This window comes from Salmo trutta, chromosome 9 (assembly GCF_901001165.1).
Source record: "Salmo trutta chromosome 9, fSalTru1.1, whole genome shotgun sequence".
In the NCBI taxonomy this organism is placed as follows: Eukaryota; Metazoa; Chordata; class Actinopteri; order Salmoniformes; family Salmonidae; genus Salmo; species Salmo trutta.
The window spans coordinates 48,429,387-48,501,475 of record NC_042965.1 but is presented as its reverse complement, the minus strand read 5'-3'; the positions used below and the strand labels follow the sequence as shown (position 1 = coordinate 48,501,475).

At 45.4% G+C, this 72,089-nt stretch overlaps 1 protein-coding gene across 1 annotated transcript; it reads right to left on the bottom strand.

Annotated features, from left to right (window-relative positions):
* Positions 1–16,105: 16,105 nt before the first annotated feature.
* Positions 16,106–51,588, bottom strand: dmrt3a (doublesex and mab-3 related transcription factor 3a). Its single transcript, XM_029763901.1, has 4 exons — positions 50,988–51,588; positions 32,585–32,606; positions 17,351–17,515; positions 16,106–17,311 (listed from the first exon to the last, which is right to left on the bottom strand). Exons 1-4 carry the CDS (start codon positions 51,357–51,359, stop codon positions 16,434–16,436), a joined length of 1,437 nt encoding a protein of 478 aa, XP_029619761.1. The 5' UTR covers positions 51,360–51,588; the 3' UTR covers positions 16,106–16,433.
* Between the last annotated feature and the right edge of the window lie 20,501 nt (positions 51,589–72,089).

Genomic DNA, 72,089 nt, shown 5'->3' with positions numbered 1-72,089 from the left:
CTCTCTCTCTCTCTCTCTCTCTCTCTCTCTCTGTCTCTGTCTCTGTCTCTGCCTCTCCCTCTCTCTCTCTGTCTCTCTCTCTCTCTCTCTCTCTCTCTCTCTAGCTCTCTCTCTCTCTCTCTCTCTGTCTCTCTCTCTGTCTCTCTCTCTCTCTCTGTAGTCCCATCTGGCTCTGGTTCATGTCAGAGTCCCATCTGGCTCTGGTCCATGTCAGAGTCCTACATGTCTCTGGTTCATGTCAGAGTCCTACATGGCTCTGGTCCATGTCAGAGTCCTACATGGCTCTGGTCCATGTCAGAGTCCCATCTGGCTCTGGTCCATGTCAGAGTCCCATCTGGCTCTGGTCCATGTCAGAGTCCCATCTGGCTCTGGTCCATGTCCCATCTGGCTCTGGTCCATGTCAGAGTCCCATCTGGCTCTGGTCCATGTCCCATCTGGCTCTGGTCCATGTCAGAGTCCCATCTGGCTCTCTCTCTGTCTCTCTCTCTCTCTCTGTAGTCCCATCTGGCTCTGGTTCATGTCAGAGTCCCATCTGGCTCTGGTCCATGTCAGAGTCCTACATGGCTCTGGTCCATGTCAGAGTCCCATCTGGCTCTGGTCCATGTCAGAGTCCCATCTGGCTCTGGTCCATGTCAGAGTCCCATCTGGCTCTGGTCCATGTCCCATCTGGCTCTGGTCCATGTCAGAGTCCCATCTGGCTCTGGTCCATGTCAGAGTCCCATCTGTCTCTGGTCCATGTCAGAGTCCTACATGGCTCTGGTCCATGTCACAGTCCCATCTGTCTCTGGTCCATGTCAGAGTCCTACATGGCTCTGGTCCATGTCAGAGTCCCATCTGGCTCTGGTCCATGTCAGAGTCCCATCTGGCTCTGGTCCATGTCAGAGGCCCATCTGGCTCTGGTCCATGTCAGAGTCCCATCTGGCTCTGGTCCATGTCAGAGTCCTACATGGCTCTGGTCCATGTCAGAGTCCTACATGGCTCTGGTCCATGTCAGAGTCCTACATGGCTCTGGTCCATGTCAGAGTCCCATCTGGCTCTGGTCCATGTCAGAGTCCCATCTGGCTCTGGTCCATGTCAGAGTCCCATCTGGCTCTGGTCCATGTCAGAGTCCTACATGGCTCTGGTCCATGTCAGAGTCCCATCTGGCTCTGGTCCATGTCAGAGTCCCATCTGGCTCTGGTCCATGTCAGAGTCCCATCTGGCTCTGTCTGTAGTGATGCCTCTAGCACTGAGATGCAGTGCCTTAGACCGCTGTGCCGCTCGGGAGCCCTATTGTGTGTGTAAATTGATAAGGGGGGAAAAAACTATTTAATCAATTTTAGAATAAGGCTGTAACATAACAAAATGTGGAAAATACTTTCCGAATGCACTGTATTTAACCAAAGGCCAACTACTCTACGCTGATATCTCTGTAGTGTTTCCTCTCTTGACCACCTACAGGCAGCATTGAGCTGTAATGTTTCCATAGCACACCTCGTGCTACAGTATCTCCTGCTGTAGTCGGTCTGTGGTCATTTTCAGTGAATCGTGTACTCATTGATTGTTGACGAATAGAACTGAGAAATGGCTCATGAGTTTAGTATCTGTCTAACACCAGCATAACCTAATATTTAAGGTTTTGTTTTACTCAACTGTTTGTTTTTTGTCATCAATGGAGTCTCTGTAAAAACAACTACGCAGGTTTTAGCTTCAACGTTCAAAACTATCATTATGAACTCATGGACTTTGTTCTTCCATCCAGTGCTTGGCATTTGAGAGGGGTTACATTTCTCCAGCCACATCCCTCAACCAAACCACGTGGAATTGGACTGAAATAGAAACTCAGGATTGTGGCTTCAAACAATGAAACTACTATTGGAAATGTTTGATATTCCATACCCACAATATAAACAACTTCAAACTACAGACCTCTTGTGGGGAGATTAGCGTAGATTAATGAATAGGCCATTAAATTGGTAGAAAACCCTTACAGTTTCCCATGAGTACTGTTCAGAACCCTCTCTCTGGCCCTGGGACGAAGAGACAAAACTTTATTAGGTAGGCTACCATCCCCTGATTCAGTCTATTGCCCTTGCAGAAAGCCACGTCACACCTATGTGTTTGGGACCAGGTTGCCTAGGGAACAGAGTCAGCTGACCTGGTCAGCTGATCAGTGGCCTAGTCTGTGGTTGGAGGACCCCAGTCTGTCCCTGAACAACCCCAGTATTGTTTTGATTTATTTCATTTTATTTGACATTTATTTAACTAGGCAAGTCAGTTAAGAACAAATTCTTATTTACAATGACGGCCTACACCGGCCAAACCCAGACGACGCTGGGCCAATTGTGCGACGTCCTATGGGACTCCCAATCACGGCCGGATGTGATTCAGCCTGGATTCAAACCAGGGACTGTAGTGACGCCTCTTGCACTGAGATGCAGTGCCTTAGACCGCTGCGCCACTCGGGAGCCCGAGGAGGGCATGTTGATACAAACTCTAGAAACTCCTGTCCTACACCTCAACTCACATCTGGACCCTTTCAACACGGACAACCCTTCTTCTGGACTCTCTGACTGGTGTTTAGTCATTGGTCTTTGACCATGAAAGAATAGTAACTGATGGTCAGGTAAGTTATAGGCTGCTATTGCTATGTTTGTACATTCTTATGCATGCTTCATTAGTTGTTATATGTCAGGATTACTTCTGTCTGCAATCCCATTTAAAGCATGCTAACTTCTAGCCACTAACCCTAATGTTAAATCACCACTACTGTACATACTGCTTCAATCGATTACCTATAGCTTGAGGTTTACTAGCCTAGAGTGCTAGCCTCCACTGTACATACTGCTGAAAATCTACATTGAGTATACAAAACATTAGGAACACCTGCTCTTTCAGTGACACTGACCAGGTGAATCCAGGTGAAAGCTATGATCCCTTATTGATGTCTCTTGTTAAATCCACTTCAATCAGCGTAGATGAAGGGGAGGAGACGGGTTAAAGAAGGATTTTTAGCCTTGAGACGACTGAGACATGGATTGATTATGTGTGCCATTCAAAGGGTGAATGGGAAAGAAACACTGGCTCAGAACGGGGTATGGTAGTAGTTGCCAGGAGCACCGGTTTGTGTCAAGAACTACAACGCTGCTGGGTTTTTCACACTCAACAGTTTCTGTTGCTAATACATGCCAGTAGCTCTGTACATAGTGTATTAAATCAAATCAAATCAAATCACATTTATTTATATAGCCCTTCGTATATCAGCTGAAATCTCAAAGTGCTGTACAGAAACCCAGCCTAAAACCCCAAACAGCAAGCAATGCATGTGAAAGAAGCACGGTGGCTAGGAAAAACTCCCTAGGAAAAACTCCCTAGAAAGGCCAAAAACCTAGGAAGAAACCTAGAGAGGAACCAGGCTATGAGGGGTGGCCAGTCCTCTTCTGGCTGTGCCGGGTGGATATTATAACAGAACATGGTCAAGATGTTAAAATGTTCATAAATGACCAGCATGGTCAAATAATAATAATCATTGTAGTTGTCGAGGGTACAACAAGCACGTCCGGTGAACAGGTCAGGGTTCCGTAGCCGCAGGCAGAACAGTTGAAACTGGAGCAGCAGCATGGCCAGGTGGACTGGGGACAGCAAGGAGTCATCATGCCAGGTAGTCCCGAGGCATGGTCCTAGGGCTCAGGTCCTCCGAGAGAAAGAAAGAAAGAGAGAAAGAGAGAATTAGAGAGAGCATATTTAAATTCACACAGGACACCGGATAAGACAAGAGAATACTCCAGATGTAACAGACTGACCCTAGCCCCCCGGCACATAAACTACTGCAGCATAAATACTGGAGGCTGAGACAGGAGGGATCAGAAGACACTGTGGCCCCATCCGATGATACCCCCGGACAGGGCCAAACAGGCAGGATATAACCCCACCCACTTTGCCAAAGCACAGCCCCCACACCACTAGAGGGATGTCTACAACCACCAACTTACCGTCCGAAGACAAGGCCGAGTATAGCCCACAAAAATCTCCGCCATGGCACAACCCAAGGGGGGGGCGCCAACCCAGACAGGAAGACCACGTCAGTGACTCAACCCACTCAAGTGACGCACCCCTCCCATGGACGGCATGGAAGAACACCAGTAAGTCAGTGACTCAGCCCCTGTAATAGGGTTAGAGGCAGAGAATCCCAGTGGAAAGAGGGGAACCGGCAAGGCAGAGACAGCAAGGGCGGTTCGTTGCTCCAGCCTTTCCGTTCACCTTCACACTCCTGGGCCAGACTACACTTAATCATAGGACCTACTGAAGAGATAAGTCTTCAGTAAAGACTTAAAGGTTGAGACTGAGTCTGCGTCTCTCACATGGGTAGGCAGACCATTCCATAAAAATGGAGCTCTATAGGAGAAAGCCCTACCTCCAGCCGTTTGCTTAGAAATTCTAGGGACAATTAGGAGGCCTGCGTCTTGTGACCGTAGCGTACGTGTAGGTATGTACGGCAGGACCAAATCGGAAAGATAGGTAGGAGCAAGCCCATGTAATGCTTTGTAGGTTAGCAGTAAAACCCTGAAATATTATTGTGTCCTATTGTGTAGCACATTATCCAATGATAATACCTGACCATAACACTAGACTTTTGTCATTCTCATTGCTATTACATAGTCATTACCTGGAATGTCATTATAAAATATATGCTATTCTCTTGTCTTCTCTTGTAGACAACTACTACAACACACTTACACTACAACTGGGAGAAAAAGTTCAATATAAAATTAACTTTTAGTTGTCACACGCGCCGAATACAAATGGTGTAGACCTTACCGTGAAATGCTGACTTACAAGCCCTTAACCAACAACGCAGTTCAAGAAATAGAGTTTAAAAAATATTTTCAAAATGTACTAAAATGTAAAAAATTAAGTAACACATTAAAATAACAATAACGAGGCTATATACAGAGGGTAACGGTACAGAGTCAATGTGCGGAGGTACATGTTTAGTCGGTAATTTGTACATGTAGTCTTCCCTGTTGCTCAGTTGGTAGAGCATGGTGTTTGCAACGCCAGGGTTGTGGGTTCGATTCCCACGGGGGGCCAGTACGGAAAGAAAAAAATAATAATAATTGAAAAAAAAAAGAAATGTATGCATTCACTACTGTAAGTTGCTCTGGATAAGAGTGTCTGCTAAATGACTGAAATGTAAAAATGTACATGTAGGTAAGCGTAAAGTGACAATACATAGATAATAAACATTGAGTAGCACCAGTGTAAAAATGTAAACAGTCCGGGTGGCCATATGATTATTTGTTCCGGTACCGCTTCCGTGCGGTAGCAGAGAAAACCATCTATGATTTGGGTGACTGGAGTCTTTGACACATTTTGGGGCCTTCCTCTGTTTTGTGTAGTTGGAGGTGTTTCTCCAAACTATGTATTTTGATGAGAAGATGGATTGATAATTTTTAGTAAACACGTTTTGTTTACCTTCATCCCTGTGTCCTGCGCCTGACTCGTCCACTTCTCTAAGAAAACCATTACAGAATCACCGACCACAAATGGAGTCAGCAGGAGCAGCCAGTTCTCCTAGTCATATAGAGGAGCGCGTTCAGCAGCAGGCTAAAATGATCCAGGATCTTATGACGGCCATGGATTGCGTGCTGCTGACCATGGAGAGAGTGGAGAGGAAAGGATGTCCCTTCGACCCAGCCACACCACCGCCCGGCACACCTCTGGATCCTATCCAACCGCCGTCTGGATCCGGTGGGATTCGGCTCTCGCTCCCGGGAGCGTATGACGGAGCAGCTGCCGGGTGTCAGGGGTTCCTACTCCAGCTAGAGCTCTACCTGGCGGCTGTCCAGCCGCCGCCCTCGGGACGCGAGAGAGTGAGCGCCCTCATCTCCTGTTTGACTGGTAAAGCCCTAGAGTGGGCCAACGCCATCTGGGAGGTGGAAGACCCGACTCGGGAGAACTACGAGGACTTCTCCCGCCACTTTCAGGCAGTGTTTGATCATCCACCAGAAGGAAGAGCGGCGGGAGAGCGCTTGTTCCATTTAAAGCAGGAGATGAGGAGCGCTCGGGAGTTTGCACTGGATTTTAGAACTCTGGCGGCTGGTGCAGGATGGAATGAGCGGGCCCTGATCGATCACTACAGGTGTGGTTTGCGAGAGGACGTTCGTAGGGAGCTAGCCTGCAGGGACACCACCCTCCACCTGGACCAGCTGATGGACTTATCTATCCAGCTGGATAACCTGCTGGCCTCCCGCGGACGTCCGGATCGGGGTCCGTTGGTTCCATCCTCCAGTCCCTTAGACCCAACACCAATGGAGTTGGGCGGGGCTGGTACTAGGGAGACCGGAGGGGAAACCGTTCCATGCACCAGAGGTGACCGCAGAGGACACACTACTGGTCGGTGCTGGGGAGGTTTTCCAGGTAGTCGAGGTGGTAGGCGGAACACTGGTGGTTCATCTCAGGTGAGTAGGCACACGACCCACCCAGACCCCCCTGTTGCTCACATGTGGTTATCTATAAGATTTCCGGGGTTTTCCCCGCATTCCCAGCATAAGGCGCTAGTAGATTCAGGCGCAGCTGGGAACTTTATAGATCGGTCTTTGGCCAATAGATTAGGGATTCCTATTGTTCCCGTTGATGTTCCCTTCCCTATACATGACCTAGATAGTCGTCCTTTGGGGTCTGGGCTGATTAGGGAGGTCACAGTTCCCATTGCTATGGTGACGCAGGAGAGTCATGAAGAGAGTATTAGTCTCTTTCTGATTGACGCTCCTGCGTTTCCCGTTGTATTGGGGCTTCCCTGGTTGGCTTCTCATGATCCTATTATTTCGTGGCAACAGAGGGTTCTCAAGGGATGGTCCTGTCAGTGTTCAGGGAGGTGTTTAGGTGTTTCCTTAGGTGCCACTACGGTGGAAAGTCCTAACAAAGGTTTCCACCATGCACATTCCTCCCGAATATGCCGATTTGGCAATCGCCTTCTGTAAAAGGAAGGCGACTCAATTACCACCCCATCGACCGGGGGATTGTGCGATAAATCTCCTGGAGTGTGCTGCACTTCCCAGGAGTCACGTGTATCCTCTGTCACAGGAGGAGACGGCGGCTATGGAAACATATGTCGCTGAATATCTGGGACAGGGATACATTCGGCCCTCCATTTCACCTGTCTCCTCAAGCTTCTTTTTTGTGAAGAAGAAGGATGGAGGTTTACGCCCGTGCATTGACTATCGAGGTTTGAACCAGATTACTGTGAAATACAGTTACCCGCTACCTCTGATCGCCAGTATGACAGAGTCATTGCTCGGGGCGCGCTTCTTCACAAAATTGGACCTCAGGAGCGCGTACAACCTGGTGCGTATCAGGGGAGGGGATGAGTGGAAGACGGCATTTAGCACTACATCTGGGCACTATGAGTACCTCGTCATGCCGTATGGGTTAATGAATGCTCCATCCGTCTTCCAATCATTTGTGGATGAGATCTTCAGGGACCTGCACGGGCGGGGTGTAGTGGTGTATATAGATGATATTCTCATATACTCCACCACCCGCGCTGAGCATGTGTCCTTGTGCGTACGGTGCTTGGTCGACTGTTGGAGCATGACCTTTACGTCAAGTTGGAGAAATGTCTGTTCTTTCAACAGTCCGTCTCCTTCCTTGGGTACTGTTTGTCCATGTCAGGGGTGGAGATGGAGACTGACCGCATTTCAGCCGTGCGTAATTGGCCGACTCCAACCACGGTAAAGGAGGTGCAGCGGTTTTTAGGGTTTGCCAACTACTACCGGAGGTTTATCCGGGGCTTTGGCCAGGTGGCGGCTCCCATTACCTCCTTACTGAAGGGGGGACCGGCGCGGTTGCGGTGGTCGGCTGAGGCGGACAGAGCTTTTGGTAACCTGAAGGCTCTGTTTATCACGGCTCCAGTGCTGGCGCATCCTGATCCCTCCTTAGCGTTCATAGTTGAGGTGGATGCATCCGAGGCTGGAATAGGGGCTGTGCTATCTCAGCGCTCGGGTAACCCATCAAAACTCCGCCCCTGTGCTTTCTTTTCGAAGAAGCTCAGCCCGGCGGAGCGAAACTATGACGTGGGGGATAGGGAGTTGTTAGCTGTTGTCGGGGCTCTGAAAGTGTGGAGACATTGGCTTAAGGGGGCTAGACACCCTTTCCTCATTTGGACTGACCACCAAAATCTGGAGTATATTCGGGCAGCGAGGAGACTTAACCCTCACCAGGCTAGGTGGGCTATGTTTTTCACACGCTTTTCTTTCACTCTTTCTTATAAACCAGGTTCCCAGAACGTCAAGGCAGACGCACTGTCCCGGCTGTATGATACAGAGGAGCGGTCCACAGTACCCACTCCCATAATTCCAGCCTCATGCCTGGTGGCACCGGTGGTATGGGAGGTGGACGCGGACATCGAACGGGCGTCACGTGCAGAACCCACTCCCTCCCAGTGTCCCGTTGGGCGCATGTACGTGCCGTTTGATGTTCGCGATCGTTTGATCTGTTGGGCCCACACATCACCCTCCTTTGGTCATCCTGGTATAGGTCGGACGGTGCGCTGCCTTACGGGGAAGTACTGGTGGCCCACGTTAGCCAAGGACGTGAGGGTTTATGTCTCCTCCTGTTCGGTATGCGCACAGTGCAAGGCACCTAGACATCTGCCCAGAGGGAAATTACAACCCCTTCCCATTCCGCAACGACCGTGGTCACACCTATCGGTGGATTTCGTGACGGATCTTCCCCGTCACGGGGGAACACCACGATCCTGGTCGTTGTGGATCGGTTTTCTAAGTCCTGCCGTCTCCTTCCTTTGCCCGGTCTCCCTACGGCCCTACAGACTGCGGAGGCCCTATTTACCCATGTATTCCGGCACTACGGGGTGCCTGAGGATATAGTCTCTGATCGGGGTCCCCAATTTACGTCTAGAGTCTGGAGGGCGTTTATGGAACGCCTGGGGGTCTCGGTCAGTCTTACCTCAGGGTTCCACCCCGAGAGTAATGGACAGGTGGAAAGAGTCAACCAAGAGGTGGGTAGGTTTTTGCGGTCCTATTGCCAGGACCGGCCGGGAGAGTGGGCATCATTTATCCCTTGGGCGGAGATGGCCCAAAATTCCTTACGCCACTCTTCCACTAACCTTACCCCTTTTCAGTGTGTGCTAGGGTATCATCCGGTCCTGGCACCATGGCATCAGAGCCAGATCGAGGATCCTGCGGTGGATGAATGGTTTCGGCACTCGGAGGAGACATGGTACGCTGCCCATGTACGTCTTCAACGAGCCATCAGGCGGCAAAAGGCGAGTGCCGACAGCCACCGCAGTGAGGCCCCGGTTTATGCACCGGGGGATCGGGTCTGGCTCTCGACCCGAAACCTGCCCCTTCACCTGCCCTGCCGGAAGCTGGGTCCGCGGTTTGTGGGGCCATTTAAAGTCCTGAGGAGATTGAACAAGGTTTGTTATAGGTTACAACTTCCCCCTGATTATCATATTAACCCCTCGTTCCATGTGTCTCTCCTCAGGCCGGTGGTAACTGGTCCGCTCCAGCAGTCGGAGGTACGGGAGGTTCCTCCGCCCCCTCTGGACATCGAGGGGGCCCCGGCATATACCGTACGAGCCATTATGGACTCCAGACGTCGGGCGAGGGGCCTTCAGTACCTCGTGGAGTGGGAGGGATATTGCCCGAAGGAGCGAAGCTGGGTACCGGCGGAAGACATCCTGAATCCATCGTTAATCCAGGATTTTCACCGCTTCCGTCCGGATCGCCCTGCTCCCCGTCCTCCGGGTCGTCCCTGAGGCCGGTGTCGGCGCGCTGCTGGAGCCGCGCGTCAGGGGGGGGTACTGTCATGACTCCCGCTGAAGTCGACCCCTCTCCTTGTTCGGGCGGCGTTCGGCGGTCGATGTCACCGGCTTACTAGTTGCCACCGATCGATGTTTCACTGTTCGTTTGGTTTTGTCTTTATTGTGTACACCTGTTTTGAGTTTCCCTAATTATGTTCATTATTTAAACCTCTGCATTTCCTGTTTGTCTTGTCGGTGATTGTTTGTCTGTTTTGTGTAGTTGGAGGTTTTCTCCAAACTATGTATTTTGATGAGAAGATGGATTGATAATTTTTAGTAAACACGTTTTGTTTACCTTCATCCCTGTGTCCTGCGCCTGACTCCTCCACTTCTCTAAGAAAACCATTACACTGTAGCTCCTAATGGTCAGATGTCAAGCAGTTGCCATACCAGGCAGTGATGCAACTGGTCAGGATGCTCTCGATGGTGCAGCTATAGAACTTTTTGAGGTTCTGGGGACCATTGCCAAATCTTTCAATCTCCTGAGGGGGAAAAAGTGTTGTCGTGCCCTCTTCATGACTGTCTTGGTGTGTTTGGACCATGTTAGTTAGTTGGTGATGTGGACACTAAGGAACTTGAAGCTCTTAACCTGCTCCACTACAGCCCTGTCGATGAGAATGGGGCATACTCGGTCCTCCTTTTCCTTTTTCTCCCACAAACCCAGGTGGGAAAGACACCTACTTAAGTATGATCTCCAATTAGAGACAACGATGACCAGCTGCCTCTAATTGGAGATCACGCCAAACAAAACCCAACATAGAAATACAAAAATAGAACATAACATAGAAAATCTAAACTAGAAAAAAACCCTGTCACGCCCTGACCTACTCTACCATAGAAAATAACTGCTTTCTATGGTCAGGACGTGACAGTACCCCCCCCAAAGGTGCAGACTCCGAACGCACCTAAAAAAGAAAGAAAAAAAGGTAGGGTTAGGGTGGGTGACTAATGTCTATGGCGGCTCTGGTGCAGTACGAAGAACCTTCTCATCCCGCGGATCCTCCAGCAGCGGAGACGGCTCTGGTTCGGGGTGTAACCCCCGCTCCGCCCGCTGATCCCTCCGCTTTTGTGTCACCGGACCCTGGATCGTCACCGAAGGACCCGGACCGTGGATCATCACCGGAGGTTCTTGACTGCAGACCGCCGCCGGAGGTTCTGGACTGCAGACCTTCGCCAGAGGTTCTGGACTGCGGACCGCCGCCGGAGACTCTGGACTGCGGACCGCCGACGGAGACTCCGGACTGCGGGCCGTCTCAGGAGGTTCTGGACTGCGGTCCGTCTCAGGAGGTTCCAGACTGCGGGCCATCTCAGGAGTTTCCGGACTGGGGACCGTCGCGGCAGGCTCCGCGCCATGGATCACCACTGGAGGCTTTGTGCCATGGATCATTACTGGAGGCTCTGGGCCATGGATTATCACTGGAGGCTTTGTGCCATGGATCATCCCTACAGGCTCCGGGCCATGGATCATCACTGGAGGCTTCGTGCCATGGATCATCACTGGATGCTTCTTACGTGGAGCCGGAACAGGTCTCACTGGACTGGGGAACGTCGCTGGAGGCCCGGGACTGGGGGACGTCGCCGGAAGCTCTGGACTGGGAAGGTGCACTGGAGGCCTGATGCGTGGGGCTGGCACAGGTGGCGCCAGACTGGTAACACGCACCTCAGGGCGAGTGCGAGGAGCAGGAACTGTGCGTACCAGGCTGGATAGACTCACTGGAGGCCGGGTACGTGGAACAGGCACAGGATATACTGGGCCGTGGAGGCACACTGGAGGTCTCGAGCGTAGAGCTAGCACAACCCGTCCTGGCTGGATGCTTACTTTCGCCCGGCAAATGCGGGGCGCTGGCACAGGATGCACGGGGCTGTGAATAAGCACTGGCGGCACAGTGTGCAGAGCCGGCGCAGGATATCCTGGACCGAGAAGGCGAACTGGAGACCAGGAGCGCTGAGCTGGCACCACCCTGCCTGGATGAATGCTCAACCTAGCTCAGCAAATGCGGGGTGCGGACAGAGATCGCACCGGGCTGTGAATGCGTACTGGCGACACAGTGCGCATCACCGCATAACACGGTGCTTGCTTAGTCACTCGCTCCCCACGGTAAGCACGGGGAGTTGGCTCAGGTCTGAACCCTGACTTAGCCAATTTCCCCATGTGCCCCCCCCCCAAAAAAACGTTTTGGGGCTGCCTCTCGTGCTTGCCACGTTGCCGTGCTAGTTCCTCATCTCGTCACCGCTCTGCTCTCGCTCCCTCCACCTGTTCCCGTGGGAGGCGATCCCATCCAGCCTGGATCTCCTCCCACGTCCAGGATCCCTTGCCGTCAGGATGTCCTCCCAGGTCCATGTCTCCTGACCACGCTGCTTGGTCCTTTTGTGGTGGGAGATTCTGTCACGTTTGTCGTAAGATGAAGCGGACCAAAGTGCAGCGTGATTATCGTTCCACATATTTTATTGAACTGTGCAAACTATGCAATACATACAAAATAAACTGAAATAACAAAAACAACAAACCGTGACGAAGAGTTACAACATACACTTACATCATGTACATGATCTTAGCCTCTCTGGGCCAGTGTAATCCCGTGGCGCGATATTCAAATACCTTAGAAATGCTATTACTTCAATTTCTCAAACATATGACTATTTTACACCATTTTAAAGACAAGACTCTCCTTCATCTAACCACACTGTCCGATTTCAAAAAGGCTTTACAGCGAAAGCAAAACATTAGATTATGTCAGCAGAGTACCCAGCCAGAAATAATCAGACACCCATTTTTCAAGCTAGCATATGTCACAAAAACCAAAACCACAGCTAAATGCAGCACTAACCTTTGATGATCTTCATCAGATGACACTCCTAGGACATTATGTTATACAATACATGCATGTTTTGTTCAATCAAGTTCATATTTATATCAAAAAACAGCTTTTACATTAGCATGTGACGTTCAGAACTAGCATACCCACCGAAACTTCCGGTGAATTTACTAAATTACTCACGATAAACGTTCACAAAAAACATAACAATTATTTTAAGAATTATAGATACAGAACTCCTTTATGCAATCGCTATGTCCGATTTTAAAATAGCTTTTCGGTGAAAGCACATTTTGCAATATTCTGAGTAGATAGCACGCCATCACGGGCTAGCTATTTTGACACCCACCAAGTTTAGCCCTCACCAAACTCAGATTTACTATAAGAAAAATTGGATTACCTTTGCTGTTCTTCGTCAGAATGCACTCCCAGGACTTCTACTTCAATAACAAATGTTGGTTTGGTTCCAAATAATCCATAGTTATATCCAAATAGCGGCGTTTTGTTCGTGCGTTCAAGACACTATCCAAAGGGTAAATAAGGGTGACGCGCCCGGCGCGTTTCGTGACAAAAAAATCAAAATATTCCATTACCGTACTTCGAAGCATGTCAAACGCTGTTTAAAATCAATTTTTATGCAATTTTTCTCGTAAAAAAAGCGATAATATTCCGACCGGAAAACCCTGTTTTCATTCAAAGACAAAAAAATAAAAACATGGTGTCGGCTCGTGCACGCGCCCCCAGTCTCATTGTTCTCAGATGGACCACTATCCAAATGCACTACTGTTTTTCAGCCATGGCCTGCAAAGTCATCATTCCCCGTTCTGCTGCCTTCTGAGAGCCTATGGGAGCCGTAGGAAGTGTCACGTTACAGCAGAGATCCTCAGTTTTCAATAAAGAGAGTGTAGAAGGCCAAGAAATGGTCAGAGAGGGCACTTCCTGTAAGGAATCTTCTCAGGTTTTTGCCTGCCAAATGAGTTCTGTTATACTCACAGACACCATTCAAACAGTTTTAGAAACTTAGGAGTGTTTTCTATCCAAAGCTATTAATTATATGCATATTCTAGTTTCTGGGCAGGAGTAATAATCAGATTAAATCGGGTACGTTTTTTATCCGGCCGTGAAAATACTGCCCCCTATCCATAACAAGTTAAATCCCCGTGGATTGACAAGGGTTGAAAAATTGTATGGTTGAGAGGGACGAGGCAAAAGGTATGGCAATTAAGTCTGGCAGCCCAACTGATTGGCAAACGTACTGCAAGTTATGAAATCATGTGACTAAACTAAAGAAAAATAAAAATAAACTACACTATGAAATAAAGATAAATTATATTAAGAATAATAGTAAAAAGCTTTGGAGCACCTTAAATGAAATTTTGGGGAAAAAGCCAACTCGGCTCCTTCATTCATTGAATCAGATGGCTCATTCATCACAAAGCCCACTGATATTGCAAACTACTTGAATGACTTTTTCATTGACAAGATTAGCAAACTTAGGGATGACACTACACATCCAAGTATATCGGACGCCTCTCAGCCCTGAGCCTCCAGCGACGCTCCTCAGCCCTGAGCCTCCAGCAACGCTCCTCAGCCAGGAGCCTCCAGCGACGCTCCCCAGCCTGGAGCCTCCAGCGATGCTCCTCAGCCCAGAGTCTCCAGCGACGCTCCTCAGCCCGGGGCCTCCAGCGATGCTCCTCAGCCTAGAGCCTCCAGCGACGCTCCCCAGCCCGGAGCCTCCAGCGACACTCCTCAACCCGGAGTCTCCCGTGATGCCGCGCAGCCCAGAGTTTTCTGAATGGGAGCTACGCCCAGAGCCAGAGCCACCTCCGTAGTGGGAGGATTGGGAGTGGGGGGTGTAGCACAGGGACCGTCGTTGACGATGGCCACCCTCCCTTCCCTCCCTTTTAGTTTGGGGTTGTTTTTGTGGGGTTTTTGTTTTTGAGGTGCATTCGGGGTCTGCACCTTTGGGGGGGGTGGGTACTGTCACGTCCTGACCAGTAAAAGGGGTTATTTGTCATTGTAGTTTGGTCAGGGCGTGGCAGGGGGTGTTTGTTTTGTGTGTTTTGGTGTTATTGGTTTAGGTTATATGTTGTCACAGGCCGGCTCATAGCCTGTGGCAAAAATGAGAGGACATCAACAACCGGTATAGGCCAATTCAAAAAGTTGACTGATTTCTTGAGATGTTTCTTCAATATATCCACATACTTTTCCTCCCTCATGATGCCATCTAATTTGTGAAGTGCACCAGTCCCTCCTGCAGCAAAGCACCCCCACAACATGAAGCTGCCACCCCTGTGCTTCACGGTTGGGATGGTGTTCTTCGGCTTGCAAGCCTCCCCCTTTTTCCTCCAAACATAACGATGGTCATTATGGCCAAACAGTTCTATATTTGTTTAATCAGACCAGAGGACATTTCTCCAAAAAGTACGATCTTTGTCCCCATGTGCAGTTGCAAACTGTAGTCTGGCTTTTTTATGGTGGTTTTGGAGCAGTGGCTTCTTCCTTGCTGAGCGGCCTTTCAGGTTATGTCGATATAGGACTTGTTTTACTGTGGATATAGATACTTTTATATCTGTTTCCGCCAGCATCTTCACAAGGTCCTTTGCTGTTGTTCTGGGATTGATTTGCACTTTTCGCACCAAAGTACGTTCATCTCTAGGAGACAGACCGCGTCTCCTTCCTGAGCGGTATGACGGCTGCATGGTCCCATGGTGTTTATACTTGAGTACTATTGTTTGTACAGATGAACGTGGTACCTTCAGGCATTTGGAAATTGCTCCCAAGGATGAACAAGACTTGTGGAGGTCTACAATTTTTTCTGGGGTCTTGGCTGATTTCTTTTGATATATCTCATGATGTCAAGATAAGAGGCACTGAGTTTGAAGGTAGGCCTTGAAATACATCCACAGGTACACCTCCAATTGACTCAAATGATGTCAATTAGCCTATCAGAAGCTTTTAAAGCCATGACATAATTTTCTGTAATTCTCTGTTTATTAAAGGCACAGTCAAATTAGTGTATGTAAACTTCTGACCCACTGGAATTGTGATACAGTGAAATAATAAGTGAAATAATCTGTCTGTAAACAATTGTTGGAAAAATTACTTCTGTCATGCACAAAGTAGATGTCCTAACTGCCAAAACTAAATGAAATTTAATGACTTCAACCTAAGTGTATATAATCTTCCGACTTCAACTGTACATTTCCATGCAGGGCCGACAGTTCCTTAAAAAAGTGGAATTTTCAATGTTGGACATAAAAGACTGTAAAAACACCAGCAAGTCATCCAAGTGATTATAGTATACCATTCATTGAGTATAGTAACCAATTTGCACCAATTGTATTTATAATTTTGTCAATAAAGAGGACACAGTGTTTTTGCTATTATCGTCTATGTTTATTAATAATCTTGACATGCATCTTAACATCAAGGACATATTATTCACAGAACATTACATGCATACTGTCTGGAAAGAGATGAATGTTCACAAACACGTGACCTATGTGATCCCATTATTTTTGGTCATATCCATGTGATAATGTTACGACCTAACATTCAGCTACATTACCTGTAGGGGGCCGATGGCTGCGCAACAAAGTTCAGTTCAAGACAACAACCTTTCTTGATACCCACTCTTGCATTATTCACATTAAAGATTCGTTCACAATACATTTTTTGGTGCTTAAGTAGCCAGTGCGGCATGATTCATTGTTTCATTGGTTCAGGTATAGAGATATAACCCACAGGTTAATTGTTTCATTGGTTCAGGTATAGAGATATAACCCACAGGTTCGGGTGGTTCAGGACGTTCAGGTGGAGGAGTTGAGAATTCGTGAGTCGGAGGAGTCGGAGCGGTCCTCGTACTCCTCCTCATGGGTGTAGAGGGTCTGTTTGGCCCCGGGGGTGGGGGGGATGGGGGCAGGGTGGCAGCCCTCCTCCAGCTGGGAGAGACGGTGCTCTTCCTGGGGGCGGGAGGAGGAGAGGAGCGGAGAGGAGGAGGAGGAGGAAGAGGAGAGGAGCGGAGAGCGTTGGAAGACACCAGTGGAGGAGAAAGGAGAGACGTACTGAGCTGACCTGAGTTGGTACTGCTGCTGTAGTGTCATGGTGTTCCACAGCGTCACGTCGTTGCAGAAGGGTCCGACCTGGCCACCGCGTGTCAGAGAGTTCCTCAGCATCAAGGGGTAGCGGGGGGGATGGGGGAAAGACCCGGGGTGTAGGGCCAGGGGGCCGGACGACGAGTCAGACGAGAAGCGCAGGGACTCAGGCACCCTGAAAGCAGAGCCCACAGACCACTTAGCGGCGGAGGCCAGAGGGTGGTAGGACCCCAGGGGGTGATCGAGGAGGTGGCCGTTAGAGGGAAGGACCAGGGTGTCGGGGTGGGGGTGACCCCCCCTGGCCTCCTGGGCCTGGCTGGACAGCAGCACCTCGATGGCCCCCACCAGGTCCCCTCCACACCCCTGCAGGATCAATTCCAGCACCGGGGGCTTGTGGGAAGGGAAGATCTTCTTCAGCACCTCCAGGGGTGGCCGGTTGGCTCGCAAGTTGAAGGGAAGGGAGACAGACCCAGACAGGCCCTCAATCACTAGGCTGTGGTCCCCTGGCAGCCCCCCTGCCCCAACCCCGGGGTAGCCCTTAGTGGGGCTGTCTGCCTTGGGCTCTGGAGAGGTGCTGCAGGTCTTGGGAAAGGCTAGAGGGAGAGGGAGGCTCGGAATGGGCTGGGGGAAGCTGTAGCGGCACTCCTCGGCCTGGTTTGGGGTGTCCGGGGGCTCGGGGGTGAAGCAAGAAGGCTTGGAGCCCTCGGGGGAGCTGCTAGGGTCCTGGTCCTTCTCACTGCCGCTACCACCACCGTTCTCCCCGCCGGAGTGGTCCCCCGACGTATCCTCACTCAGGTCTACAGAGAACACAAAAACACATCCTCAGTCAGGACTACAGAGACAGAAACACATCCTCAGTCAGGACTACAGAGACAGAAAGACATCCTCAGTCAGGACTACAGAGACAGAAACACATCCTCACTCAGGTCTACAGAGAACACAAAAACACATCCTCAGTCAGGACTACAGAGAACACAAAAACACATCCTCAGTCAGGACTACAGAGAACACAGAAAGACATCCTCAGTCAGGACTACAGAGACAGAAACACATCCTCAGTCAGAACTACAGAGACAGAAAGACATCCTCAGTCAGGACTACAGAGACAGAAACACATCCTCAGTCAGGACTACAGAGACAGCTCAGAAATAACTAAATCATTTTACTACAACAGAGTCATAATGTTAACTTTGGATCAGTGACATGTCCAATAGTATAACCTGGAAGATGGAGATGAATTCAATGAGCTGACATGAATCTCAATTTGCCAGGGCCTATCTCCACCTGACTGCAAGCAGAGGGCCCAAGGCCTCGACCCTCTAGGAGGAGGAATGCAACATGGAGGTCTAGAACAGGCTGAAGACATTATCAACTTGTCTACCACTCCACAATTTATGACCGTTTACTTTTTTTTCTCCTCGAAAAGCTGTTAGCAGGAAGTGCTGAGTGTGTCACTGTGTGTCAGTGAGGAATCTCCTATCAATGGTCTTTGACCACATGTTGTAAACAGATTGGCTGTTGCTTGGTAACATTTCACAGAGAGTTTACTTCGTGGAGAAATGATGGTGATTACATTCGATTAGAAGCTGTCCAGTCTGGAGTACTGTACTCTTTCTAACTATATCCCTTCATCCCTCACACTGAAATGGGCCTGATGTGAAGTCGATACCAATTTCACCTTCATGCCCTGCGTTCTATCCTTCACTCTTAGAAAAAAAGGTTCTGGATAGAACCAATAAGGATTCTATTGCGTGCTACCTATATGGCATCCCTAAAGCTTCTATTTAGAAACCTTTTTTATGGATCTTTAATCAGAACCCCAGGGGTTCTTCTTCAATGAACCAAAGTTGGTTCGATATAGCACCCTTGGGTTCCATATAGTGTTCCATCCCTGTGTTCTATCTTTGTGTTCTATCCCGTGTTATATAACTGTGTTCTATCCCTGTGTTCTATCTTTGTGTTCTATCCCGTGTTATATAACTGTGTTCTATCCCTGTGTTCTATCCCAGTGTTCTACCTCAGTGCTCTATACCTTTGTTCTATCCCTGTGTTCTATCCCTGTGTTCTATCTCTGTGTTATATCTCTGTGCTCTATCACTGTGTTCTATCCCTGTGTTCTATCCCTGTGTTCTATCACTGTGTTATATCTCTGTGTTCTATCCCTGTGTTCTATCCCTGTGTTCTATCCCCGTGCTCTATCCCCGTGTTCTATCCCCGTGTTATATCTCCGTGTTATATCTCCGTGTTCTATCCCAGTGTTCTATCCCCGTGATCTATCCCCGTGTTCTATCCCAGTGTTCTATCCCTGGGTTCTATCCCCGTGTTCTATCCCCGTGTTCTATCCCCGTGTTATATCCCCGTGTTCTATCCTTGTGTTCTATCCCTGTGTTTTATCCCTGTGTTCTATCACTGTGTTCTATCACTGTGTTCTATCCTTGTGTTCTATCCCTGGGTTCTATCTCTGTGTTCTATCCCTGGGTTCTATCTCTGTGTTCTATCCCCTTGTTCTATCCCAGTGTTCTATCCACGTTTTCTATCCCGGTGTTCTATCCCCGTGTTTTATCCCCGTGTTCTATCCCGGTGTTCTATACCTGTGATCTATCCCTGTGTCTATCCTTGTGTCCTAGCTTTGTGTTCTATCACTGTGTTCTATCCTTGTGTTCTATCTCTGTGCTCGATCACTGTGTTATATCTCTGTGTTTGATCCCTGTGTTATATCTCTGTGTTCTATCACTGTGTTCCTTCCCTGTGTCCTATCCATGTGTTAAATCCCTGTGTTATATGTATGTGTTATATCTCTGTGTTATATCCCTGTGTTAGATTTATGTGTTATATCTCTGTGTTATATCCCTGTGTTCTATCCCTGTGTTCTATCCCTGTGTTCTATCCCTGTGTTCTATCACTGTATTCTATCCCTGTGATATATATCTGTGCTCTATCACTGTGTTATATCTCTGTGTTCTATCCCTGTGTTCTATCCCTGTGTTATATCTCTGTGTTCTATCTCTGTGTTCTATCACTGTGTTATATCTATTTGTTATATCACTGTGTTCTTTTCCCATGTTCTATCACTGTGTTCTATCACTGTGTTATATCTCTGTGTTCTATCCCTGTGTTCTATCCCAGTGTTCTATCCCCGTGTTCTATCCCCGTGTTCTATCCCCGTGTTATATCTCCGTGTTATATCTCCGTGTTCTATCCCAGTGTTCTATCCCCGTGATCTATCCCCGTGTTCTATCCCCGTGTTCTATCCTTGTGTTCTATCCCTGTGTTTTATCCCTGTGTTCTATCACTGTGTTCTATCACTGTGTTCTATCCTTGTGTTCTATCCATGGGTTCTATCTCAGTGTTCTGTCCCTGGGTTCTATCTCTGTGTTCTATCCCCTTGTTCTATCCCAGTGTTCTATCCACGTTTTCTATCCCGGTGTTCTATCCCCGTGTTTTATCCCTTTGTTTTATCCCTGTGTTCTATCCCGGTGTTCTATACCTGTGATCTATCCCTGTGTCTATCCTTGTGTCCTAGCTTTGTGTTCTATCACTGTGTTCTATCCTTGTGTTCTATCTCTGTGCTCGATCACTGTGTTATATCTCTGTGTTTGATCCCTGTGTTATATCCCTGTGTTAGATTTATGTGTTATATCTCTGTGTTCTATCACTGTGTTCTTTCCCTGTGTTCTATCCATGTGTTATATCCCTGTGTTATATGTATGTGTTATATCTCTGTGTTATATCCCTGTGTTAGATTTATGTGTTATATCTTTGTGTTCTCTCCCGTGTTATATAACTGTGTTCTATCCCTGTGTTCTATCCCCGTGTTCTATTTCTGTGTTCCATCCCTGTGTTCTATCTTTGTGTTCTATCCCGTGTCATATAACTGTGTTCTACCCTTGTGTTCTATCCCTGGGTTCTATCTCTGTGCTCTATCCCTGTGTTCTATCCCTGTGTTCTTTCCCTGTGTTATATCTCTGTGCTCTATCACTGTGTTCTATCCCTGTGTTCTATCCCTCTATTCTATCCCTGTGTTCTATCACTGTGTTCTATCCCCGTGTTCTATCGCTCTGCTCTATCACTGTGTTCGATCCCTGTGTTCTATCCCTGTGTTCTATCTCTGTGCTCTATCACTGTGTTATATCTCTGTGTTCTGTCCCTGTGTTCTATCCCTGTGTTATATCTCTGTGTTCTATCCCTGTGTTATATCACTGTGTTATATCTATTTGTTATATCACTGTGTTCTTTTCCCATGTTCTATCCCTGTGTTCTATCACTGTGTTATATCTCTGTGTTCTATCCCTGTGTTCTATCCCTGTGTTCTATCCCTGTGTTCTATCCCCGTGTTATATCCCCGTGTTATATCGCCGTGTTAAATCTCCGTGTTCTATCCCAGTGTCCTATCCCCGTGATCTATCCCCGTGTTCTATCCCAGTGTTCTATCCCTGTGTTCTATCCCCGTGTTCTATCCCCGTGTTCTAGCCCCGTGTTCTATCCCCGCGTTCTATCCTTGTGTTCTATCCCTGTGTTTTATCCCTGTGTTCTATCACTGTGTTCTATCACTTTGTTCTATCCTTGTGTTCTATCCCTGGGTTCTATCTCTGTGTTCTATCCCTGGGTTCTATCTCTGTGTTCTATCCCCTTGTTCTATCCCAGTGTTCTATCCCGGTGTTCTATCCCCGTGTTTTATCCCTGTGTTTTATCCCCGTGTTCTATCCCGGTGTTCTATACCTGTGATCTATCCCTGTGTCTATCCTTGTGTCCTAGCTTTGTGTTCTATCACTGTGTTCTTTCCCTGTGTTCTATCCATGTGTTATATCCCTGTGTTATATGTATGTGTTATATCTCTGTGTTATATCCCTGTGTTAGATTTATGTGTTATATCTCTGTGTTCTATCCCTGTGTTCTATCCCTGTGTTCTATCCCTGTATTCTATCCCTGTATTCTATCCCTGTGATATATATCTGTGTTCTATCACTGTGTTATATTTCTGTGTTCTATCCCCGTGTTCTATCCCTGTATTCTATCCCTGTATTCTATCCCTGTGATATATATCTGTGTTCTATCCCAGTGTTCTATCCCCGTGATCTATCCCCGTGTTCTATCTCCGTGTTCTATCCCCGTGTTCTATCCCGGTGTTCTATCCCCGTGATCTATCCCCGTGTTCTATCCCGGTGTTCTATCTTTGTGTTCTATGCCCGTGTTCTATCCCCGTTTTCTATCCCGGTGTTCTATCCCCGTGTTCTATCCCCGTGTTCTATCCCCGTGTTCTATCCCCGTGTTCTATCCCCGTGTTCTATCCCCGTGTTCTATCCCCGTGTTCTATCCCGGTGTTCTATCCCCGTGATCTATCCCCGTGTTTTATCCCTGTGTTCTATCCTTGTGTTCTATCCCGGTGTTCTATCCCCGTGATCTATCGCCGTGTTTTGTCCCGGTGTTCTATCCTTGTGTTCTATCACTGTGTTCTATCCTTGTGTTCTATCCCTGGGTCCTATCCACGTTTTCTATCCCCTTGTTCTATCCCAGTGTTCTATCCACGTTTTCTATCCCGGTGTTCTATCCCCGTGTTTTATCCCCGTGTTCAATCCGGTGTTCTATACCCGTGATCTATCCCTGTGTCTATCCTTGTGTCCTAGCCTTGTGTTCTATCACTGTGTTCTATCCCGGTGTTCTATACCTGTGATCTATCCCTGTGTCTATCCTTGTGTCCTAGCCTTGTGTTCTATCACTGTGTTCTATCCTTGTGTTCTATCTCTGTGCTCGATCACTGTGTTATATCTCTGTGTTTGAAACCTGTGTTCTATCCCTGTGTTCTATCAGTGTGTTATATCTCTGTGTTTGATCCCTGTGTTAGATTTATGTGTTCTATCACTGTGTTCTATCCCTGTGTTCTATCCCCATGTTCTATCCCTGTGTTCTATCCCTGTGTTCTATCCCTGTGTTATATCTCTGTGTTCTAACTCTGTGTTCTATCCCTGTGTTCTATCCCTGTTTTCTATCCCTGTGTTCTATCCCCATGTTATATCCCCGTGTTTTATCCCTGTGTCCTATCCTTGTGTCCTAGCCTTGTGTTCTATCACTGTGTCTATCCTTGTGTCCTAGCCTTGTGTTCTATCACTGTGTCTATCCTTGTGTCCTAGCCTTGTGTTCTATCACTGTGTCTATCCTTGTGCCCTAGTCTTGTGTTCTATCACTGTGTCTGTCCTTGTGTCCTAGCCTTGTGTCCTAGCCTTGTGTCCTAGCCTTGTGTTCTATCACTGTGTCCTTTCTCTGGACAATGCTGAACAATCAGGGCCTTTATTCCCAGAACCTTAGTAGTGTTGAGTCGTTAGATGTTTTTAGTTTTTTGTCCTTCCGCGTCACTTTAGTCACAAAGGATCTCCATTAAACATAGAATCAAGATAGTTAGGCTACGTGTCTGACTGTGACTGCAGATAGCTTCAATACAAAGTTACCTAAAATAAAATAAATAGTTACACAAGGAATATATCCACAGTGAAAAACGATTAACAATAACGAGGAAAAATAACATGGCTATATAGAGGGAGTATCTGTACTGAGTCGTGTGATGTTAAGCAGTGATGTTAAATGTACATTAACATTTTGATAATTGTCTATTCGTTTGATAAATATTAAAGACAAGGCAGGGGCATACATGATCTGTTCCTGGGTGGATTATTGGAGTTGATCTGTAACTGGGTGGATTAATAGAGCTTTATCTGTAACTGGGTGGATTAATAGAGTTTGATCTGTTCCTGGGTGGATTAATAGAGTTTGATCTGTTACTGGGTGGATTAATAGAGTTTGATCTGTTACTGGGTGGATTAATAGAGTTTGATCTGTTCCTGGTAGATTAATAGAGCTTTATCTGTAACTGGGTGGATTAATAGAGTTTGATCTGTTCCTGGTAGATTAATAGAGTTTGATATGTAACTGGGTGGATTAATAGAGTTTGATCTATTCCTGGGTGGATTAATAGAGCTGATCTGTAACTGGGTGGATTAATAGAGTTCGATCTGTAACTGGTAGATTAATAGAGTTTGATCTGTTACTGGGTGGATTAATAGAGTTTGATCTGTTACTTGGTAGAGTAATAGAGTTTGATCTGTTACTGGGTGGATTAATAGAGTTTGATCTGTTACTGGGTGGATTAATAGAGCTTTATCTGTTACTGGGTAGATTAATAGAGTTTGATCTGTAACTGGGTGGATTAATAGAGCTTTATCTGTTACTGGGTGGATTAATAGAGTTTGATCTGGAACTGGGTGGATTAATAGAGCTTGATCTGTTACTGGGTGGATTAATAGAGTTTGATCTGTAACTGGGTGGATTAATAGAGTTTGATCTGTTACTGGGTGGATTAATAGAGCTTGATCTGTTACTGGGTGGATTAATAGAGTTTGATCTGTTACTGGGTGGATTAATAGAGTTTGATCTATTCCTGGGTGGATTAACGCAGTTTGATCTATTCCTGGGTGGATTAATGCAGTTTGATCTATTCCTGGGTGGATTAATGCAGTTTGATCTATTCCTGGGTGGATTAATGCAGTTTGATCTATTCCTGGGTGGATTAATGGATTGTAACCTATTCCTGGGTGGATTAATGCAGTTTGATCTATTCCTGGGTGGATGAATGCAGTGTGATCTATTCCTGGGTGGAATAATGCAGTTTGATCTATTCCTGGGTGGATTAATGCAGTTTGATCTATTCCTGGGTGGAATAATGGATTGTAACCTATTCCTGGGTGGATGAATGCAGTGTGATCTATTCCTGGGTGGAATAATGCCGTTTGATCTATTCCTGGGTGGATTAATGCAGTTTGATCTATTCCTGGGTGGAATAATGGATTGTAACCTATTCCTGGGTGGATTAATGCAGTTTGATCTATTCCTGGGTGGAATAATGCAGTTTGATCTATTCCTGGGTGGATTAATGGATTGTAACCTATTCCTGGGTGGATTATTAGAGTTTGATATGTAACTGGGTGGATTAATCGAGTTTGATCTGTTACTGGGTGGATTAATAGAGCTTGATCTGTTACTGGGTGGATTAATAGAGCTTGATCTGTTACTGGGTGGATTAATAGAGCTTTATCTGTTACTGGGTGGATTAATGCAGTTTGATCTATTCCTGGGTGGATTAATGCAGTTTGATCTATTCCTGGGTGGATTAATGCAGTTTGATCTGTTCCTGGGTGGATTAATGCAGTTTGATCTATTCCTGGGTGGATTAATGCAGTTTGATCTATTCCTGGGTGGATTAATGCAGTGTGATCTATTCTTGGGTGGATTAATGGTGCTTGATATATTCTTTGTAGTATTCTTGGTGTCCATTGATTGGGTCTCAATGCAGGCAGTTAGCCAGCCTCAAATCTAATCAAATCAAATGTTATTGGTTATTGGTTAGCAGATGTTAATGTGAGTGTAGCGAAATGCTTGTGCTTCTAGTTCCGACAGTGCAGTAATATCTATCAAGTAATCTAGCAAATTCACAATGACTACCTCATACACACAAATGTAAAGGGATGAATAAGAATATGTACATATAAATATATGGATGAGCGATGGCCGTGCGGCATAGGCAAGATGCAGTAGATGGTGTAGACTACAGTATATACATATGAGATGAGTAATATAGGATATGTAAACATTATTAAAGTGGTGTTATTTAAAGTGACTAGTGATACATTTATTCAATCCATTTATTACATGTATTAAAGTGGCCAGAGATTTGAGTCAGTATGTAGGCAGCAGCCTCTGTGTTAGGCTGTTTAACAGTCTGATGGCCTTGAGATAGAAGCTGTTTTTCAGTCTCTCGGTTCCAGCTTTGATGCACCTGTACTGACCTCGCCTTCTGGATGATAGCGGGGTGAACAGGCAGTGGCTCGGGTGGTGAAGATGCTCCTGTACTGACCTCGCCTTCTGGATGATAGCGGGGTGAACAGGCAGTGGCTCGGGTGGTTGTTGTCCTTGATGATCTTTTTGGCCTTCCTGTGACATCGGGTGGTGTCGGTGTCCTTGAGGGCAGGTAGTTTGCCCCCGGTGATGCGTTGTGCAGACCTCACTACCCTCTGGAGAGCCTTACGGTTGTGGGTGCAGCAGTTGCCGTACCAGGGGGTGATACAGCCCGACAGGATGCTCTCGATTGTGCATCTGTACACGTTTGAGTGTTTTCGGTGACAAAACACATTTGTTCAGCCTGAGGTTGAAGAGGCGCTGTTGCTCCTTCTTCACCACACTGTCTGTGTGGGTGGACCATTTCAGTTTGTCTGTGATGTGTACGCCAAAGAACTTAAAACTTTCCACTTTCTCCACCTCTGTCCCATCGATGTGGATGGAGGGGTGCTCCCTCTGCTGTTTCCTGAGATTCACAATCATCTCCTTTGTTTTGTTGACGTTGAGTGAGATGTTATTTTCCTGACACCACACTCCGAGGGGCCACTCCCTGTAGGCCGTCTCGTCTTTGTTGGTAATCAAGCCTACCACCGTAGTGTCGTCTGCAAACTTGATGATTGAGTTTGAGGCATGCATGGCCATGCCGTCACGAGTAAACAGGGAGTACAGGAGAGGGCTGAGAACACACCCTTGAGGGGCCCCAGTGTTGAGGATCAGCGGGTGGAGATGTTGATTCCTACCCTCACCACCTGGGGGCGGCGTGTCAGAAAGTCCAGGACCCAGTTGCACAAGGCGGGGTCGAAACCCAGGCTCTCGAACTTAATGACGAGTTCGGAGGGTACTATGGTGTTAAATGCTGAGCTGTAGTCAATGAACAGCATTCTTAAATAGCTATTCCTCTTACCCAGATGGGATAGGGCAGTGCGCACAGTGATGGTGATTGCGTCGTCTGTGGACCTATTGGGGTGGTAAGAAAATTGGAGTGGGTCTAGGGTATCTGATAGGGTGGAGGTGATATGATCTTTGAGTAGTCTCTCAAAGCACTTCATGATGACAGAAGTGAGTTCTATGGGGCGATAGTCATTTAGTTCAGTTACCTTTGGTTTCTTGGGAACAGGAACAATGGTGGCCATCTTGAAGCATGTGAGCACAGCAGATTGGGATAGGGATTGATTGAATATGTCTGTAAACACACCAGCCAGCTGGTCTGCGCATGCTCTGAGGAAGTGGCTAGGGATGTCGTCTGGGCCGGCAGCCTTGCGAGGGTTAACACGTTTAAATGTTTTACTCACATTGGCCACGGTGAAGGAGAGCCCACAGGCTTTGGTAGTGGGCCGTGTCAGTGGCACTGTATTGTCCTCAAAGTGAACAAAGAAGTTGTTTAATTTGTCTGGGAGCAAGACGTCGTACGCGACGGGGCTGGTTTTCTTTTTGTAATCCGTGATTGACTGTAGACCCTGCCACATATGTCTCGTGTTTGAGCCGTTGAATTGCGACTCTGCTTTGCCTCTGTACTGATGCTTTGCTTGTTTGATTGCCTTGCGGAGGGAATATTGACACTGTTTGTATTCGGTCATGTTTCCATTCGCCTTGCCATGATTAAAATGGGAGGTTCGCGCTTTCAGTTAAGCGCGAATGCTGCCATCATGGGTACAACATCACCGATGCACTTGCTAATAAACTCGCTCACCGAATCAGCGTATACGTCAATGTTGTTGTCTGATGCTACCCGGAACATATCCCAGTCCACGTGATCGAAGCAATCTTGAAGCGTGGAATCCGATTGGTCAGACCAGCGTTGGATAGACCTGAGCACAGGCGTTTCCTGTTTAAGTTTCTGTCTATAAGATGGGAGCAACAAAATGGAGTCATGTTCAGATTTGCTGAAGGGAGGGAGGGGGAGGGCTTTGAATGCATCGCGGAAGTTAGAGTAGCAATGGTCCAGAATGCTACCAGCTCGTGTCATGCATTCGATATGCTGATAGAATTTAGGAAGCCTTGTTCTCAGATTAGCTTAGTGGAGTCTGCCACTAGCACAGTAAGTGTAGTCAGCTAAGCTATCCCCATTAAGACCGTGTCTGTGCCTCGATCTAGGTTGAGCAAAACACAACATGGCGGTGTTCGCCTTAGCAATCTCACTGGAATAAAGACCTCCACCATTCCCTTCCATTATTGAAAAAGATTGTGATATCTCACATCTCAAAATAGGGCTACTTAATGTTAGATCCTTCACTTCCAAGGCAGCTGTAGTTAACTTCTCTAGGGTAGGGGGCAGTATTTTGATGTCCAGATGAAAGGCATGCCCGTAGTAAACTGCCTGCTACTCAGGTTCAGAAGGTAGGATATGCATATTATTAGTAGATTTGGATAGAAAACACTCTGGAGTTTCTAAAATTGTTTGAATGATGTCTGTGAGTATAACAGAACTCATATGGCAGGCAAAAACCTGGGAACAATCCAACCAGGAAGTGTGGAAATCTGAGGTTTGTAGTTTTTCAAGTGATTGCCTATACAGTATACAGTGACTTAGGGTTCATTTTGCACTTCCTAACGCTTCCACTAGATGTCAACAGTCTTTAGAGTGTTGTTTCATGCTTCTATTGTGACTGGGGAGAGAATAAGAGCTCCTCAAAGTAGATGAGTGAGAAAATTACATGAGCTCAGTGGCGCACACTCACGTGAGAGTTAGCTGTGTTCCTTTCTTTTTTGAAGACATTGGAATTGTCCGGTTGGAATATTACTGAAGATTTGTGATAAAAACATCCTAAAGATTGATGCTATACATCGTTTGACAAGTTTCTACGAACGTAAATATAACTTTTTTTTACTTTTCGTTGTGACATTTTGTGCGCGCTTCCTGCATTTGGAGTAGTGGACTAAACACACGAACAAAATGGAGGTATTTGGACATAAATTATGGACTTTATCGAACAAAACAAACATTTATTGTGCAACTGGGATTTTTGGGAGTGCATTCTGATGAAGATCATCAAAGGTAAGTGAATATTTCTAATGTAATTTTTGTCATTACTGTTGACTTCAAAATGGGGGGTATCTGTTATGGCTTGTTTTGATATCTGAGCGCTGTACTCAGATTATTGCAAAATTTGCTTTCGCCATAAAGCTTTTTTGAAATCTGACAAATCTGACACGGTTGCATTAAGGAGAAGTGTATCTATAATTGTTTGAACAACAGTTGAATATTTTATCAACGTTAATGATGAGTATTTCTGTAAATTGATGTGCTCATTCACCGGAAGTTTTGTGAGGCAAAACATTTCTGAACATTACACGCCAATGTAAAATGGGGTTTTTGGATATAAATATGAACTTTATCGAGCAAAACATACATGTATTGTGTAACATGAAGTCCTATGAGTACCATCTGATGAAGATCATCAAAGGTTAGTGATTAATTTTAGCTGTATTTCTGGTTTTTGTGACGCCTCTCCTTGCTTGGAAAATGGCTGTGTGGTTTTTCTTGTCTCGGCGCTGTCCTAACATAATCTAATGTTATGCTTTCGACATAAAGCCTCTTTGAAATCGGACAATGCGGTTGGATTACCGAGAAGTGTATCCTTAAAACGGGATATAATAGTTGTATGTTTGAGAAATTTGAATTATGCAATTTTTGTTGTTTTGAATTTGCCGCCCTGCTATTTCACTGGCTGTTGAATAGTGTGTCCCGCGCTAGCGTCCCACATACCCCAGAGAGGTTAATGAACGTATCACTGATCATAATCTTTATGTGATTGGCCTGACTGAAACATGGCTCAAGCCTGATGAATTTATTGTATTAAATGAGGCTTTTCCTCCTGGTTACTCTATATCCCCAGTGCATCCCGCAAAGGCGGAGGTTGCTAACATTTATGACAGCAAATTTAAATGTACAAATCATGAAATCCATACAGAAATCTATGCAGCTTACTCAATCACTTTTTATTGCTACTGTTTACAGGCCTCCTGAATTCCTATTGGACCTTGTAGACATGGCAGATAATATTCACATTTTTGGTGACTTTAGTATTCATATGGAAAAGTCCACAGACCCACTCCAAAAAGCTTTCGGATCATCAATTCAGTGGGTTTTGTCCAACATGTCTCCAAACCTAGTCATTGCCACATTCAAACCCTAGATCTAGTTTTGTCCCGTTGAATAAATATTGTGGATCTAAATGTTTTTCCTCATAATCCTGGACTATCGGACCACCATCTTTTTACGTCTGCAATCGCAACAAATAATCTGCTCAGACCCCAACCAATTATCATCAAAAGCCGTGCTATAAATTCTTGGACAACCCAAAGATTCCTAGATGCCCTTCCAGACCAACCGTGCTATTTTGATAGTTTTTTCACATTGTTTGTAACTTATTTTGTACATAAGGATGCTGCTACCATCTCTTATGACCAAAAAGAGCTTCTGGAAATCAGAACAGCGATTACTCACCTTTAATTGGATGAATAATTTTTCTTTAATGAGTCAGACGGAAGGGATTTACTCCAGACACCCGAACTGGCCCACATCCCCGTCATTCGTAGGAGATCGGGGTGCCTTGTGAGGATCAGGCGACGAGTGGCTAATCTGCCTTTGCCATCCGTTCTGTTAGCCAACGTACAATCACTGGAAAATAAATGGGACGAACTAAAAGCACAAATGTCCTACCAATGGGACATTAAAACCTGTAATATCTTATGTTTCACCAAGTCACGGCTGAACGACGACATGAATAACATACAGCTGACGGGTTATACACTGTATCGGCAGGGTAGAACAGCAGCTTCTGGTAAGACAAGTGGTGGCGGTCTATGTATATTTGTAAACAACAGCTTGTGCATGATATCTAAGGAAGCCTCAAGGTTTTGCTCGCCTGAGGTAGAGTATCTCATGATAAGCTGTAGACCACACTATCTACCTAGAGAGTTTTCATCTGTATTTTTCATAGCTATCTACATACCACCACAGACCGATGCTGGCACTTAGACCACACTCAATGAGCTGTCTACCGCCATAAGCAAACAGGGAAACGCTCATCCAGAGGCGGCGTTCCTAGAGGCCGGGGACTTTAATGCAGGGAAACTTAAATCAGTTTTACTTCATTTCTGTCAGCATGTTAAATGTGCACCCAGAGAGAAAAAAACTCTAGACTACCTTTACTCCAAAACACAGAGATGCGTACAAAGCTCTCCCTAACCCTCCATTTGGCAAATCTGATCATAATTCTATCCTCCTGATTCCTCCAAAAAGTAAAGCAGGAAGCACCAGCACCAGGTCTATAAAAAAGTGGTCAGATGAAGCAGATGCTAAACTACAGGACTGTTTTGCTAGCACAGACTGGAATATGTTCCGGGATTCTTCCGATGGCATTGAGGAGTACACCACATCAGTCACTGGCTTCATCAATAAGTGCATCGATGATGTCGTCCCCACAGTGACTGTACATGAATACCCCAACCAGAAGCCATGGGTTACAGGCAACATCTGTACTGAGCTACTCCGCTCAGTGCAGATGAGCTACTCCGCTTTCAAGGAGTGGGACTCTAAGCTGGAAGCGTATAACCCGGAAGCTATGCCCTCCGACGAACCATCAGACAGGCAAAGCGTCAATACAGGACTAAGATCAAATCGTCCTACACCAGCTCCGGCACTCTTCGGATGTGGCAGGGCTCGCAAACTATTACAGACTACAAAGGGAAGCACAGCCAAGAGCTGCCCAGTGACACCAGATAAGCTAAATAACTACCATGCTCGCTTCGAGGCAAATAACAATGAAACATGCATGAAAGCATTAGCTGTTCCGGACAACTGTGTGATCATGCTCTCCGCAGTCGATGTAAGTAAAACCTTTAACCAGGTCAACATTCACAAGGCCACAGGGCCAGACGGATTATCCGGACGTGTACTCAAAGCGTGCGCTGACCAACTGGCAAGTACCTTCACTGACATTTTCAACCTCTCCCTGTCTGAGTCTGTAATACCAACATGTTTCAAGCAGACCACCATAGTCCCTGTGCCCAAGAAAACGAAGATAACCTGCCTGTATGACTACCGACACGTAGCACTCACGTCTGTAGCCATGAAGTGCTTTGAAAGGCTGGTCATGGCTCACATCAACACCATTATCGCAGACACACTAGACCCACTCCAATTTGCATATGGCGCAAACAGATCCACAGATGATGCAATCTCTTTTGCACTCCACCCTGCCCTTTCCCACCTGGACAAAAGAAACACCTATGTGAGAATACTATTCATTGACTACAGCTCAGCATTCAACACCATATTCCCCTCAAAGCTCATCACTAAGCTAAGGACCCTGGGACTAAACACCTCCCTCTGCATCTGGATCCTGGACTTCCTGACGGGCTGCCCCCAGGTGGTAAGGGTAGGTAACAACACATCTGCCACGCTGATCCTCAACACAGGGGCCCCTCAGGGGTGCCTGCTCAGTCCCCTCCTGTACTTCCTGTTCACTCATGACTCATGGCCAGGCACGACTCCAACACCATCATTAAGTTTTCCGATGACACAACAGTGGTAAGCCTGATGACCGACAACGACGAGACAGCCTATAGGGAGGAGGTCAGAGACCTGACCTTGTGTTGTCAGGACAACAACCTTTCCCTCAACGTGATCAAGACTATGGAGATTATTGTTGACTACAGGAAAAGGAGGACCGAACAGGCACCCATTCTCATCGACAGGGCTGTTGTGGAGCAGGTTGAGAGCTTCAAGTTCCTTGGCGTCCACATCACCAACAAACTAACATGGTCCAAGCACACCAAGACAGTCGTAAAGAGGGCACAACAAAATCTATTCCCCCTCATTAGCTTTGTCATGGTTCCTCAGATCCTCAAAATGTTTTACAGCTGCACCATCGAGAGCATCCTGATGGGTTGCATCATTGCCTGGTATGGCAACTGCTCGGCCTCTGACCGCATGGCACTACAGAGGGTAAAGCGTATGGCCCAGTACATCACTATACCAGGCGGAGTCAGAGGAAGGCCCTAAAAATTGTCAAAGACTCCAGCCACCCTAGTCATAGATTGTTCTCTCTGCTACCGCACGGCAAGCGGTACCGGAGCGCCAAGTCTAGGACCAAGAGGCTTCTAAACAGCTTCTACCCCCAAGCCATAAGACTCCTTAACATCTAATCAAATGGCTACCCAGATTATTTGCATTGCCCCTCCCTACTTCTTCTATGCTGCTGCTACTCCCTGTTACTATCTGTGCATAGTCACTTTAGTAACTCTACCTACATGTACATATTACCACAATTACCTCGACCTACCGGTGCCCCCGCACATTGACCCTTGTATGTAGCCTCGCTATTGTTATTTTACTGCTGCTCTTTAAATATTTCTTACTTTTATTTCTTACTTTTGCTAGGTATTTTCGTAAAACTGCATTGTTGATTAAGGGCTTATAAGGAAGCATTTCACTGTAAGGTATACACCTGTTGTATTCGGCACATGTGACAAATATAATTTGAATTGATTTGATTTGAATCTCACAAAAAGTAACAAAGCCTGTCTTGAAAAAGCCAAACCTTCACCCGGAAAATGTAAAAAACTATCGGCCTATATCTTTTCTCCCATTCCTCACAAAAGCTGTTGACATCAGGCTCTGCATCTGTCCTCGTGCTCCTAGACCTTTGTGCTACTTTTGACATCATCGATCACCACATTCTTTTGGTGTTCCTCGAGGTTCCGTTTTAGTACCAATATTATTTTCACTATATATTCTACCTCTTGGTGATGTCATTCGGGAAACAATGTCAACTTTCACTGCTATGCGGATGACACACAGGAGTACATTTCGATGGAACATGGTGAAGTGCCAAAATTGCCTACCCTGGAAGCCTGTGTTTCAGACATAAGGAAGTGGATGGCGGAAAATGTTTTACTTTTAAACTCGGACAAAACAGAGATGCTAGTTCTAGGTCCCAAGAAACAAAGAGATCTGCTATTGGATCTGATAATTAATCTGGATGGTTGTACAGTCGTCTCAAATAAAACTGTGAAGGACCTCGGCGTTACTCTGGACCCTGATCTCTCTTTTGACGAACATATCAAGGCTGTTTCAAGGACAGCTTTGTTCCATCTTCGTAACATTGCAAAAATCTGAAACTTTCTGTCCAAAAATTACGCAGAAAAATGTATCCATGCTTTTGTCACTTCTAGGTTAGACTACTGCAATGCTTTACTTTCCGGCTACCCGGATAAAGCACTAAATAAACTTCAGTTAGTGCTAAACACAGCTGCTAGAATCTTGATTAGAACCAAAAAATGTGTTCATATTACCCCAGTGCTAGCCTCTCTACACCGACTTCCTTTTAAGGCTAGGGCTGATTTCAAGGTTTTACTGCTAACCTACAAAGCATTACATGGGCTTGCTCCTACCTATCTCTCCGATTTGGTCCTGCCGTACATACCTACACGTACGCTACGTTCACAATATGCAGGCCTCCTTATTGTCCCTAGAATTTCTAAGCAAACAGCTGGAGGCAGGGCTTTCTCCTATATAGCTCAATTTTTATGAAATGATCTGCCTATCCATGTGAGATTTACTATCCGTAGTATTTATATCAGCCCTATGATTACAATGAAGAGCATGACATGCCACTCTGTTCTGGGCCAGCTGTAGTGGTCTGTTGATATCACTGCAGTGGTGTGGGGGCTAACGTAGGCTAATGCAATTAGTATGAGGTTGTAAGTAACAAGAACATTTCCCAGGACATCTGATATTGGCAGAAATCTTAAATTCTTGTTAATCTAACTGCACTGTCCAATTTACAGTAGCTTGTTTGAGGAGAGTGCACAATTTTGAACATGAAAAGTTATTAATAAACAAATTAGGCACATTTGGGCAATCTTGATACAAACATTTAACAGAAATGCAATGGTTCATTGGATCAGTCTAAAACTTTGCACATACACTGATGCCATCTAGTGGCCAAAATATAACTTCCACCTGGGCTGGAATAATACATTATGGCCTTTCTCTTGCATTTCAAAGATGACGGTACAAAAAAACGCACAAAAGAATGGTTGGTATTTTCTTTGTATTATCTTTAACCAGATCTATTGTGTTATATTCTCCTACATTCCTTTCACATTTCCATAAACTTCAAAGTGTTTCCTTTCAAATGGTCCAAAGAATATGCATATCCTTGCTTCAAGGCCTGAGCTACAGGCAGTTAGATTTGGGCATGTGATTTTAGGCGAAAATTGAAAAAAAGAGGCTAATCCTTTAAGGATTGGACTCTTGATGGATATTATTATTATTATGTTGTTATTGTCGTATTTTAGTATTCTAAAGAAATGTGTGCCCATCTGCAGCAGTAATTGATAATCATTGTATTATAGTCATGTTTCACTTTTTAACAAACAACAACAATAATGAGTAGTTTATACGTGTATGGATCTGATATGTCACTTTTTTTCAAATCGGACATTGTATATTGGAGATATAATCGATTTATACTTCTGAGCTGCACCATAAAAATATGAAATAGATTGTTGTCCAGGCTTATCATACATTACCAGTCAAAAGTCTCAACACACCTACTCATTCAAGGGATTTGCTTGATTTTTACGATATTCTACACTGTATAATAACATTGAAGACATCAAAACTATGAAATAACACGTAGTAACTAAAAAAGTAATGAACAAATCAAAATATATTTTATATTTGAGATTCTTCAAAGTAGCCACCATTTGTCTTGATGACAGCTTTGCACAGTCTTGGCATTCTCTCAACCAGCTTCATGAGGTAGCCACCTGGAATTCATTTCAATTAATAGGTATGCCCTGTTAAAAATGTATAGTTTTGATGTCTTCACTATTATTCTACAATGTACAATATCGTAAAAAATAAAGCAAATCCCTTGAATGAGTAGGTGTGTTTATACACTATATACACAAAAGAATGTGGACACCCCTTCAAATGAGTGGATTTGGCTTTTCAGCCACACCCGTTGCTGACAGGTGTATACAATCGAGCACACAACCATGCAATCTCCATAGACAAACATTGGCAGTAGAATGGCCTTACTGAAGAGCTCAGTGACTGGAAGAAAAGTCAGCACACGCCTAAGATCACCATGTGCAATGCCAAGTGTCGGCTGGAGTGGTGTAAAGCTCGAGATCACCATGTGCAATGCCAAGTGCCGGCTGGAGTGGTGTAAAGCTTAACTCCTTTGGACTCTGGAGTAGTGGAAACGTGTTCTCTAGAGTGATGAATCACGCTTCACCATCTGGCAGTCCGACAGACGAATCTGGGTTTGGCGACTGTCAGGAGAACGCTACTTGCCCAAATGCATAGTGCCAACTGTAAAGTTTGGTGGAGGAGGAATAATGGTCTGGGGCTGTTTTTCATGGTTCAGGCCCCTTAGTTCAGGTGAAAGGAAATCTCAACGCTACAGCATACAATGACATTGTAGATGATTCTGTGCTTCCAACTTTGTGGCAAAAGTTTGGGGAAGGCCCTTTCCTGTTTCAGTATGACAATTCCCCCGTGCACAAAGCGAGGTCCATACAGAAATGGTTTGTCGAGATCAGTGTGGAAGAACTTGACTGGCCTGCACAGAGCCCTGACCTCAACCCCATCGAACACCTTTGGGATGAATTGGAACACCGACAGCGAGCCAGGCCTAATTGCCCAACATCAGTGCCCGACTTCATGAATGCTCTTGTGGCTGAATGGAAATAATTCCCTGCAGCAATGGTCCAACATCTAGTGGAAAGCCTTCCCAAACCATCAGCTTGCTTTTATGAAAATTGTGTTCAACAATGCCAATAATGCTTTCATTTTCACTTTTGCTTTCGAAAGCAGCTAAAAACAAACAATATGTAAGATTGAACTTAAAGCCATTGAATAATACCGTGCATGATAAGGAAATAATACACACGCTAGAATGCCCTATAAGCAAACCAATGCATGGTATGAATATTAAATAGACTATACAGGATATGAACATTAAATTTGAACTTTTTCTCAACTAGCCTACCAGGCTAAATAAAGGTGAATAAAAATAAAAAATACAAAATTCCATCCAGACAATTGATATATAGCGTTTCGCAACTAAACCAGTTGTAATAGGTCTACACAAACTCAAAAATGCTGGGTGATTGGATGACCCAACTGGTGGATGTTTGGATGACCCAACTGCAGTGTTTTTTGGACGACCCAACGTCAGTGTTGTTTGTATGAGCCAACGTCAGTGCTGTTTGTATGAGCCAACTGCAGTGATGTTTGGACGACCCAACTGCAGTGTTGTTTGGATTACCCAAATGCTGAGGTGATGGATTGACCCATCTGCAGGGGTGTTTGGATGACCCAACTGCATGGGATTTTGGATGACCCAACTGCTGTGTTGTTTGGATGACCCAACTGCAGTGTTGTTTGGATGACCCATCTGCAGTGTTGTTTGGACGACCCAACTTCTGGGGTGATTGGATGACCCTTCTGCAGGGGAGTTTGGATGACCCTCTTCAGTGTTGTTTGGATGACCCAACTGGTGGGTTGTTTGCATGACCCAACTGCAGTGTTGTTTGGACAACCCAACTGCAGTGTTGTTTGGATGACCCAACTGCAGTGTTGTTTGGATGACCCAACTGCAGTGTTGTTTGGATGAGCCAACTCCTGGGTTGATTGGATGACCCAACTGCAGTGATGTTTGGATGACCCAAATGCAGTGTTGTTTGGATGACCCAACTGCAGTGTTGTTTGGATGACCCAAATGCAGTGTTGTTTGGATGACCCAACTGCAGTGATGTTTGGATGACCCAACTGCAGTGTTGTTTGGATGACCCAACTGCAGTGTTGTTTGGATGACCCAACTGCAGTGATGTTTGGATGACCCAAATGCAGTGTTGTTTGGATGACCCAACTGCAGTGTTGTTTGGATGACCCAAATGCAGTGTTGTTTGGATGACCCAAATGCAGTGTTGTTTGGATGACCCAACTGCTCGGTTGTTTGGACGACCCAACTGTTGGGTGCTTGGATGAACCAACTGCGGTGTTGTTTGGATGACCCAACTGCTCGGTTGTTTGGACGACCCAACTGTGGTGTTGTTTGGACGACCAAACTGCTGGGGTGTATTGATTTGGTTTTTGATTTGATTTATTGTAGTTTAGTTGTTGATGCTGGGATGTTGACATATGACCCAGTGAGTGGGTTAATTCTCCCACCAAAACCAGAAGGTCAAAGTGATCTGGCAAACTCATGAATGAGGACTATTGCATCTGTCGTAAGTCTATCAATGCAGCCATTGCTGAGTGGAATCAGGCCTACTTTTCAATGGACAAATGGGAAAGGCGTTGTGGCTAACAGAGACAGGGAATAGACCTAGCTAAGTAACATCTATAGCTGGTCTACCTAGCCAAAGAGAAAGAGAAACCTAGTTTACGTGAAACAATTGACATACCAAACTGTAACACAAATCTTACAGGTCTGCTACTACACACAGCACAGTGAAATAGCTTGCTAGCTAGCTAAGTTAGCCAACGTTATGTAGCATGTATGGGGTAATATGCTAAAGAAAATGATTTACAATTGTCAATAACTGAGATAATATGTAATTATGATAGCTACTTCTATTTAACCAGAATGGATATTTAGAAACGTCAGCTTTTTACTCAGTTTTTCGAGTTCATGTAATATGGTTGGTAGCTAGACTGAGGTAAAGTTGGTTTTATATTCACACATTCAGACATTGAACAGACATTCGACAGACATTCGACAGACATTCGACAAAGCCATTAAAAAATGTAAAAATCAATAAAAAAGTTCAGTTTGTCACAGAATTATCAAACTAAATATTATTTATTCTATAAATGTCTAGTATAATTTTACAACCTTTGTTTTGAGTAGAAATTCCAGTTTTGACTTGATAGAAATACACTGCTCAAAAAAATAAAGGGAACACTAAAATAACACATCCTAGATCTGAATGAAAGAAATAATCTTATTAAATACTTTTTTCTTTACATAGTTGAATGTGCTGACAACAAAATCACACAAAAATAATCAATGGAAATCCAATTTATCAACCCATGGAGGTCTGGATTTGGAGTCACACTCAAAATTAAAGTGGAAAACCACACTACAGGCTGATCCAACTTTGATGTAATGTCCTTAAAACAAGTCAAAATGAGGCTCAGTAGTGTGTGTGGCCTCCACGTGCCTGTATGACCTCCCTACAATGCCTGGGCATGCTCCTGATGAGGTGGCGGATGGTCTCCTGAGGGATCTCCTCCCAGACCTGGACTAAAGCATCCGCCAACTCCTGGACAGTCTATGGTGCAACGTGGCGTTGGTGGATGGAGCGAGACATGATGTCCCAGATGTGCTCAATTGGATTCAGGTCTGGGGAACGGGCGGGCCAGTCCATAGCATCAATGCCTTCCTCTTGCAGGAACTGCTGACACACTCCAGCCACATGAGGTCTAGCATTGTCTTGCATTAGGAGGAACCCAGGGCCAACAGCACCAGCATATGGTCTCACAAGGGGTCTGAGGATCTCATCTCGGCACCTAATGGCAGTCAGGCAACCTCTGGCGAGCACATTACATTTTACATTTTACATTTTAGTCATTTAGCAGACGCTCTTATCCAGAGCGACTTACAGTAGTGAATGCATACATTTCATACATTTTTTTTCTGTGCTGGCCCCCCGTGGGAATCGAACCCACAACCCTGGTGTTGCAAACACCATGCTCTACCAACTGAGCTACAGGGAAGGCTGTGCGGCCCCCCAAAGAAATGCCACCCCACACCATGACTGACCCACCGCCAAACCGGTCATGCTGGAGGATGTTGCAGGCAGCAGAACGTTCTCCACAGCGTCTCCAGACTGTCACGTCTGTCACCTGCTTAGTGTGAACCTGCTTTCATCTGTGAAGAGCACAGGGCGCCAGTGGCGAATTTGCCAATCTTGGTGTTCTCTGGCAAATGCCAAACGTCCTGCACGGTGTTGGGCTGTAAGCACAACCCCCACCTGTGGACGTCGGGCCCTCATACCACCCTCATGGAGTCTGTTTCTGACCGTTTGAGCAGACACATGCACATTTGTGGCCTGCTGGAGGTCATTTTGCAGGGCTCTGGCAGTGCTCCTCCTGCTCCTCCTTGCACAAAGGCGGAGGTAGCGGTCCTGCTGCTGGGTTGTTGTCCGCCTATGGCCTCCTCCACGTCTCCTGATGTACTGGCCTGTCTCCTAGTAGCGCCTCTATGCTCTGGACACTACGCTGACAGACACAGCAAACCTTCTTGCCACGGCTCGCAAGAATGTGCCATCCTGGATGAGTTGCACTACCTGAGCCACTTGTGTGGGTTGTAGACTCCGTCTCATGCTACCACTAGAGTGAAAGCACCGCCAGCATTCAAAAGTGACCAAAACATCAGCCAGGAAGCAAAGGAACTGAGAAGTGGTCTGTGGACACCACTGCAGAACCACTCCGTTATTGGGGGTGTCTTGCTAATTGCCTATAATTTCCACCTGTTGTCTATTCCATTTGCACAACAGCATGTGAAATGTATTGTCAATCAGTGTTGCTTCCTAAGTGGACAGTTTGATTTCACAGAAGTGTGATTGACTTGGAGTTACATTGTGTTGTTTAAGTGTTCCCTTTATTTTTTTGAGCAGTATACATCAAATCTATAAAATGCAATTTGAAGCGATATAAATCAATAACTAATTCACTGTTTGTCACAGAAACATCAAACTAGGTATGATTTATTCTAGAAATGTCACGGGTGTCGTTGGGTAGAGATGACCAAAACGCAGCAGGAATGTGGATGCTCATCTTGAATATTTATTAAACACAGAGAGCAAGGAAAAAAATAATAAAATGAAGAACGACAAAAGACAGTTTAACAGGCTATACTCACAACAGCAGTGCTAAAGACAACTACCCACAAAATCCCCAGGTGAAAACAAGCATCTAATATATGACTCCCAATCAGGAACAACGACGTACAGCTGTTCCTGATCGGGAGCCACACAAACCACACAGAAATAGACAGACTAGAAAACCATAGAAAACCAACACTAGAACATATACTCAAACCCCAGACTACATAAACCAAACACCCCTTTAATAACACACACAACCCCAACCATACAAAACAAACACCCTTCTGCCACGTCCTGACCAAATTATAATACAATACTCCCTCTGCTGGTCAGGACGTGACAAGAAATGTCTAGCATACTTTTACAACCTTTGTTTTGAGGAGAAATTCCAGTTTTTATTTGATATAAATACATAACATATATAAAATGCAATTTAAAGCTATGTAAATCAATAACATTTTCACTAATTATGACATAATCGTCAAACTAGGTATGATTTATTCTATAAATGTCTAGTATACTTTTAAAATCTGTCTTTAACCTTTCTATCTCTGTCCAGTGTCTGTGTTCTTTTGCCCATCTTAATATTTTCTTTTTATTGGCCAGTCTGAGATATGACTTTTTCTTTGCAACTCTGCCTAGAAGGCCATCATCCCGGAGTTGCCTCTTCATTGTTGACATTGAGACAGGTGTTTTGCGGGTACTATTTAATGACGCTGCCTGTTGAGGACTTGTGAGGCATCTGTTTCTCAAACTAGACACTCTAATGTACTTGTCCTCTTGCTCAGTTGTGCACCGGGGCCTCCCACTCCTTTTTCTATTCTGGTTAGAGCCAGTTTGCTCTGTTCTGTGAAGGGAGTAGTACACAGCATTTTACGAGATCTTCAGTTTCTTGGCAATTTCTCGCATGGAATAGCCTTCATTTCTCAGAAAAAGAATAGACTGACGAGTTTCAGAAGAAAGCTCTTTGTTTATGGCCATTTTGAGCCTGTAATCGAACCCACAAATGCTGATGCTCCAGATACTCAACTAGTCTAAAGAAGGCCAGTTTTATTGCTTCTTTGATCAGAACAACAGTTTTCAGCTGTGCTAACATCATTGAAAAAGGGTTTTCTAATGATCAATTAGCCTTTTAGAATGATAAACTTGGATTAGCTAACACAACGTGCCATTGGAACACAGGAGTGATGGTTGCTGATAATGGGCCTCTGTGCGCCTATGTAGATATTTCATAAAAAATCTGCTGTTTCAAGCTACAATAGTCATTTACAACATTAACAATTTCTACACTGTATTTCTGATCAATTTGATGCTATGTTAATGGCCAAAAAAATTGCTTTTCTTTCAAAAAGAAGGAATTTTCTAAGTGACCCCAAACTTTTGAACAGTACTGTATGTTATTCTTAGTTTTCCTTATCTCCACTGTGGAATGTCCATGTTGATCCTCTTAGTTGTCTTGGTCCTCTTGATCCATCCACTTGTCTTCTTTGTTAGTCAGGCCTGACCCCTACACCCCGTAGTTTTTCCTGTAATCTAATTTAATCTGACTGAAGATGCAGAAGTTTATGCCAGGCCCCTTCTAATAGGGTATAACAGACTGGTTAGAACTTTGAAAAAACACCCTCTAAACGGACTACATGCCCTCTATCAAATCAAAACTGGAACTTGTATTTAAAACAAAGGGTGTAAAAGTATGCTAGACATTTATAGAATAAATCATACCTAGTTTGATGTTTCTGTGACAAACGGTGAATTAGTTATTGATTTATACCGCTTTAAATGGCATTTTATAGATTTTATGTATTTCTATCAAGTCAAAACTGGGATTTCTACTCAAAGCAGGTGGTAAAAGTATGCTAGACATTTCTAAAATAATGAATAATTATGATTCTGTGACAAACGGTGAATTTTTTATTGATTTTTACATTTTTAAATGGCTTTTGGTGAATGTCTGATGAATGTCTGTTGAATGTCTGATGAATGTCTGTTGAATGTCTGTTGAATGTCTGATAAATGTCTGATGAATGTCTGTTGAATGTCTGATGAATGTCTGATGAAAGTCTGTTGAATGTCTGATGAATGTCTGTTGAATGTCTGTTGAATGTCTGATGAATGTCTGACGAATGTCTGTTGAATGTCTGGTGAATGTCTGTTGAATGTCTGATGAATGCCTGATGAATGTCTGTTGAATGTCTGGTGAATGTCTGTTGAATGTCTGTTGAATTGTTGATGAATGTCTGATGAATGTCTGAATCTGTGAATATAAAACCAACTTTACCTCGGTGCTAGCTAGCTAGACCAGCTAGAGATATTACTTAGATAGGCCTATTCCCTGTCTCTGAGTTCATGAAAAATGGTTGCTAGCTAGCTAGCTAGTTGGCAAGGTTATAACTATTGCTTTTATTGTGTTTCAGTTGCTGTATGATTTTTAGCCTAATCATATCTATGAGTTAGCTACCTAGTCTCAGTCTGGATACAGACACAGTTACTTTAGGTAGATAACGCTAGCTAGCTACATAGAGATTTGATGTTCATCCCAGTTTAGGCATTCCATTTTGACTCTCCGCTTAAACGTTTTCGTCTTTGTCCCCCAGATAGTAAATGCAGCATGACCCCGAGGGTGCTTCTCCTACCACCAGTGCACATACTGTCCTTCAGAATGTATTCATACCCCTTGACTAATTTCGCATTTTGTTGTGTTGCAGCCTGAATTCCAAATGGATAAAAAAATAATAATCTCACCAATCTACACACAATACCCCATGATTACAAAATAAAAACATGTATTTGTTTATTTTTTTAATGAAAAAAATGTTTTGAAAATGAAATACAGAAATAAGCATCTACATAAGTATTCAAAGTCCTGAGTCAATACTTTCTGGGTAACTGTAAGAGCTTTCCACACCTGGATTGTACAACATTTGCACATTATTACCAAGTCAACATCGGGACTGGGACGATGGTTCCGAGACAGAGTCAATACCGAGACCAGAAAAATGTGAGTCCAATTCAAGACCATGTTAGTAATTGTGTCAAATCAGCACCATAATAAAAGTAGAAAATGTCCAGTATTTCTATGTTCATATTTCAGAACAACATATGGATTCTGCAGACATTCAGAATGGTGATCCACTCTATAAATTGTCACTAACCCAAACAGGTGTATAATAGTTAAAAATACAAAATATGTTACAGCTTTTCCCTACCAGTAAATCAAGAACATTCTGTAACACTTTACTTGATATCCAGTGTCATAACAAGGTCATAATGGGTCATAACAGCTGACTTAACTTGTCATAACCTGTCATAATATTGTCATAACCCTGTCATGACCGATATATTTACACCTTTCATTTGAAAGTTTGTATCTTAAATCCTTTGTTGTTGTTATAATGAATTCTTTACAGTCATATTTTTTTCATCAATTATGACCATCATGATCATATCAGCCAGATAGGCCCTTATGTCAGTCCTCAGTCACGAAGAGGGTGTCTTGTCCTGCTCCTGAAATCTGCTCCTGCATTCATCCCAGTCATCAGAAACAGAGCATTGGGGCAATAACAATGTTAATTTAATCTGGTCAATAAAAAAAATAAAACAATATTTTAAAAAGCGTTTGACACGCTTATGTAGGTGTCATAACCAGACATAAAATAACGCAATATATGTCACAACAGGTCTAAATATGTGTTATGATAGTGTTATGACCATATTATAAAAGTTATGACAAGTTATGTCAGCTGTTATGAAATGTTATGACATGGTTATAACTGGACTGTGTCATAACGTCATAATTCTCATTAAAAGCCAGTCTAAGAAGAGGTAGATCTGTTCTATGTGTTATAGATCTGTCATTCCCATTGAAAGCCAGTCTAAGAAGAGGTAGATCTGTTCTATGTGCACTATTTCTATGCTTGCCTGTTCTTAAATGTTTAGTTTTTTTCCATCTTTTACTTTGGGTTTTGTACACCAGCTTCAAACAGCTGAAAATACTATATTTTTGGTTTTCTAAAATATATTTCACAGTGGTTTAGATCGTACAACGATTCTCGACACTATCCTTGCTTGTTTTGTCATAGAAACTGAAATGAACTATTAGAGTTTTTGCAACCAGGAAATGGCTATTTCTGCATGGTGCACCTTTAAACCAAAGCAAAGGACAGTAGGTAACTAAGATTACGAGAAAGGAAGGAAGCCCATGTTTCAATAGTCAATGAGATATTAATATGTCATGTAAGGAGTGTGGATTCACACAGTTCCTCCATAATCTCTGGCATGCTCACGGTTCATCCATAATCTCTGGCATGCTCACGGTTCATCCATAATCTCTGGCATGCTCAAGGTTCATCCATAATCTCTGGCATGCTCACGGTTCATCCATAATCTCTGGCATGCTCACGGTTCATCCATAATCTCTGGCATGCTCACGGTTCATCCATAATCTCTGGCATGCTCACAGTTCCTCCATAATCTCTGGCATGCTCACGGTTCCTCCATAATCTCTGGCATGCTCACGGTTCCTCCATAATCTCTGGCATGCTCACGGTTCATCCATAATCTCTGGCATGCTCACGGTTCATCCATAATCTCTGGCATGCTCATGGTTCATCCATAATCTCTGGCATGCTCACAGTTCATCCATAATCTCTGGCATGCTCACGGTTCCTCCATAATCTCTGGCATGCTCACGGTTCATCCATAATCTCTGGCAAGCTCACGGTTCCTCTATAATCTCTGGCATGCTCACGGTTCCTCCATAATCTCTGGCATGCTCACGGTTCCTCCATAATCTCTGGCATGCTCACGGTTCCTCCATAATCTCTGGCATGCTCACGGTTCCTCTATAATCTCTGGCATGCTCACGGTTCCTCCATAATCTCTGGCATGCTCACGGTTCATCCATAATCTCTGGCATGCTCACGGTTCCTCCATAATCTCTGGCATGCTCACGGTTCATCCATAATCTCTGGCATGCTCACGGTTCATCCATAATCTCTGGCATGCTCACGGTTCATCCATAATCTCTGGCATGCTCACGGTTCCTCCATAATCTCTGGCATGCTCACGGTTCCTCCATAATCTCTGGCATGCTCACAGTTCATCCATAATCTCTGGCATGCTCACGGTTCTTCCATAATCTCTGGCATGCTCACGGTTCATCCATAATCTCTGGCATGCTCACGGTTCATCCATAATCTCTGGCATGCTCATGTGAGAGAGGGAACAGCTGGCTTTAGTCTACTTAATATCCTCTCCCCACCCACCCCGACCAGAAACAATTAGCTGGTGAGATGTCTCCTTTCTCTACCACATAGGTGTCAAACTCATTCCACAGAGGGCAGAGTGTCTGTAGGTTTTTGTTCCTCCCTTGTACTTGATTGATGAATTTCGGTCACTAATTAGTAAGGAACTCCCCAAACCTGGTTGTCCAGGGCTTCATTGAAAGGAAAAAACAAAAATCTGCAGACACTAGGCCCTCCATGGAATGAGTTTGACACTCTACCATATCTTGAGCACCCCCTCTGCCGGCATGGGCAATAAGCAGACCAGAGCGGCCACGGCCTGAAACATTAGGGAGTGGGATATCTCGGTTTCTCTACCTTATCTGACTGTAATTCAGTTTTTTTTTTTAACTCCGCTGGTCTCGGCTGGTCTTGGGGAGAAATTACGAGTCCTCATTGTTTGAGACTGAGTCAGAGTCAAGGCCAAGTAAAAATGTATCCAACACCAAGCTAAGTAACCTCAACTCCATGATGTACGATGTATTTGAGCAGTGACTAGTGTGTGCGGCCTGTAGCTTTGACGTCGATGGAGTTGAGCAGTGACTAGTGTGTGCGGCCTGTAGCTTTGACGTCGGTGGAGTTGAGCAGTGACTAGTGTGGGCGGCCTGTAGCTTTGACGTCGGTGGAGTTGAGCAGTGACTAGTGTGGGCGGCCTGTAGCTTTGACGTCGGTGGAGTTGAGCAGTGACTAGTGTGGGCGGATGACATATGGCTGTCTGAAATAAAACAGGCCATTGAGGAGAACGATGACACCTTTTCCAATGTGGCATCAATCAACCTTCCAACAATTGCCTGCCTTTTTGAAGAGGCAGCAGGTATCTATGAAAGACATTTACCTGTTGCCTTTTTGAGAAAAACAACGACTGGGTGAAACAACTGCACTCTATAGGGGACTGAGTGGCGCAGCAGTCTAAGGCACTGCATAGCAGTGCTAGAGGCGTCACTACAGACCCGGGTTCGATCCCGGGCTGTATCACTCATATCTCCCTCACTAGCTTTAAGCACCAGCTCACAGATCACTGCACCTTTACATAGCCCATCCCCATACTGTTATTTTATTTATCTTGCTCCTTTGCACCCCAGAATCTCTACTTGCACACTCATCTTCTGCACATCTACCACTCCAGTGTTAAATTAGTATATTGTAATTATTTAGCCACTATGGCCTATTCATTGCCTTACTTCCCTTATCCTACCTCATTTGCACACACTGTATAATAGACCTTTTCTATTGTATTATTGACTGTATGTTTGTTTTACTCCATGTGTATCTCTGTGTTGTTGTTTGTGTCACACTGCTTTGCTTTATCTTGGCCAGGTCGCAGTTGTAAATGATAACTTGTTCTCAACTGGCCTACCTGGTTAAATAAAGGTCAAATAAAAAAAATAAAAAAATAACATCCGGCTGTGATCGGGAGTCCCATAGAACGGCGTTGTCCGGGTTACGGGAGGGTTTTTCCAGGGTAGGCGGTCCCTGTAAATAACAATTAGTTCTTATCTGACTTACCTAGTTAAATAAAGGTTAAATAAAATTGCAAATACTGTTACTATTTGATTCACATGCTACTTCACAATATCATATTGGAACTATACTGTAAAAATAACTAATCAAAATATATTTTTAGACCTGCCAACAGCTAGATGCCGTGGCGGAACCTCGGGACAGCGTTGGGGAAACATGTCGGCAGCTATGTCTGGAGACGGTGTTTTTACGATGTAGGCCATTACTTGGATCCTACAACGCTGCACAGCTCGTTGTGTTTCTCAAAGAAATTGAGCAGACCTGTGTGGGACAACGTCAGGTTCCACCATGCAGAGATGATTCAGACGTGGTTTGGGCCCATCCCCATCCCCGAACATTTACCTGTCCCCATACTCTCCTTTCCTCAACCTTATTGAGACATTATTTCAGCAGGCCATGAATGAGGTATGCGACGACATCAATGCGGCCTAATGTCAAGCGTGGATACGACATGACAAAATATTTTTCCCGCGGTGCATAGACTGCGAGGACATTCACTCTTGATGTGGATGAAAATGTATGTCCAAATGCTCAAGACAGGCTTGATGCAAATTAATGCGTCCTAATCGTTATATTTTATTTTCATTAATTTCATTTGTTTGATTTAATTTCTTACATTTGATTACTGACAGCACACAGTGCTGTGTTGCAATAATGTCTGAAAAATGAATGTTTTTTTTGTTGTTGACATGCATGATTGTAGAGGATGTCCTCATTGATCATACTTTTGATTACACATTGGATAGATTATGGAAATTATAGATTGTCTGTCCATGTTGTTGGGTAATGTAAGTGTATTTCCTAATGTGATTTACAGTACTGCAGCATGTTACTTTCAGCTCTTCTAAGGACGATTTGAAAACGTATCTTGAAACAGCTTTGCTACTGGATTAACAGGTAGTTAAAACGACTAAATTGAAAGATATTATGTTGTGTTTTGGCGTTTAAACCAATGTTGTCTTTACATTTCACAATAAACGTATATTTTGAATCAATGGATGTGTGGTGAGAGATGTTTACAATCCAAATAAATACACAATGACAGGTTTTAGATGGACTGGCTGCGTTACAAGTGGGACCAGTTTGAAGTTTTGTACTAAGAGTTGTGAAAATGTACCACATACTTGTGAAAATAATACCAAAGCGATTTTTTTTTTAAATGTAGGAAAAACTACGTATTTCAGCACCAAATAAATAGCTCGCATTTACACATGACATTATCCTATTCTTTGTGCTGAAATATTAATTTTATGTGTCGTCGGAGCTCCAGTCCGCCCACACTAATCACAGATCAACTCCATCCTACATCATGGAGTTGAGTTTGGACGGTTATCAAGACCGAAACACTCAATATGTGGTCTGGGGACCGGACGCAGTACTACAACACTGTAATACTGTAAACCATGCACAGTGTCTGGACTCAACCCAATGCAGATTAAGGTCTTGCATACAGAAGTGTGTGTGTGTGTGTGTACAAATGTAATGTGTGTCTTGATTATTGTTTGTATACTCATATTCTATAATCTTCAGGCTGGATAAATATGTCTGAAAATCTCCGCCAGGCGACACAAACAACCCGGGACTCGAACCCTGCATTCTGATTCTCCGGGACATTCGCCTCTATTCCCCGGCCTTCACCATCGGGAATGGGCAGGCTCTGGAGCAAAATACATTCAGGCTCTGGAAAATAATACATTCAGGCTCTGGAGAAAAATACATTCAGGCTCTGGAGCAAAATACATTCAGGCTCTGGAGCAAAATACATTCAGGCTCTGGAGCAAAATACATTCAGGCTCTGGAGCAAAATACATTCAGGCTCTGGAGCAAAATACATTCAAGCTCTGGAGAAAAATACATTCAGGCTCTGGAGCAAAATACATTCAGGCTCTGGAGAAAAATACATTCAGGCTCTGGAGCAAAATACATTCTGTTCCGTTGTTGTTGTCTTACATGGATACTTGTTAGAGGAGTATAGGATAAAATATGTACTTTTCTTCAGCCCCTTTCCTCAGCTGGTAGGGCTGCTGTGATTTTCTAACGGTGCGTTGTGCTTCTAAAGTTTGGGTTTATGTGTGTCCCTTGTTTATCTTTTGCATGACTTCATTTTGTAGTTGAAATTAATATCTGAAAATAAACATTTTGTATTTTATCTACAATTTTCATGATTGGCCATATGTCATTTTAAGAATTTCATAGAATCTTGTAACGTTGTGACATTGATTGTAAATGTTAGAAGTATTTTTACCTTTATAAAAATAGCAGATTATTAAATAGAGAGAAGGTAGAAAAAACAGCAATAAAGTAAGAAATGGCCTACTGCTCGGTCAAAAATACATGAATAACAATAACCCAGCTAAAGAGTAAAAGCAACCCTCTGCTGGGTGAAAATAATCACCTTTTTGGGTCAATCTGGTAACCCAACGTGTTGGATCAAAATACCCCAGCGGTGGGTATATATTATAGGGACGCAGCGCAGGGTTTGAGAAATTACACAAATTGGGTCATAATTGACCCGGTATTTTTTAGAGGGGTTCTAATATCTATGAATACAAAATATGAGGGCAGTAATACTGTATTTTACAAACACATAGCATTCATTCCTCATTTGTTTTAAAAACACACAAATACGAAAAAATTGGTGGATATAGCGTTGTGGAAATAAACAATGTGTATGAATGTGTCTCTGTAAGGTCAGGCCACCGGAGACATTGCCCCTGGGTTTAACACCCGTAACATGCTTTGGTTTGTGAGGTACAATATCACGTCTGTATTCATTTCATTTCTCAAACCAATTTAACAGCCGTATAAACATTATATTAAGCTACACACAATAAAAAGAAAGGTGATCGCCTTCATGTAGTGACGCTTGCTGTTTTAGAAAGTTAAATAGCTTGAATATCTATGATAAAGAAATTGCCTACAACTTTAAAGAAATAATTTCAATAAAAGGCTATTCTTGTTTATTTTAATTTTGAGTCTAATGCAATGCGTTTTGCAATGTTGCCATTAGCCGCAGTTTACAGCCAATAGCCTAAATGTAGACTACCCATGTTTAACTAAATGTAGGCTACCCATGTTTAACTAAATGTAGACTACCCATGTTTAACTAAATGTAGGCTACCCATGTTTAACTAAATGTAGACTACCCATGTTTAACTAAATGTAGGCTACCTATGTTTAACTAAATGTAGGCTACCCATGTTTAACTTAATGTAGGCTACCCATGTTTAACTAAATGTAGGCTACCCATGTTTAACTAAATGTAGGCTACCCATGTTTAACTAAATGTAGGCTACCCATGTTTAACTAAATGTAGACTACCCATGTTTAACTAAATGTAGGCTACCCATGTTTAACTAAATGTAGACTACCCATGTTTAACTAAATGTAGACTACCCATGTTTAACTAAATGTAGACTACCCATGTTTAACTAAATGTAGACTACCCATGTTTAACTAAATGTAGACTACCCATGTTTAACTAAATGTAGACTACCCATGTTTAACTAAATTGTCCAAATGTCGGCTCTTTCTCAGGTATAGGTTTTGTTGTAACTTTATAAAATACAGCAGGTTTGAGATATATTTTTGTAATGATTTATATACATATATATATATGAATACAAGTTCATAAATCAAACCTATAGGCTTTATAAAAGCGTATTATGAATGTTATTATTTTGATTATTATTACTATTATCATCATCTTACCCTGCATGTTGGCAGTCTGTTTCGAGGTCCATAGGAGGTCCATTCCTCCAGAACGGGGCGGCAGGCCCTGGTTCCCCTCGCCGGGTCCAGGCACCGTGATGCCGGGCAGAGATCTCAGAGACTCCGGGATGAGGCTCTCCAGACTCTCGTTGGCCTGCTGTCTACGAAGCGCCACCTGCGCTGCCATGACCCGCTGCCTCTCGATGATCAGGATGCATTTCTCACAGGTGCAGTCCTTGAAGCGGCAGTATCGCTTGTGGCCCTTCAGCCAGGACAGGACGCCGTGGTTCCGGCACCGAGCGCACTTGGGGGTCCTCTGGAGCGGCGCTCGGGCCTGGGTCACTGGGCCCCCCATGTACAGGTAGGGCGATCCGTAGCCATTCATTTCTCACACCGTTAGTCAGCCAGCCAGCCAGTCAGTCAGTCAGCCAGTCAGTCAAACACACTCTCACTACTTCACCTCCTCAAAGTGATGGAGGCGCCAGGCTTAGTAGAGTTGTCAGACAGAAGGGAGAGATCAAGTCCTGTCGCTGTTCGCTACACGCTGTCCTGTCTGCATGATAGGAGGTGCTGGTTGGATCCACCTCTACCTCTCCTGTCCCCCTGGCAATAAAGACACACGTGCATCAGCCTCCACCTGACACGCACTTATGGAGGCGAGTAACTAAATACTGTCGCGCATCACTGGCACCCGCTCAACGAATCCTTGGGGAGAGAGAGAGAGGTAGATGTTCCGTGGTTTCGCAGACTCTAGCGGGACAATGAATGCCACACACTTAATTAAACGTTTACATTGAACGGTTACTCGTATGGAAGAATGAATTCTAGAGTTCATAAATCAGAAGGCGACGTGCTGAAGGCCTATAGAATAAGCCTTATTTAACCTAAGTGCAATAAAGCGATGCAGCCCAGAAGGCAGTTATGTCAGTCTGTTGGGACTGTAGGCTACAGGGCATTGACAAAACACACAGCAACAGGACTGAGACATTAAGGATTGTCCGCTTGTCTGGGGCAATAGTCGGACAACCAGAATATAGATTACAGTGGTCCAAATGGAGAAGTTAAAACAAATCACAATATCAAACAATTACTACGATCAGAACTGGATCAGGCACGGCGTTGCCGCAGCGCACAGCAGGGCAATGCACGGTTGACACTGAGTAAATTGTCTATATTCCTATTCGCTATAATCTATTTCAATTAATATGTTATATTTACACAAAGCAAGAGAATGATGTAGACAGAGCTTAAAGCCTCAGCAAAGCAGCGCAAAATATCTCAGCAAGTTTTAAGTTGTTTTTAAATAACCCCAAAACATGGGAGACGTAAGGTAATAATGAGAGATAGAAGAAACAACAGCAAAATATAAAAATCAGATGATACATTGGAACGAACCTAACAGTTGAGCAAAGCATTATAAGACAGAAATGATTCATGCGAGGCTAGAACAAATCCTTGCCATAGCGAACCAAACGACCAAATGCCTCATCCTACTAACTGAAATATCATAAAAGCAATAAGATAAGTTAAAGTTATAAAGAGTATTTTCTAAACTTTTCAAATAAAGTGTTTAATGTCTTAAAGTTTGCAGCTCTTAAATGGGAATAATTCTGAAAGTCGGAGTCCATGCCATTCTTAATTCACAGATTTATTTTAAATGACAAATATTTTAGGCCACAACACGTGAAATGGAGCAAACAGTACCAAGATGGGAAAATCTAATGAGGAGTCAGAAGAAAACTGAGTCTACAGCGGAGGGAAGCTGAGGAAAGAAATGCGTAGTTGGCCTCGGGCTATTTCGATAGTATTCCAGAAATGTGCAACGTACCTACAGCACATATATAGTAGCCTGGGCCTAATAAGAGAGAAGGAAAACATGGGATCAGTTTATAGTGATTCAGTTCTGAGGACAGGAGAGTTGCTCTGCAGCCCATGATGATTTACAGCCCATCACAAGACGCACAGCCTGCGAAGCTCGTTAACTGTCAATCGCTCCATCTGCACGCTTCGCCACACACAGACACACAGATAGCCAGATAGACCTATACTACTACAGATAGACCTAGCCTAGTACAGATAGACCTAGCCTACTGCAGATAGACCTAGCCTACTACAGATAGACCTAGCCTACTACAGATAGACCTATACTACAGATAGACCTAGCCTAATACAGATAGACCTAGCCTACTACAGATAGACCTAGCCTACTACCGATAGACCTAGCCTACTACAGATAGACCTAGCCTATTACAGATAGACCTAGCCTACTACAGATAGACCTATACTACAGATAGACCTAGCCTAGTACAGATAGACCTAGCCTACTACAGATAGACCTAGCCTACTACAGATAGACCTAGCCTACTACAGATAGACCTAGCCTATTACAGATAGACCTAGCCTACTACAGATAAACCTAGCCTACTACAGATAGACCTATACTACAGATAGACCTAGCCTATTACAGATAGACCTAGCCTACTACAGATAGACCTAGCCTACTACAGATAGACCTGGCCTACTACAGATAGACCTAGCCTACTACAGATAGACCTAGCCTACTACAGATAGACCTAGCTTACTACAGATAGACCTAGCCTATTACAGATAGACCTAGCCTACTACAGATAGACCTAGCCTACTACAGATAGACATATACTACAGATAGACCTAGCCTATTACAGATAGACCTAGCCTACTACAGATAGACCTAGCCTACTACAGATAGACCTAGCCTACTACAGATAGACCTAGCCTATTACAGATAGACCTAGCCTATTACAGATAGACCTAGCCTACTACAGATAGACCTAGCCTACTACAGATAGACCTAGCCTACTACAGATAGACCTAGCCTACTACATATAGACCTATACTACAGATAGACCTAGCCTATTACAGATAGACCTAGCCTACTACAGATAGACCTAGCCTACTGCAGATAGACCTAGCCTACTACAGATAGACCTAGCCTACTACAGATAGACCTAGCCTACTACAGATAGCCAGATAGACCTATACTACTACAGATAGACCTAGCCTACTGCAGATAGACTTAGCTTACTACAGATAGCCAGATAGGTCTTGGCTACTACAGATAGGCCTATACTACTACAGATAGCCAGATAGACCTATACTACTACAGATAGCCAGATAGACCTATACTACTACAGATAGACCTATACTACTACACATAGCCAGATAGGCCTATACTACTACAGATAGCCAGATAGACCTATACTACTACAGATAGCCAGATAGACCTATACTACTACAGATAGCCAGATAGACCTATACTACTATAGATAGACAGATAGACCTATACTACTACAGATAGACAGATAGACCTATACTACTACAGATAGCCAGATAGGCCTTGGCTACTACAGATAGCCAGATAGACCTATACTACTACAGATAGACAGATAGACCTATACTACTACAGATAGACAGATAGACCTAGCCTACCACACATCTATTTAGATCCACAGATCCACCAGAGTGGAATAGGCTCTTCGAAAATGTTTGTCTCCAGTAAATATATTTAGTCAATGTCATGATTGCTCTCATCCCTCCCGTGGCAGGCCAGCCAAATGCAGCATACCATTTATTTTTTGACTGACTTTTTGTTGTATATTATTTAGGAATGCCGTTAATTAATGGCCGATAACATCGTCTATGGGCAAGCGCATAAAATGATTTCATATCCATCCTATGTACCTCCCTCATTTTCAGTCACCCATTTGGCAATGGTGTTAGGAATCTTTTTTTGTGTGGGGACAAGTGGCTTCAGCTTTAGGACAAGTAAAAAAATCAGTCCTACTTATCCGATGGACAAGAGGCAAACAAAGTTAATGTCAAGCCCTGAGCAACATTGGCTGTATGAAATTACCACAGTGACTATGAAACAATTTGACTCCAAATCGGGTTATATAAATAGTTTTAGAGGTGTTGACGCTCACGGAGCAACAAGGATTAAAGGCCTATACTCAGGTGTATATGGTATTGAATTGAAAGTAGGACCTACACTAAGCCATAAAAGGAATTGGCTCTAATCTCCTAAATTCATATAGCCCTGTCTCTGCATGGCTATTTGGTTATTTCACCGCTTTCTATTTGGCACTATTTACGTAATGAAATTCTGAGCAGTAATTTTCATCATTATATTTAATTAATTCACACCAAATATAATAGGTCTACACCCGTTCGTTCTCACCATTAAACACAATCTAGTGCTATATGGACTTAATGATGTAGGGTATTAAAACCCCTCTGTTGATCTGATGTCCCCCCCCCCTGGCCTCGGCTTATAGCGGCAGGCCAAAGAAACACAACACCGGACACCCCCGTGTCACATTTCTGTCCCTAAAAAGGTTTATTCAAGCAAATAATGGGATCGGAGGCACGCGGCTCTGAGAACCGAGGACCGGGTAAACTCACCGCATGGACCCTGTCTCGAGGGCTATTAAGCTTTTAATTAGACCGAGCAGAGCAGAGGGAACGGGAGCTCAAGGTGACGGATAGAACGCCGCGCAGGGCCGCGGTCTGGACTGGAGACGTAGTGGGAGGAGAGATAGGCTGCGAATATGGATGGTTAGTCATGGTTAGTAGAGTGTAAAAATGCACAATAAAAAAAAAATATATATATAAATATATCTGCTCCGCATCTAAATGTAGAAAGGCAATTGACATGAACCTTTATTAACGAATATACTTTAATAGTCATTGACATAAAGGTGTGAATTTCAACGCTCAAAAAAGTCCTATATTAACAGGCCTGTTATTGAAAAGGATTGTTTCTATTGGGACAAAATTTGAGTTGGGATTTTTTTTTTTTCATTTCAGAAAGACCTTGGAGGGGAAACTGAGGGGGGAAACATAAAACAATTTACTAATTCAACTCTTCATTAAGATTAAATAAAGGTGAGTTTTGTTGGAATTAACATGCAGTCCAGCCCAACACAGTTCATTATGTCAAGACGAAATATTTTGCTCTGCAAATAAACGTCATTATATTAAATTCACAACACAATTCCAATTTGAACAGAATAATGCAAACAGGCCTACAAACCCGAATTCCCCTTTAAAATGTGATTTGTTTTGGTTTGAATGTGATTTGTTTTGTCAGGAAAATCCGTAACCTACAGTGAAACCCTAGCCCTAGTAGTCATAACTGAAAATGTTAAGGCAGACGGGAAATTGTAAATATAAGTGCAGCATTTTTAAGTTATAAGATACTTTGAGTTATTTGTAATCATATCAATAAGGAAATCTAGTTGATTTACCAAAAATGGCAAAATATTAAGCCTACATTGTAATGTATAAATTCATACAATTTAACATTTTAAGAAACGGATGAAATAGAACATTTATTTAGACTGCTGGGCTGCTGGGCTGTAGGGCTGTAGGGCTGTAGGGCTGTAGGGTTGTAGAGCTGTAGGGCTGTAGGGCTGTAGGGCTGTAGGGTTGCTGGGATGCTGGGCTGTAGGGCTGTAGAGCTGTAGGGCTGTAGGCCTGTAGGGCTGTAGGGCTGTAGGGCTGTAGAGCTGTAGGGCTGTAGGCCTGTAGGGCTGCTGGGTTGAAGGGCTGCTGGGCTGTAGGGCTGCTGGGCTGCAGGGCTGTAGGGCTGCTGGCCTGCTGGGCTGTAGGGCTGTAGGGCTGTAGGGCTGCTGGGCTGTAGGGCTGCAGGGTTGTAGAGCTGTAGAGCTGTAGGGCTGTAGAGCTGTAGGGCTGTAGGCCTGTAGGGCTGTAGGGCTGTAGGGCTGTAGGGCTGTAGGGCTGTAGGCCTGTAGGGCTGTAGGGCTGTAGGGCTGCTGGGCTGTAGGGCTGCTGGGCTGCTGGGCTGTAGGGCTGTAGGGCTGTAGGGTTGTAGAGCTGTAGAGCTGTAGGGCTGTAGGGCTGTAGGGCTGTAGAGCTGTAGGGCTGTAGGGCTGTAGGGCTGCTGGGCTGTAGGGCTGTAGACCTGCTGGGCTGTAGTCCTGCTGGGCTGCTGGGCTGCTGAGCTGTGGACCTGCTGGGCTGTAGGGCTGTAGACCTGCTGGGCTGTAGTCCTGCTGGGCTGCTGGGCTGCTGGTCTGTAGTCCTGCTGGGCTGTAGTCCTGCTGGGCTGTAGTCCTGTTGGGCTGCTGGCCCTTTCACACAGAAGCTGATCTTGTGGCTGCAAATGGGAGGCGGCAGAGGAGATAGCTGGCTGTTCCATTCACCCTATGGCCTCCGTCCCTCCCTGTCACTGCACTCCTCCCACCCTACAGTCACAATTGAGTTAATGTAGCCACAAATGGAGATAGAGTCACAACCAATGAATTAAATAGTAATATGTTTTTCTATGGTCACCACCCACTCTATAGTCCAAGACTGAATATAGACTGGACCCAGTCACAGCATGTCTGTTAAAAGAGACTGAATACAGATCGATTTTACAAGTCTTATTTAATTAAAGTTTTATAAAAATATTTATATTTCGTTTTTATATTATTTACAGTGGGGGAAAAAAGTATTTGATCCCCTGCTGATTTTGTACGTTTGCCCACTGACAAAGAAATGATCAGTCTGTAATTTTAATGGTAGGTTTATTTGAACAGCGAGAGACAGAATAACAACAAAAAAATCCAGAAAAACGCATGTAAAAATGTTATCAATTGATTTGCATTTTAATGAGGGAAAAAAGTATTTGACCCGTTCTCAATCAGAAAGATTTCTGGCTCCCAGGTGTTTTTTATACAGGTAACGAGCTGAGATTAGGAGCACACTCTTAAAGGGAGTGCTCCTAACCACAGCTTGTTACCTGTATAAAAGACACCTGTCCACAGAAGCAATCAATCAATCAGATTCCAAACTCTCCACCATGGCCAAGACCAAAGAGCTCTCCAAGGATGTCAGGGACAAGATTGTAGACCTACACAAGACTGGAATGGGCTACAAGACCATCGGCAAGCAGCTTGGTGAGAAGGTGACAACAGTTGGTGCGATTATTCGCAAATGGAAGTGTCACATCCGTCGTAATGGATGGACCAAGGCGCAGCGGGTATGTGAATGCTCATTTTTATTAAACACGAAACAAAACAAGAAAACGATGAACGGACGACAAACAGTCTTGTAAGGCTCACACAGCAATACAAAGAACAATCTCCCACAAACCCCAAAACAAACATACTCCTAATTATAGGACCTTCAATCAGAGGCAACAATAGACAGCTGCCTCCAACTGAAGGCCCCAATTAGTAAAACATAGAAATACAAACGACTAGACAGAACATAGAAATAAACTAACATAGAACAATAACCAAAAACCCCGGAATACATAAATCTAACACCCCTCTACATACACAACCACCCCGAACCATATAAAACAAATACCCCCTGCCACATCCTGACCAAACTCAAATAACAAATAACCCCTTTACTGGTCAGGACGTGACAGGAAGAAACACAAAAGAACTGTCAATCTCCCTCGGCCTGGGGCTCCATGCAAGATCTCACCTCGTGGAGTTGCAATGATCATGAGAACAGTGAGGAATCAGCCCAGAACTACACGGGAGGATCTTGTCAATGATCTCAAGGCAGCTGGGACCATAGCCACCAAGAAAACAATTGGTAACACACTACGCCGTGAAGGACTGAAATCCTGCAGCGCCCGCAAGGTCCCCCTGCTCAAGAATACATATACAGGCCCGTCTGAAGTCGGCCAATGAACATCTGAATGACTCAGAGGACAACTGGTGAAAGTGTTGTGGTCAGATGAGACCAAAATGGAGCACTTTGACATCAACTCAACTCGCTGTGTTTGGAGGAGGAGGAATGCTGCCTATGACCCCAAGAACACCATCCCCACCGTCAAACATGGAGGTGGAAACATTATGCTTTGGGGGTGTTTTTCTGCTAAGGGGACAGGACAACGTCACCACATCAAAGGGACGATGGACGGGGCCATGTACCGTCAAGTCTTGGGTGAAAACCTCCTTCCCTCAGCCAGGGCATTGAAAATGGGTCATGGATGGGTATTCCAGCATGACAATGACCCAAAACACACGGCCAAGGCAACAAAGGAATGGCTCAAGAAGAAGCACATTAAGGTCCTGGAGTGGCCTAGCCAGTCTCCAGACCTTAATCCCATAGAAAATCTGTGGAGGGAGCTGAAGGTGCGAGTTGCCAAACGTCAGCCTCGAAACCTTAATGACTTGGAGAAGATCTGCAAAGAGGAGTGGGACAAAATCCCTCCTGAGATGTGAGCAAACCTGGTGGCTGACTACAAGAAACATCTGACCTCTGTGATTGCCAACAAGGGTTTTGCCACCAAGTACTAAGTCATGTTTTGCAGAGGGGTCAAATACTTATTTCCCTCATTAAAATGCAAATCATTTTATAACATTTTTGACATGCGTTTTTCTGGATTTTTTTGTTGTTATTCTGTCTCTCACTGTTCAAATAAACCTACGATTAAAATTATAGACTGATCATGTCACGCCCTGACCTGAGAGAGCCTTTTTATGTCTCTATTTAGGTTTGGTCAGGGTGTGATTTGGGTGGGCATTCTATGTCCTTTTTTCTATGTTTTTGTATTTCTTTGTTTTGGCCTGGTATGGCTCTCAATCAGGGACAGCTGTACATCATTGTCGCTGATTGGGAGCCATACTTAGGCAGCCTGTTTTCCTTTGGGGTTTTGTGGGTAGTTGTTTTCTGTCTTGTGTTTTTCACCTGACAGAACTGTTGGCTTTCGTTTTTGTTTCTTTGTTTAAGTGTTTCGTCATTTATAATAAATTATGACCACCCTGCATCTTGGTCCCCTCTTTCAGACGATCGTTACAGATAATTTCTTTGTAAGTGGGCAAACGTACAAAATCAGCAGGGGATCAAATACTTTTTCCCCCACTGTAGTTTTAATGTAGGGGTTTGAAAGTTTAAACATTGCACGTTTAAATTAAATTGGGATTGTTAACTTAAAGAAAAAAGCACTAACTTAAAAAACTATTGAGTGCAGTTAACTAGACAGTAGGCTATAAAGGCCTGGGAAAGCAGTTGAAATAAAACTAGAGGAAGAGGTGAACGTTGGGCTACCCACAATAGACATTGCAGTGGTGTAAAGTACTTAAGTAAAAAATACTTTCATGTACTACTAAAGTCGTTTTTGATGGTTGTCTGTACTTTACTTGACTATTTATGTTTTTGACTATTTTTACTTCACTATCAAATCAAATCAAATCAAATTTATTTATATAGCCCTTCGTATATCAGCTGAAATCTCAAAGTGCTGTACAGAAACCCAGCCTAAAACCCCAAACAGCAAGCAAAGCATGTGAAAGAAGCACGGTGGCTAGGAAAAACTCCCTAGGAAAAACTCCCTAGAAAGGCCAAAAACCTAGGAAGAAACCTAGAGAGGAACCAGGCTATGAGGGGTGGCCAGTCCTCTTCTGGCTGTGCCGGGTGGATATTATAACAGAACATGGTCAAGTTGTTAAAATGTTCATAAATGACCAGCATGGTCAAATAATAATAATCATAGTAGTTGTCGAGGGTGCAACAAGCACGTCCGGTGAACAGGTCAGGGTTCCGTAGCCGCAGGCAGAACAGTTGAAACTGGAGCAGCAGCATGGCCAGGTGGACTGGGGACAGCAAGGAGTCATCATGCCAGGTAGTCCCGAGGCATGGTCCTAGGGCTCAGGTCCTCCGAGAGAAAGAAAGAAAGAGAGAAAGAGAGAATTAGAGAGAGCATATTTAAATTCACACAGGACACCGGATAAGACAAGAGAATACTCCAGATGTAACAGACTGACCCTAGCCCCCCGGCACATAAACTACTGCAGCATAAATACTGGAGGCTGAGACAGGAGGGATCAGAAGACACTGTGGCCCCATCCGATGATACCCCCGGACAGGGCCAAACAGGCAGGATATAACCCCACCCACTTTGCCAAAGCACAGCCCCCACACCACTAGAGGGATGTCTACAACCACCAACTTACCGTCCGAAGACAAGGCCGAGTATAGCCCACAAAAATCTCCGCCATGGCACAACCCAAGGGGGGGCGCCAACCCAGACAGGAAGACCACGTCAGTGACTCAACCCACTCAAGTGACGCACCCCTCCCATGGACGGCATGGAAGAACACCAGTAAGCCAGTGACTCAGCCCCTGTAAAAGGGTTAGAGGCAGAGAATCCCAGTGGAGAGAGGGGAACCGGCAAGGCAGAGACAGCAAGGGCGGTTCGTTGCTCCAGCCTTTCCGTTCACCTTCACACTCCTGGGCCAGACTATACTTAATCATAGGACCTACTGAAGAGATAAGTCTTCAGTAAAGACTTAAAGGTTGAGACTGAGTCTGCGTCTCTCACATGGGTAAGCAGACCATTCCATAAAAATGGAGCTCTATAGGAGAAAGCCCTACCTCCAGCCGTTTGCTTAGAAATTCTAGGGACAATTAGGAGGCCTGCGTCTTGTGACCGTAGCGTACGTGTAGGTATGTACGGCAGGACCAAATCGGAAAGATAGGTAGGAGCAAGCCCATGTAATGCTTTGTAGGTTAGCAGTAAAACCTTGAAATCAGCCCTTGCCTTAACAGGAAGCCAGTGTAGGGAGGCTAGCACTGGAGTAATATGATCACATTTTTTGGTTCTAGTCAGGATTCTAGCAGCCGTATTTAGCACTAACTGAAGTTTGTTTAGTGCTTTATCCGGGTAGCCGGAAAGTAGAGCATTGCAGTAGTCCAGCCTAGAAATAACAAAAGCATGGATTAATTTTTCTGCATCATTTTTGGACATAAAGTTTCTGATTTTTGCATTGTTACGTAGATGGAAAAAAAGCTGTCCTTGAAACAGTCTTGATATGTTCTTCAAAAGAGAGATCAGGGTCCAGAGTACCGTCGAGGTCCTTCACAGATTAATTGTCAGATTCAACAGAAGATCTCTTTGTTTCTTTGGACCTAGAACAAGCATCTCTGTTTTGTCCGAGTTTAAAAGTAGAAAGTGCACGGTTCCGTGCACCTAGTGCACGGTTCTGTCTGTCTGGTGGCTGACCTGCCTATACTGATAGATAGACCTAGAGCACGGTTCTGACTGTCTGGTGGCTGACCTGCCTATACTGATATATAGACCTAGAGCACGGTTCTGACTGGTGGCTGACCTGCCTATACTGATAGATAGACCTAGTGCACGGTTCTGTCTGTCTGTCTGGTGGCTGACCTGCCTATACTGATAGATAGACCTAGTGCACGGTTCTGTCTGGTGGCTGACCTGCCTATACTGATAGATAGACCTAGAGCACGGTTCTGACTGTCTGTCTGGTGGCTGACCTGCCTATACTGATAGATAGACCTAGAGCACGGTTCTGTCTGTCTGGTGGCTGACCTGCCTATACTGATATATAGACCTAGAGCACGGTTCTGACTGGTGGCTGACCTGCCTATACTGACAGATAGACCTAGTGCACGGTTCTGTCTGTCTGGTGGCTGACCTGCCTATACTGATAGATAGACCTAGAGCACGGTTCTGTCTGGTGGCTGACCTGCCTATACTGATATATAGACCTAGTGCACGGTTCTGACTGTCTGGTGGCTGACCTGTCTATACTGATAGATAGACCCAGTGCACGGTTCTGTCTGGTGGCTGACCTGCCTATACTGATAGATAGACCTAGTGCACGGTTCTGACTGTCTGTCTGGTGGCTGACCTGCCTATACTGATAGATAGACCTAGTGCACGGTTCTGTCTGTCTGGTGGCTGACCTGCCTATACTGTGCCCCTCCCCTCTCTCTCTATCCCTCCCCTCTCTCCATCCCTCGCCTCTCTCTCCGCCCCTCCTCACTCTCTCCTCCCCTCTCTCTCTGTCCCTCTCCTCTCTCTCCATCCCTCGCCTCTCTCTCCGCCCCTCCCCTCTCTCTCCTCCTCTCCCGTCTCTCTCTACCCCTCCCCTCTCTCTCCGTCCCTCGCCTCTCTCTCTATCCCTCCCCTCTCTCTGTCCCTCCCCTCTCTCTCCATCCCTCGCCTCTCTCTCCGCCCCTCCCCTCTCTCTCCTCCTCTCCCGTCTCTCTCTACCCCTCCCCTCTCTCTCCGTCCCTCGCCTCTCTCTCTATCCCTCCCCTCTCTCTACCCCTCCCCTCTCTCTCCGTCCCTCCCCTCTCTCTGCCCTTCCCCTTTCTCCGTCCTTCCCCTCTCTCTCCGCCCCTCCCCTCGCTCTCCTCCCCTCCCCTCGCTCTCCGCCCCTCCCCACTCTCTCCGTCCCTCGCCTCTCTCTCCATCCCTTGCCTCTCTCCCCACCCCTCCCTTCTCTCTGCCCCTGCCCTCTCTCTCTCCATCCCTCCCCTCTCTCTCTCCGCCCCTCCCCCCTCTCTCTGTCCCTTGTCTCTCTCTCCATCCCTTGCATCTCTTTCTATCCCTCCCCTCTCTCCGCCCCTCCCCTCTCTCCGCCACCTCCCCTCTCTCTCCGCCCCTCCCCTCTCTCCGCCACCTCCCCTCTCTCTCCGCCCCTCCCCTCTCTCTCTGCGAAAAAAAGCCATATCGCAACCTAATTGTGTTATTTGCTCTATAACCTGTTTGTTCATATGCCTTGACACTGTGATATATAGGTCTAAAGGCTGAGACAATAAGAAGACACAGTGGCAGAATAAATTCAACCCCACTTTTGTTTCATCACAAAACCAGAGAGCAACATCTGTCCAGTGAAGTCCACAAAGCATATTGTATGTACAGTAACAGATAATTAGATGACCTACAGCCTGGTCAAGCTAGATAATATTTCAGACATTTTCGGACCACTAAAAACAATTGATTTAGAACCACAGAGTTACCGCAAGTCGCAAAGAAAACCTGCGCTGTCTCCACTATTACAGCATTATCAAATCTATACTTACTCTAATACAGTGACAACTAAAAGATACTAAAAACAATTTAGTCCAATGAACGATATGATGTGGCTGTCCGTGTTTCTGATTTCTGTGTGGGTGTGTGCGTTCGTGCAAGTAGAAAAAAACATGTTGACTCACCCTACTTGTAGAGAAACACCAACGCCATCCTCCTCTCTTTCATGTTGACGAATCAGAATATCACTCTGTCAGTACACACTTTAATTTGTTGTTGAGCATATCGGACTGCTTTATATCGGACTGCTTTTTCTCTGTCAGTACACACTTTAATTTGTTGTTGAGCATATCGGACTGCTTTATATCGGACTGCTTTTTCTTCCCCCACTACATCACCAGATTCCTGCCGCAAGCTCTGGACCATTACACCGGATCATCCCAGCTAGCTAGCTGCTACAGAGTGGCTATCGTGGATAACGCCCTTGTCCAGAAGCAAGCACCAGTTAGCCTCGAGCTAGGCCCATTCCCCCAGGAAGCAAACGAAGTACACCAACTACAATACCTCTCTTGCCAATTGGCCTGGACCCTCTGTCAACACGGAGCCCCGCCGATTTATCACAACTGGTCTGCTGACGTCTTTAGGCCGATGTGCTCTCAACCGGCCTCTGTGTCGTTGATGTTGGTGAGGACCCAGCTACCAGCCCCGGCCCGCTATCTCTCTGAGCGCCGAGGACTAATTGGGGCTGATTGGGAGCTGGTAAGTAATCAAGGGCTGATTGCTCACCAGTTTTGCAAGGCCCGTAAAGCTGCCAGAAGGGCAGCACACAGGGTAGAGCGGGGGAAGAATGGACTCCCGAATAGTTGGGGACGGTTGCAGAGGTATGAGGAGGGGGTTCAGTTTTTGTGCCTAACAGGATACAGCAAGACCTGGAGCCCAGAAGACAGTATCCCGGAGAGGGTCTCATGGGGGAGACCTATCCTCTTCTTTTTGATTTATTATTTAAATAAACACCCTTGAAACTGAGCTAATCATACTCTGTCTGTGTCTGATCTGTGTAAACGTCTTGACCAAACCCCCTTGTCTGCCACAAACCGTAAAAGCCTTGGTTCCTTGCATGTTAACATCAGAAGCCTCCTCCCTAAGTTTGCTTTATTCACTGCTTTAGCACACTCCCGCAACCCTGATGTCCTAGCCGTGTCTGAATCCTGGCTTAGGAAGGCCACCAAAAATTCAGAAATTTCCATCCCCAACTACAACATTTTCCACCAAGATAGAACTGCCAAAGGGGGCGGAGTTGTAATCTACTGCAGAGATAGCCTGCAGAGTTCTGTCATACTATCCAGGTCTGTGCCCAAACAATTCGAGCGTCTACTTTTAAAAATCCACCTTTCCAGAAACAAGTCTCTCTCTGTTGCTGCCTGTTGTAGACCCCCCTCAGCTCTCAGCTGTGCACTGGACACCATGTGTGAATCGATTGCCCCCATCTATCGTCAGAGTTCGTACTGTTAGGTGACCTAAACTGGGATATGCTTAACACCCCGGCCATCCTACAATCTAAGCTAGATCCCCTCAATCTCACACAAATTATCAAGGAACCTACCAGGTATAACCCCAAATCCGTAAACATGGGCACCCTCATAGATATCATCCTGACCAACTTGCCCTCTAAATACACCTCTGCTGTTTTCAACTAGGATCTCAGCGATCACTGCCTCATTGCCTGCATCCGCTATGGGTCAGCGGTCAAACGACCATCCCTCATCACTGTCAAACGATCCCTAAAACACTTCTGCGAGCAGGCTTTTCTAATCGACCTGGCCCGGGTATCCTGGAAGGATATTGACCTCATTCTGTCAGTAGAGGATGCCTGGTTGTTCTTCAAAAGTGCCTTCCTCACCATCTTAAATAAGCATGCCCCTTTCAAAAAATGTACAACTAAGAACAGATATAGCCCTTGGTTCACTCCAGACTTGACTGCCTTTGACGAGCACAAAAACATCCTGTGGCACACTACACTAGCTTCAAAAAGTCCCCACAATATGCAACTTTTCAGGGAAGTCAGGAACCAATATACACAGTCAGTTAAGAAAGCAAAGGCTAGCTTTTTCAAACAGAACTTTACGTCATGCAGCACTAATTCCAAAATGTTTTGGGACACTGTAAAGTCCATGGAGAATAAGAGCACCTCCTCTCAGCTGCTCTCTGCACTGAGGCTAGGAAACACAGTCACCACCGATAAATCCACGATAACCGAGAATTTCAATAAGCATTTCTCTACGGCTGGCCACGCTTTCCACTTGGCTACCCCAACCCCGGACAACAGCTCTGCACCCCCCGCAGCAACTGGCCCAAGCCCCCCCCCTCTTCCCCTTCACCAAAATCTAGACAGCTGATGTCCTGAAAGCGCAAGAGCTGCAAAATCTGGACCATACAAATCAGCTGGGCTAGACAATCTGGAACCTCTTATCCACCGCCATTGTCGCAACCCATATTACCAATCTATTCAACCTCTCTTTTGTACCGTCTGAGATTCCTAAAGATTGGAAAGCGGCAGAGGTCTTCAAAGGGGGAGACACTCTAGACCCAAACTGTTATAGACCTATATCCATCCTGCCCTGCCTTTCTAGTCTTCGAAAGCCAAGTGAACAAACAGATCACCGACAATCTTGAATCCCAGCGTACCTTCTCCGCTATGCAATCCGGTTTCCGAGCTGGTCACAGGTGCACCTCAGCCACGCTCAAGGTCCTAAACGATATCCTAACCACCATCTATAAAAAACAGTACTGTGCAGCCGTCTTCATCGACCTGGGCAAGGCTTTCGACTCTGTCAATCACTGTATTCTTATCAGCAGACTCAACAGCCTTGGTTTCTCTAATGACTGCCGTGCCTGGTTCACTAACTACTTCTCAGATAGAGTTCAGTGTGTCAAATCGGTGGGCCTGTTGTCTGGACCTCTGGCAGTCTCTATGGGGGTGCCACAGGGTTCAATTCTCGGGTCGACTCTTTTCTCTGTATATATCAATGATGTCGCTCTTGCTTCGGGTGATTCTTTGATCCACCTCTACGCAGACAACACCATTCTGTATACATCTGGCCCTTCTTTGGACACTGTGTTAACAAACCTCCAAACGAGCTTCAATGCCATACAACACTCCTTCCATGGCCTCCAACTGCTCTTAAATGCAAGTAAAACTAAATGCATGCTCTTCAACCGATCGCTGCCCACACCTGCCCGCCCGCCTAGCATCACTACTCTGGACGGTTCTGACTTAGAATATGTGGACAACTATAAATACCTAGGTGTCTGGCTAGACTGTAAACTCTCCTTCCAGACTCACATTAAGCATCTCCAATCCAAATTAAATCTATTTCCTTTTTCGCAAGAAAGCCTCCTTCACTCACGCCGCCAAACATACCCTTGTAAAACTGACTATCCCGCCGATCCTTGACTTCAGGTTTGTCATTTACAAAATAGCCTCCAACACTCTACTTAGCAAACTGCACGCAGTGTATCACAGTGCCATCCGTTTTATCACCAACGCCCCAAATTCTACCCACCATTTCGACATGTATGCTCTCGTTGGCTGGCCCTCGCTACATATTCGTTGCCAAACCCACTGGCTCCAGGTCATCTATAAGTCTTTGCTAGGTAAAGCTCCGCCTTAACTCAGCTCACTGGTCATTATAGCAACACCCACCCGTAGCACGCGCTCCAGCAGGTATATTTCACTGGTCATCCCCAAAGCCAAAGCCTTTCCTTCCAGTTCAATGCTGCCAATGATTGTAACAAATTGCAAAAATCACTGAAGCTGGAGACTCATATCTCCCTCACTATGCATCGGATGTCAGAGCAGCTTACCGATCGCTGTAGCTAGACTCACACTCCAGTCCTGTTTGTTGTTTGGGATGACATAGTGAACCTGCTCTATAAACTCTGCTGTCTCTGCAGTTCATGTATGAGCACATCTACAAGTCTCTGCAGCTCCAGCAGGTAAATCTCAATGGTCACCTCCAAAGCCAATTCTTCCTTTGGCCGCCTTTCCTTCCAGTTCTCTGCTGCCAATGACTGGAACGAACTAAAAAAATCTCTACAAGCTGTCAGAGCAGCTCACAGATCACTGCACCTGTACACAGCCCATCTGTAAACAGCCCATCCAACTACCTACCTCATCCCCATATATATTTTGTTTTCTTCTCTTTTGCACATCCTCATCTGCACATCTATCACTCCAGTGTTAATTGCTAAATTGTAATTACTTACTTGTAATTACTTTGCCACTATTGGCCTATTTATTGCTAACCTCCTTACTTCATTTGCACACACTGTATACCAATTTTTCTATTGTGTTATTGACTGTATGTTTGTTTATTCCATGTGTAACTGTAAGGGCTGTCGTCGGAAGAAGACCAAGGTGCAGTGTTCATCTTGTGTTCATCTTGGCATTTAATTCAAACAAAGAGAACACTATACAAAAAAACAGGAAAACCGACAGCCAAACAGTACTGACAGGAAACACACTGAACAGAAACAATTACCCACAAAACCCAAAGAAAAAACATGCTCCTTATGTGTGACTCCCAATCAGCAACAACGAGCTTCAGCTGTGCCTGATTGGGAGGCACACACGGCCCAAAACAAAGAAATACAAAAACATAGAGAAAGGAACATAGAACGCCCACCCAATGTAACACCCTGGCCTAACCAAAATAAAGAACAAAAACCCCTCTCTCTGGCCAGGGCGTTACAGTACCCCCCCCCAAAGGTGCGGACTCCGGCCGCAAAACCTGACTCTGAAGGGGAGGGTCCGGGTGGGCCTTCTTACGGCGGCGGCTCAGGTGCGGGACGTGGCCTCTGCTCCACCCTTGGCGTCGCCCTCTTAGGTGGCGCACCTGGCCGCGCCGAAGGTCTGGTGGGCGACCCTGACTGCGCCCGGCTGGCGGGAGGTGATGGCTGCGCCCGGCTGGCGGGCGGTGATGGTTGCGCCTGGCTGGCAGGCGACCCTGGTTGCGCCCGGGTGGCGGGCGGCGATGGCTGCGCCCGGCTGGCGGGCGGCGATGGCTGCGCCCGGCTGGTGGGCGGCGATGGCTGCGCCCGGCTGGCGGGCGTCCCTGGCGGCTCCGGCGGCACTGACCCAGGATTCACCAGGCTGGGGAGATATGAAGGAGGCCTGGCCCTGGGTGCAGGCACAGGACTCACCAGTCTGGCGGGCGGCTCTGGCGGCTCCGGTGGCTCCGGGCTGGCGGGCGGCTCTGGCGGCTCTGGCCCAGGATTCACCAGGCTGGGGAGACATGGAGGAGGCCTGGCCCTGGGCACAGGCACAGGACTCACCGGGCTGGCGGGCGGCTCTGACTGCTCTGGACAGGCGGGCGGCTCTGGCGGCTCCGGACAGGCGGGTGGCTCTGGCGGCTCCAGACAGGCGGGCGGCTCTGGCGGCTCTGGACAGGCGGGCGGCTCTGGCGGCTCCGGACAGGCGGGCGGCTCTGACGGCTCCGGACAGACGGGCGGCTCTGGCGGCTCCTGACTGGCGGGCGGCTCTGGCGGCTCCGGACTGGCGGGCGGCTCTGACGGCTCTGGACTGGCGGGCGGCTCTGGTGGCTCCGGACTGGCGGGCGGCTCTGGCGGCTCCGGACTGGCGGGCGGCTCTGGCGGCTCCGGACTGGCGGGCAGCTCTGGCGGCTCCGGACTGGCGAGACCCACTGGAGGCCTAGTCCTGGGAGGTGGCACAGGACGGACCAGGATGGGGAGACCCACTGGAGGCCTAGTCCTGGGAGGTGGCACAGGACGGACCAGGATGGGGAGACCGACTGGAGGCCTGGTCCGAGGAGGAGGCACAGGATAAACCGGGCTGTACGGACGCTCTTTACCCACACTCCAGGCTGAATGCCCACTTTGGCCCGGCACGGGCGGAGAGCAGGCCTTGGACGAACTGGACCCTCCCAGCGCCCTGGAGACACAGTGTGCAGAGCCGGTGCAGGATACCCTGGCCCGAAAAGGCGCACTGGAGACCAGACGCGCTGAGCTGGCACAACCCGTCCTGGCTCGATGCCTGCCCTCGAATGGCACTTGCGGGTGGCTGGTATGTAGCGCACCGGGCTTTGAACGCGCACTGGGGACACCGTGCGCTCCACAGCATAACACGGTGTCTTACCAGTACCACGCTGCTTCCGGTAAGCACGGAGAGTTGGCTCAGGTCTGCCGCCTGACTCCGCCAATCTCCCCGTGTGCCCCCCCAAAAAATTTTTGGGGTTGCCTCTCGTGTCTGCTGCGCTCCCTTTCCTCATACCAGCACCTCTCAGCTCTCGCCGCCTCGATCTCCCACTGCGGGCGGCGATAATCCCCAGCTTGAGCCCATGGTCCTCTCCCGTCCAGGATTTCCTCCCAAGTCCACGAATACTGAACGCTCCTCTCCTGGCGCTTCTCCTTCCTCCGCTGCTTGGTCCATTGTTGGTGGGTAATTCTGTAAGGGCAGTCGTCGGAAGAAGACCAAGGTGCAGCGGAGTTAGTGTTCATCTTGACATTTAATTCAAACAAAGAGAACACTATACAAAAAAACAGGAAAACCGACAGCCAAACAGTACTGACAGGAAACACACTGAACAGAAACAATTACCCACAAAACCCAAAGGAAAAACATGCTCCTTATGTGTGACTCCCAATCAGTAACAACGAGCTTCAGCTGTGCCTGATTGGGAGCCACACACGGCCCAAAACAAAGAAATACAAAAACATAGAGAAAGGAACATAGAACGCCCACCCAATGTAACACCCTGGCCTAACCAAAATAAAGAACAAAAACCCCTCTCTATGGCCAGGGCGTTACAGTATCTCTGTGTTGTTGTTTTTGTCGCACTGCTTTGCTTTATCTTGGCCAGGTCGCAGTTGTAAATGAGAACTTGTTCTCAACTGGCCTACCTGGTTAAATAAAGGTGAAATATTTTGTATTTTTGAAATAAATAAATGAATAAAAATGGGCAACGTAAGCTAGTAGATACAGTTGAAGTTGGAAGTTTACATACACTTAGGTTGGAATCATTAAAACCCGTTTTTCAACCATTCCGCAAATTTATTGTTGACAAACTATAGTTTTGGCAGGTCACTTATATTTCACTGTATCAAAATTACAGTAGGTCAGAAGTTTACAGACACTAAGTTGACTTAAACAGCTTGGCAAATTCCAGAAAATGGTGTCATGGCTTTAGAAGCTTCTGTTAGCCTAATTGACATCATTTGAGTAAATTGGAGGTGTACCTGTGGATGTATTTCAAGGCCTACCTTCAAACTCGGTGCCTCTTTGATTGACATCATGGGAAAATCAAAAGAAATCAGCCAAGACCCCAGAAAACAAATTGTAGACCTCCACAAGTCTGGCTCATCCTTGGGAGCAATTTCCAAACGCCTGAAGGTGCCACGTTCATCTGTACAAACAATAGTACGCAAGTATAAACACCATGGGACCACGCAGCCGTCATACCGCTCAGGAAGGAGACGCGTTCTGTCTCCTAGAGATGAACATACTTTTGTGTGAAAAGTGGGAATCAATCCCAGAACAACAGCAAGGACTTTGTGAAATTTCTGGAGGAAACAGGTGCAAAAGTATCTATATCCACAGTAAAACGAGGCTAGCAAACCGAAGAGCGCCATCCCAACCATGAAGCACGGGGGTGGCAGCATCATGTTGTGGGGGTGCTTTGCTGCAGGAGGGCTGGTGCACTTCACAAAATAGATGGCATCATGAGGGAGGAAAATGATGTGGATATATTGAAGCAACATCTTAAGACATCAGTCAGAAAGCTTGGTCGCAAATGGGTCTTCTAAATGGACAATGACCTCAAACATACTTCAAAAGTTGTGGCAAAATGGCTTAAGGACAACAAAGTCAAGGTATTGGAGTGGCCATCACAAAGCCCTGACCTCAATTCTATAGAAAATTTGTGGGCAGAACCGAAAAAGCATGCGCGAGTAAGGAGGCCTACAAACCTGACTCAGTTAAACCAGCTCCGTCAGGAGGAATGGGCCACAATTCACCCAACTTATTGTGGGAAGGTTGTGGAAGGCTTCCCGAAACATTTGACTCAAGTTAAAGAATTTAAAGGCAATGCTACCAAACACTAATTGAATGTATGTAAACTTCTGACCCACTGGGAATGTGATGAAAGAAATAAAAGCTGAAATAAATCTTTCTCTCTACTATTATTCTGACATTTCACATTCTTACAATAAAGTGGTGATCCTAACTGACCTAAGTCAGGGAATTTTTACTAGGATTAAATGTCAGGAATTGTGAAAAACTGAGTTTAAATGTATTTGGCTAAGGTGTATGTT

Excerpts from the sequence above, each read along its gene's own strand:
- dmrt3a (XM_029763901.1), bottom strand. The coding sequence starts at position 51,359 with ATGAATGGCTACGGATCGCCCTACCTGTACATGGGGGGCCCAGTGACC. Across the intron at positions 32,607-50,987 it reads TATGGACCTCGAAACAGACT|GGCCTTCCTCTGACTCCGCC; the intron begins GCCAACATGCAG and ends GACAATTTTTAG. Across the intron at positions 17,516-32,584 it reads CCTTCCTCTGACTCCGCCTG|ACCTGAGTGAGGATACGTCG; the intron begins GTATAGTGATGT and ends TGTTCTCTGTAG.